We start from the raw sequence: 69,082 nt of genomic DNA, 5'->3' as shown, positions 1-69,082 counted from the left end.
ATAAATTAAACTTTGACATGAGAAGGTTACCGAAGCTTCATCGGCCCGTGACAGCAGTCGGTGCCAGAGACGTGTCGAGCGTGTACAACAGGCGAAACACAGCGATGCAGCCTCAGCATTGCTTGATATGAGTTTAACGTCGGATCATATATATATGTATGTATATATATATATATATATATATATATATATGTGTGGGGTGGGGGTGAAGTTAGGAGTTAGTTGAAAGTGAATTCCTACACACACGCACACAATGACGTGCATGTACAATGTAAACAAACACACGTGTCTGTTTGCGCTGAGTAAACATTGAATATTGCTAAATATTTGACCAGATCTGTATATATTTACCCTCCCAATGACGAGATGAGAATTCCCGACGACCGTTGCTTTGACGTCTCGGACCCATCCACTGACAAACTGATTATAAGCGTCGAGCCCTTTGTAGCACTCCAACTCGTCTTTCGTGTAAGGACTGGGGTGTTCACGATATACGTGTAGATGTTGGCGTAGTTTACCGATGGAAGATAAGTAGGATCGGCACTGAAACGATCTGCACTCATCGTATAGGGATCCAAGTTACCAATAACCTTCAATTTGGCCAGGTAGCGAACCTTTGATGCACTATCCAGTGATTCAAAGTATGGTATTTTCGCCGCACTTCCTTGTTTACGCGCCGCCATGTAGGTTCTGTATGTACTCCAACATGGCCGACCGACCTCGTAACTAAGGAGATCGTGACGTCGGTGAGACCACTCCATACGTTGTATTGAGCGTGTTGAGGCTGAACTGGTATTTGTTTAGGTTGTTGTTACTGCTTTGCTTTGTCATTTCTTAACATGATTTAACGTTACCCGTCTGTGCCATGAATGGTGTTCACTAAAACTTACTCTTTATTTTCAGCATCTGGTCTGTTCACTTTCCTGAAGACTCATTTGTTGTTTGTATTTATTGTCAGCTGTTTTATGTTAATTGCAGCACCTGCTTTGTATAAATTGTGGAAACTGAAATGTGTCTGATGAAATGAATTACATGTTTGCTTGTATGTTGCAATCATGAATTCCATCTCACTTTCATGATTCTTTGAGAAAGTCTGACTGTGAGAAAGCATGTTATTTATAAAATAAGTCTGTTGTTTATGTCAGAGGTAATTTATCTGTAATTCAGCCTTCCTCTCAGGATCATGATCATGAAAACATCAGAGAAAGAAAGAGAGCAGGGTTTTTAGTGAGGGGCTGACATCAAACCACATCACTGTGTACTGGCAGCGCAGAAATACACAGCCGAGTCTGATAGATTCACACTGGGAACAATCAGAGCTCCTGTTTGGATGTCTTGTCTTGTCATCTTGAACCGATCTTCAAACTGCTTCTCATACCTGGGATCACCGAGAATGTAGCTGTATCCAATTAAATGAATCAGACCGCTCTCTGTTTGCTGATACCAGAGCATTATGTTAAGATTGCTGTCATTATGTTTGCATTTAACTTCTACCCTGGCTGAGTCGTTGACTATTCTGGGATGAGATGGCTCAAATGTCACACTCTTCACTTGATCTGTGGGGAAAAAACTTGGCTTTAAAAAGCAGTTGATACAGAAGCCACAGTGAAAAAACATTCATATGTTGTTGTGTTGCAGCTAAATTATTTACATTGAAGTAAGAGGAGAAGAAATGCTATCACAACTGCTGCCATCCTTCAGGTTTATGCTGTAGCAGGAGGAACACAGCTCCCTCCAATGGTGTTTCAAGAGAGACGCCACTTCTCGTGTATGCAGGAACAAGAAGAGGGTTTTTAGTGAGGGAGTGGCATCAAACCACATCACTGTGTACTGGCAGCGCAGAAATACACAGCCGAGTGTGACAGGTTTGCTTTCTGTACGATCAGAGCTCCTTTCACGTTGTCTTCTTTTGTCAGCGTGAATTGTTCCTCAAACTGACCCTCATAGTTTGGGGGGCTGGTCCCGTATCCGTACCCAATGAAGGTCATGGACAGTTTTTCAGGTCTTTGCTGATACCAGAGCATTGATAGAAGGGCGTTATCATCATGGCTGCACTTAATCTGGACCTCAGTGCTCTCCTCCACTATCTGGGGAGGAGATTGTTGAAATGTAACAGCGCTCACCTGACCTGTGGAGAAAAGCAGATTTAGAAAATGTTAATGATGCTAAACTAAAATGAGAAAGTATTTTCAGCTTGATTGTTTAGCGTGTTATATATATATATATATAAATAACAATATAAATAGTGACTACTTTTATGTAAGTCAGGATGAGATCTTACAGTGAGAACAGATGAAGAAAAAGATCAGAATACATGAAGACATCATCACGCACTGATGTGAGAAAAGTATTTCCCTGAGAGCAAAATAAGGCTCAGGGTGAAAGAGGGCGTGTGTGTGTGTGTGTGTGTGTGTGTGTGTTAATTCATCATCACATCCTCATGATAAAAGCTTCATATCATGTGCTGTGCCTCCACCTGTTGGTTGCGTTCTTAATTATACTTATTTGAGCTTCAGCAGACTGTGTGGGTCCAGGTACTTCCTGTTTACACCTCTTTGTTTGTTTGAGTTACGAATTGCTGATCAATTGAGTAGTCGGTCAAAACAAAATACTTTCAATTAATCCTTTTTCAATTGGACCATATTTAGACATTTTATGAGACTAAAGGATTAACTGAGAAAATAATTAGCTGACTCGTCAACAATGAAAGCCATCGTGAGTTGCGGCTCTATAATGTAAACGCAGAACAGAGCAGAACCGAAATGTATGACTTTCTTTCCTTGATCCAGACCAACTGATAAGCAGCCTTATTGTAACTCGCAACAGGAAAACAAGGCGAAGTCAACAAGAACCTAAATGTGTGAGCTTAAATGTCAACAGTAGAATTAGTCTTGACACAAAAGTTGTTCTGCAGTTCAAAAGATCCTTTTTGACTTTATCTGCACGGTGGAGAGTGCTGAGCAGTTAAAGGCAGCCTTTATGTGTGACTGTGACAGTTGATGGCATATATTATATTCTTATTACATTTTGTAAATATATGTATTATCATGATCTTTATTATTATGATCTCTTACTACTTAAATTCTACCTCACTTCAGTACAGTAACATAAAAAGAACAAAAGAATATCTTCTAATCAACCAGTTAATAAAATGAAGACATTTTTCAGCAGTTTGAGACAGTGTCACATGGTTTTACTGGTTTCCTGTTGGTGTGATGATATCTGCTGGATCATTATGAGGTTTTTGTATGAGAGCGTCACTGTCTTCATTACTGTGCCTATACTGGCTGCTCCGAAATATTCTCCGCTGTCTTCAGGGTGACTCAGGTTCAGAAAGTGAAGATGAGCTGTTTTCTCTCCATCTCCACTCGCTTTAAAGCGGCTTTGAAACAGCGGCTCAACTTGAAGAGTTTTAAAATAAATGTAGGCAATCAGCTTCAGGGAAGTGTCTCCTACTGAGCGCTGATACCAGAGAACAGTGTCATAGCTCGGGATTTCATGTCTGAGGCTCAGGATGACCTCATTATTTGGTTTCCAAAACAGTTCAGTTGGCGTCTGAAACACTTGTTTTTCTTTGCTGAGGTAAACTCCTGTAAAGAGATGGAGAGACAATGTTAAGTAGCGCTCTAATGTCTAGACACCAGTGGATAAAACCTTGTTGTGTGATTGGATTAAACTACTGGAAAAACAGCAGTAAGAAATAGTCAATCAATGATTGGTGGATAATAATATTCGGGTTAATTTGATGAAATGTCATGAATGTGCAATACCTTGAATCCAGAACACAGTGAGGATGGAAACGATGAAACACGACGGCATCATGTTGAATGTGAAGAACCAGCTTGAGTCTCTGAGCTTTGTGGATCAGAAGGAGGGACAGGAAGTGATGTAGAGCAATCAGAATAAGTTGACGTTGAGAAACTTTCTTTAATTCAGTCAGTGTGCCTTTTCTTGAAAGGCAGGAAAACTCTGCCTTTCACTTTGTTACATTACAACAATTACACTTGAGGATCATTTCTGAGCGGAAGTACACCATTTCACAAAAGACATACCTTCATTTGGTCTGTGCTTCATTTTGATGATGAAATATATTTAAAAAATACAGATAGATCTCCCAGCAACACTTGGATAATGGTCTCACATGCAGGTAATGTCATGTGATGCTGACAGCTGACATTTTGGTGATGACTGACTGGTTACCTTGTGACCTGATGACCTAATTAAATTTAAAATCGGTCTGTTGTTGTTGAGGGCGAGCAGGGAGAAAAATGCAACACAGACGGCACCAAGTTAAAGATAATTACCACAAACATAGGCTCGATGGCCTCTAAAGTTAACAATTACTATGAAGGGTTTTTGCTTTTCTTGAACTATGGTTTCCTTTCAGCCGAGTAGCAAATACTTCTTGGCCCAGTACCGGTGACTTGGGAACCACTGGCTGAGAATATTTAAGGCTTTAGCTGTGAGGAGTAAAATACTTTTTGTAGGTTTGATCCAGAAAGGTTTGATGGAAGCTCTGTCGATGAGTGTCACTGCAGCTGAGTATGAAGAATTAATGACAAGCTGTTCATTGGTCTAAAGCAGTAAAGGGATCTTAACCGTCACAGATTACAAACGTCAAAAAAAAGAGGGTGAAAAGTTGGCAAAACAAAGTAAAAACTCAAATAATCACACGGGGGACATGATGTACTCTTGAACCCACATCGGGTGGGAAAGAGGTTTTTGTCAAGAGCAGATGGATGTTTGATGCACTGTGCCTGACTGGCTGCACAGAAGTATGTTGCGGTGTGTGCACGTGCGTTTAGATTGATTATGGAAAGCAAACCATTTTTTGTTTTGTCTCCACTCAAATCTCCAGCTAATCTGAAATGCTTTCTAAACGGCTCTTCCACGCTGTCGTTCCTGAACTGCACGTATCCATATCCAATAAGCTTCATCGCGTTGTCTCCAGGGGGCTTCTGGTACCACAGCATCACTCTGTAGTCGGCTTGTTCGTGCGTGCAGACAAGCTGCACGTCATCAGCAGCCTCTCTGATGAGAGCGGAGGGAGACTGATGGACCTGAACCCCCAGAGAAAGACCTGCAAAAACAGACAAAACATCCGTTTATCTGCTTGAATATTTAAAAAAAAACCTACACACTTGTTGATCCAGAGATCCGTTTACATTACCTATAAGATGACAAGAAAGTAGTAAACAAATCATTTTAGCTCTTTGTCCCATGCAGATTGAATTCTCTGTAAAAAGGATGATGATGATGAAGGTTATGGCTGTATCACTAGACTGAATGTGTGAAAAAACCCAGCAGAGACATCAGGAAGTGAGGTAGAAATCACATGACACCAAACTTGACTGCAGGTGGCTGGCGGAGGTCTTTTCGAAACTACTCAAAACCACAGTTGAGGTTCAGTTTTTGTGTAGTTGAACGGAGATCTGCCTCAACGTGCGTACTGAGCTGCACAGTAGTACACTGCACTGTGCTCGCACTCTCTCAGGTTCACGATAAACAGAGAACCGTTCTTTGCTGTATTTTTACTTAAGTCTCCAGTGATGTTGAAATGCTCTTGATATGATTCTTCATAGCTTATTCTACTGTAGTCCACGTATCCGATGAGTTTCAGAGCCTTGTCTTCATGCGGCTGCTGGTACCACAGCATCCTGGTGTAGTCTGGTTGTCCGTGGCTGCAGACGAGCTGCACATCATCACCAGCCTGTCTGATGAGAGCAGAGGGAGTCTGATGGACATGAACCCCCAGAGAAAGACCTGCTGTAAACAGAATTGGACAGATTGTTGATTTTAGAAGTAAACGGTAGAGGACACCTTACTTCAATACGAGTCAGTTTTTATACCTGAGAGGATAAAGCCAAAGAGAAATCTAATCATCATGTAGAGATCTGACATGGAGTGTGAGTTACTCTTAAGTCATGGATGAAATGCAGTATCAGTGAAGTTATGACAGGCTCTCGTTGTTGGTGCTTTCTCTCTAAACTGAGTCACCTTTAAACAGGAAGTAAACGTGATGTAGAAAGGAGGAGTGGCTTCATGTATTTGCATATCAAACTTAATATCTATATATGCTCTTTCTTGAACATGATTGCCCCACAAAAGATCTTTTGCTTTTGACAGATTTCATTAGATGATGACAGTTATACTGTAATAAAACGCCTTGTTAAATTAGATTAAACCAGTAAAAGAGAAACACAGTTGTATTAGCTGTTAATGATGTGATTGCATCAAACCAAAGTGCAACCACAGAAGCAGGTGTCTGGCAGCAGTTTATTCCTTGTCTTATTATAAACCACTGATGAGAGAAGACGGTGCAGAGTTTTTGTAAAGTTCAGATGGGTTTTTTGTCAGCGTGCTTCACTGGCTGCACAGTAGTAAACTGCACTGTGCTCTTGTTTAAGTGTGACGATTAGAGAGCCATTCTTTGCTGTGGTTCCTCCCAAATCTCCAGAGAAATTAAAATCTTTATAACGCTTTTCCATTGTGACCTCTTTAAAGTACAAATATCCAATGAGCGTCATAGCGGTGTCTCCAGGTGACCGCTGGTACCAGAGCATCTGCCTGTAGTCAGTTCTGTCATGGCTGCAGAAGATCTGCACCTTGTCCCCATGTTTAGTGATCAGATCAGAGGGAGACTGACGGACATCTAGACCCAGACAACCACCTGGACAAAGACAACAATGGAGAACAAACTTGGTCATGCAATGATTATGAGGGAAAGTAATATTTCCACCCACATATTTGCCAATTTAATTTGAAAAGGCGTTTACCTGCGAGACAACAGAAGATGAGAAAGCAGATCATTTTGACGACATAAAGATACTCAAAACCCTTTTCACGACATGTCGGACTGCATATATGAGAGAGTTTCAGATGCAAGTCGCTGGGATCTCACACCACTGAGCTGACTATGAGGTGAGAAGAGGGAAAGGAAGTGATGAGGAAACAGCATCACTGTACATTAACTGGCAAAGACGAAAGCTCCAAGGAACATGCAGCTGGGTGGGAGGGGTTAGTAAAAGGTGTAATGTACAACCGTAAATGCTGATGAGCATAGTTTTTATTTGAATTAGAAGGAAACTACAATCATTGTGCTTTGCTGACGACCACCTGAGAAACAAATGATCAAATCAAAGTAAAGATAAAGTGGTATTACTGAAAGGTGAAAGTGATGAGCCAAGATAAAAAGAATCATGTTGGGATGTTGACCTCCTGTCTGGATCAACACGACACTTAGTGGCTCTGCTTACTGTAGACTCTTTATCAACACCCTCCTATTAAATCTACATGATATATATATTTCATAGTGCTGCGTGTCCAACTGAAGAGTATTCCTGCAGCTCCCTCGCCACCTACTGGAACAATAACAATAGTCAAAATTTGGTTTCTAAAACACTCACCGAATGTGTTGGTTTAGGAGCAAAGCAATAAATAGCGATATTAATAGTGACACATAAGAAAGACCTGAAAATAATAAGAAACTACATGTTTGATACATGTTTGACTACATGATCGTATCAGGATGAAATCATATTTTGAGATATCGTGATTAGGGATTTGAGTTTCTGTTAATTTTGCTTTTGGTAGCCCTCCACACATTAACCACAAACTAACCGATTATCATGATAAAAAAACAAAACAATCTGAATTGATAAGAATTCTGTTCATGGTAATGCACCAGCATTGTTACATCAAACTATTGTTTTAATCTGATCACTCTGCATGTTAGTTTGTGTTTAGATGGAAATGTTTATTACATGTTTATTACATTTATCTCTTTTTATTTTATGTTCATTTTGCACTGAAGTTCTGAATAAAATGAGAAAATACTCAGACATTTTCTTTTAAAGTCGAGATGAAATGGAAAATGTCTTTTTTAACCCTTGTAGATCACATCTGCGGTCATAAAGTGCACCTATTAAACATATACATACATATATAACCCTTATTATTACTTCACATACCAGGCTGCTAACTTTACATGATCACATTATTTTTGTAATTCTTTCTCTGCAAAAGTCATTCACAAAGCGGTTTACTTGTCGTTCATCTTGTAATTTGTGTCGTTGTGTAAGCGGCTGCATCAGAGAGGGTTTTTGTCAAAGACACGGGGTTCGTGCAGCACTGTGCTCTACTGGCAGCACAGAAATACACTGCTCCGTCCTCTGAGCGACTCAACTGTAGAATGTCAAGATATGCCAGACTTCCCCCATTACCGCTCACATTGTAAGTGTGTTTGAATTGAGCTTCAACGACTGCAGCAGTGAATCGTACATAGCTGACTAGGACCATGTCATTTTCCCCGGCAGACTGTTTGTACCACTGGATCAAATCAAAATCAGTGTTTGAATGGCTGCACTTCATCTGGACTTCTTCTTCAGGATGTTTGATCAGAGCACCGGGACTCTGATGAACACTGTTCTTTGAGAGTTCTGCAAGACACATTTCAAACATACAGCTTTAGGGAAGAAAATCAACTTCATGAGCTTCAAGAATAAACGTGGAAATATTTAGGTCAATTTCTTTGAGTTAATGTGATATTACCTGTTAAACAGAACGGCAGAGCTGCTAAATGTACGAGAAGTCTAATCATGATCCTCATGCAGATGAAAACAAAACTATGATGACTGGAAACTGAACCGAGCTGCCTGGATGTAGAGGAGGAGGAGGAGTCTTCATCAGTGTATCCTGCTGTATCTCTTCACATATATATCCTGATGATATCTTTCCTGCTACAGGCTGCAGTTAGATGCAGGTGCGTTCTTCTTCAGTGTGAATTTATGTGGCTGATTATCAGAGCAGGTTTTTGTAGAAGCAAGAGCGACTTTGAGTCACTGTGTCTACTAGCTGCACAGTAATACACGCCGCTGTCTTCAGGCTGTCTGAGTTTCAGCACATTGAGTTCAGATTTTGCTGAGCCATCTCCAGACATATTGAAATGCAGTTTGAATTGATCCTCAATGGTTGGGTTGGTATACAGAAGGTATCCAATGAGTTCCAGGCTGGTGTTACCCATCGGCTGCTGGTACCACAATATCACATTGTATGAACTGACTGAATGGCTGCAGCTGATTGTTGCTGGAACATGAGGACTCCATAATATTGATGATGGAGCCTGATGAACTTCGGTGCTCAGGGAACGACCTGCATGTAAAGAGAAATGCTGTGAGAACACAGAAATGGTGACAAAAGATTTTACATTTGGCGAACGGTTTGAGCTGAAACCTACAGGAGAGGCAGAGAAGCAGCAGAGCGATCCTGTTGGTGTTTCTGATCATGATGTCTCTATCGTCCTCTGTCTCTGCAGCGACTGACAGACTGAACAGATGTTATGGGATCAACTCAGAGGGGAGGAGACATGGAGGAGATTGTGATTATTTTATGGCAACTTCCTCCTGAGAATGTATTTATTATATTCATACGTTGATCAAAAGAGTGTTCTTCGAAGCCACACATTCACAGTGAGGACTTTCTGCTGTTTTCAGCTGTCATTTTCTATCTGCGTAACTTCAATACGTTTGGTTTGAATATCTTTGCTTTGCTCTGGAGATTGATGAATGCCGATTTTCACTTATCTTTAACATCAACAAAATGAATAATTGATTTCTTGGAAAAAAAAAGAATGTGAGTCAACAATGAAAATGGTAGTCGGTTGCAAACACAGACAAAAACAAACGAGAATGTAGTAGAATGTATCGTATATTTTCTTATCAAAGGGTTTGAAATGCTCTTAAATACATTTTCTTTTTCAACCTTTTAAATCGAGTCTTGTCTTGTTCTCTATTTCAGTCGTTTCATGTTCTGTTAACAGTAATAACACGATGATATATGTCGAAACAAGGCTCTGACCCTGGAAGCATTTGCCACCAACATCCTGCAGTAGGAGCTGGCTCAAATCGTGGCAGCGGCAGCTAGTACAGGCACTTCCTGTTGCAAGCTCAGCTGGCACGACTTTCCGTGGCAGCTGGGCCTGCAACAGGAAGTGATTGCCACTGTATGTGACAGCTGCCACTAGCATCTTGTGGCAGCTGCCACTAGCATCTTGTGGCAGCTGCCAGCATTTCGGAGCGGATTCCGCGGTAGTTTAGCCTTTATTTGTCGTTATTTGACATTATGTGACAATACATTAAGGTCATTGAAGGCATGACTGTTGGTAGTTGTAATTCGTTTATTAAAAAAAGGCCGAATTATAATGGTATGGCCACTCGTTTTTGTCAACAAGCTAATTGCGGGCTAACTTCAATTGGTACTTGTTGCCCCAAAAAAAGTCATGTTTCTTCCAGCGAGCAACTGGGACAACCAGGTATGTGCAACATGAGTGGCAACTCAACTCTATTTTATTTATATAGCACTTCACACACAACACAGTGAAAGTTCAGTTTTATGTAAGTAACTTATGATTCGAGGGAAAATACATTTTGGAATATTTGCAATTGACGAACCTGATGAAATGATTTTGGAATGTTGGAAGTTGTCCCACCTCTGTTTTTTCATAGGGTTTTCCATGACCACATAAAGAACTACCAATGGGTTCAATGCTCAACTTGCAAAACATTGGCTGCATTTTGAGTGTGCTGGTGTGGAAGGTGACTGGACATCAAAGGATTTCTTTTGTGGATGCAACATTGTCCCAGATGTGTAAGAATCATCTCATTCATTCGTTGATTGATATAAAAGTGACAATTGTTTTAGTTGCGTTTGATATAAATTAGGGAAGAATTTCCCTTAGTGTCTCCAATAATTTTCAGTTTTATGGTCTATATTAAAGTGTCATATATTTAACATAATTCATGGTTCACTGGAGTTAACACATAATAACATTGTAAAATTAACAAATAAATAGACAGACAACGTAAAAAAGACTGTTAATGACAAAGAAATATACGATTACCCAAACAACATTCATAGCCTTTAGCGATTTACAGTATATACTGGCAACAAGCTAGTTATATATACAGTATAACCAATGTAAAAATTGATACATGGTAATTAAAGGTGTATGTTGTAAAACTACAACATGTAAAGATTTTCGTCAAATTCAGGCAATGCTTCTGTCTTAAACAGAGACAACATCTTGGAGTCTGTTAAAGCAGAAGAAATTCTTAAGGATGAAGAAATAAAGGTAATAACATACATCGTACATTTTCTCCAGTGAGCTGTACAAAGGTTTTTCACATAAAAATGGTATTCACTAATTATACATAACACTGAATCTACAACTACATATACATCTTATATTTCAGGACTTGGAAAGAAATCTGCAGAGTGGGCATTTTCTCTCCAACAGAATGTATCTGTGGAAACACAGAGGATTGGATGCAGCCCTGCGAAAATATCACAGTGAACATTTCACTTTATTCAGTGACATGAAGGTAGAGTGTGCTCTTTTTGTCTTATTTGTACACACAGCATTTTAGGCAGAGGATGGGAAAAGGTAGGAATAGATTGATAGAGAAATGTTACCGTGACATTTTCTTGTTCTCCTCTTTCAGGATGGTATACAAAAAGTGTTTTATTTGTTTCTTATTTACTTGTTTTCCCAGACAGAACAGATTATCCAACGTCTGGAAAGACTACTGTCAGTGCCTGGAACTGTAGCTGAGAAGCAGCTATTCATCACAGAGGTCATTTTGCCAGAGGTGAGCTATTGAGGATGTGTACCAAATTAACAATTACCGGTAGTTTAAGAATTACGTTTACAGCAGAAAATTAGTGAGTTATTAATGGCATAGGCCTCTGAGAGATACAAGTGTCAATAGACATTTGAGAACACCATTTGGAGAATATAAACTAAAACTACAACTGGAAGAATAACTTAGTATCAATGTGCTAACTTAATTGGGTAACCTGGTACAGGTAAGTATCAATTTAAATGAAATATAAATGTATGTATGTAATGACTGACAATTAACATTTGGTAAAAACTGTCAAATTGATTTAACATACTTTATAATTATTATTGTCGATACATTTATGTAGGTTGTGATTCAGTGGTTGCAAAGGACCAGCAACATGTGCAGATACCAGGCAGAGTCTGTGCTGCTGGAGAACACATATAAAGAGAAAAGGTAGACCACATGACTTGTGTTTGAATTGTGGGTGAGCATGCATATGTGTAACATCACGAAATCCATTATGCCAATCCTGGCTAAGAGTGGTTTTGCATGTGAAGTTGACATAACTGTAATTACTGAATGTGGCAGTGGTTCATTTACAGATAATATATATTTTTTCAGTGCTCCAGAGTTGTCAACAAGTGACAGAGAAAGCACAGAAGAGGTAAGAAATGTTAAAATCTTTGCAGTCAGAGACACAGATGCTGGTGCGTAGTTTGATTTGCAGTGACTTTATTTCTGCATTAAACAACAAAGCAGAGTATATTTGATTTACCGTAATCCACAAGACAAATTCAATTTTTTGCTGAAATAACTTTTAACGGATTCATGTGCTCAAGGGCGACACCTGATGGCGGAAACCATGCAGTACATTCACAAACATCAGAACTTCATATTATGTATTGCATGCATGTACAGGAATAACAATTAAGCTGAATATAAACCGATTAGATGAATGAAGTAGATTCTTTAATCCAAAAATAAGAAATAATTTTGGGCTGCCGGATAAACAATAAACAATAAAAAAATGGATTAGCATGAAATACTAAAACTGTAAATATAAATGAATGTCATTTAGCCTTTCACATAAGATCCATCATGAAGGTATTGTCTGTTGCATGATCATAAGACAATATATTACATTACAGCAATTTTGGGGTTAAGTGTCTTGCTCAAGGACACATTGACATGCGACTAGCAGAACCGGAGCCAGGGAGTGAACCGCCGACCCTCTGATTGAAAGACGGCCCTGCTATCCACTTAACCACAGCCGCCCGATATAGAATCACTTCACTACTTAAATTAAGCAGCTTTTGTGAACTCACAGGATATCTAATAAGATTGGTACTTAATTATCTGCATGGATTAAGCTCTGGCTAGAATTGGTTTGCAACTATTTATTGTCAGCATTAATTTACATAAATAAATACAGGTAAATCTTATTATATACTGCCATTCAATTTGAAAGGCTCTCGATGGAACCCATCCAGCATTAGTTTGTTCTTTGTTGCTTATTTCTCTAAATAGAGATTTGACTTTTAGATGTTGAATGACACATATGTTGACAAAGACAACATTTGTTGTTACAAAACATATATTTGTTAATTAGGTACTGTAAATGCTGTACAAGTTTGAAGTATTCGTTGGTTACAACACCAATATACAATAAATACTTTGAGTACACTTTATTCTTTACTGCAGGTAAATGTTCTTCTGAGAGACGGCCTGGCTGCAGCTGACTGGTGTCGCAAGACACAATTTGATGGAGGGTTTAAAGTTCCCGCTGTCCTTTCCATGGATGAAAAGGAACAACAGGAAGCCCTCCAGGAGCTGCACAACTGCGAAGATGACCCAAGTGAAGAGTCTCCAGCAGAGCTTTTCACTTTTGTTTTTGATAAACAGGACTGTGACAAATTCTGCACAGAGCTTATTGATAAAAACAATTTTAAAGTGTTTTCGAGGTTTGAGGAGAAATAATTATTCTACATGTGCTTTACAAGTATTGTAACTCACTAACCTTTCACTGTCAATGTATGTTCGTTTAAATGTCTGTATTTTGCTGTGTTATTATTGACAATATGTCAAATTGTTATTGTTTGTTGTTCAATACATTTTTTAAAAAATAAACCATCGACCAAACAGCCGTGTCACCTTTCCCAAAACTTGTGACTACCCACACGTTATATGGGTTGCCATCATTCTAAACAGTACAATGCATATCATCCATATTTACAACCTGCATTCCTTTAGTCTGCAGTATGAAAGTGTTTATCGTTGCCATGGGCAACAAGTACCAATTGAAGTCAGCCCGCAATTAGCTTGTTGACAAAAACGAGTGGCCATACCATTATAATTCTGCCTTTTTTAAATAAACTAATTACAACTACCAACAGTCATGCCTTCAATGACCTTAATGTATTGTCACATAATGTCAAATAACGACAAATAAAGGCTAAACTACGGCGGAATCCGCTCCGAAAGAGTGGCAGCTGCCACAAGATGCTAGTGGCAGCAGTCGCAAACAGTGAAAACGGTCGCGAAAAGTAGTGGCAGGTACCACAAAACGGTGGTAACTGTTGCAACAACTTGTGGCACACTGTATATATATCTATATACTGCGTGTATATATCCAAGTCAATAGGTTATATGGATTGCTATCACTCTAAACAGTACAATGCATATCCATCCATATTTATAATTTGCATTCCTTTCGTCTGCAGCGTGAAAGTGTTTATCGTTGCCATGGGTAACAGGTATCAACTGAAGTTAGCCCGCAATTAGCTTGTTGACAAAAACGAGTGGCCATACCATGATAATTCGGCCTTTTTTTAATAAACTAATTACAACTACCAACAGTCATGCCTTCAATGACCTTAATGTATTGTCATATAATGTCAAATAACGACAAATAAAGGCTAAACTACCGCGGAATCCGCTCCGAAATGCTGGCAGCTGCCACATGATGCTAGTGGCAGCTGCCACATACAGTGGCAATCACTTCCTGTTGCAAGCTCAGCTGCCACGGAAAGTCGTGGCAGCTGAGCTTGCAACAGGAAGTGCCTGTACTAGCTGCCGCTGCCACGATTTGAGCTTGCCCTTTCTCTAGATGGGGGCGCGGAAATGTTAGCGACCTATGCAGAGTCATTTAAAGGGACAGTACACCGATAATCAGGCAGTCAGAGAGGTATAGAGCAATGTATTTTGATGATAGGTAATATACTTACATGTACATACAACTTTAGGATCATAACGCTACGTTTTTACATATTGGGGCTGTTGCTATGTATGTTACCGCTATAGATCCTCTTTGAATTGGATATATACGGTCTATACTATTCTGCTTGTGATGTAGCAGCAAGTTTGTTTGATGCAACTTGTTTACATGATTGTAGAAACAAAAACAAAAAAAAGTATTATTTGTGAATTTGTATTATTGACTGACTTTTGCTTATAATTGGCCAATATAAGCTATGACTAAAACAAAAAGGCATGTTGATTAGAATATTTGCAGAATTGTTTTGGGCCACATTTAAATGTAGAAATACTTTTTTTTTAACCATCACTGGTGTTAAAAAGTGCACCAACAACGGCTACAGGCTTCTCCCACTCCAGCACTAGACCCACCACAAGCTCAGGTATGGGAACTGGTTACCAAGACCTTGTGTTAAAGTTATTTCCTGATGTACAGTATGTAGCGTAAAATACAGCATTATCCATCATACCAAACACCACTTTATTGCAGTTCATCTGTGTGGATCTGTTAAATACACTTTCCATGGACTGTAAGCTGCTGGTCAGCCTGGGTCTTCAAATGGCATAGTGAGGAAAGATCTACAGTAGTTTGTCTTTGGTAAAGTCCAAACCAAACACAGTAAATATGCACCATGCATATATAATATGATATAAGACATGTCAATGTATTTTAAGCTGTCCTTTTCTTTTTAAAACACATACAATTAAACAGCATACACAATTTAAAAAAAACAAACTTTATTCTTTCATAAAAAGGCAGTTCAAATGTCTGGTGTAAAAATAATGTAAATCTGGACACATTCAATAAAAACATTCCACATGATCAACGATCACTTCCTCACAAAAAGTATAAAAAACTACAAATCCCTTGAGGGGTTAATATTGACAAAGAAGCAGCCAGCCTCAGAGACACAGCAAGGCCTCTGCTCTTTCCAGGGACTTTCAACGGACCTGTTAAAGACAGAGAAGATTTTAACCTCAGCAGCAGGATTCAAAGGCCAACACTTGCATGCAGTCTCTTTTCAACTGACCATAAAAGCCCGGTAAACTGGAGATGAATGTGTCAACTGCACCTACACAGTTTTCTGACAACCTAAGAAGAGAAACAGAAATGAGATCTCGGACACACCAGGGACTTCATGTACAGTAAATAACACATGCAAAACTAACTTTATACTACAAAAGCATCATGCAACTCAAGCTGAAAGGTTTTGTCCACCAATGGGAAGTTAACGCTTTGAGTGCAACTACTAATTTTCATAAATCTACAGTCTACAGAAATTATCAAGATGGAAATTGGTAAGTATTGAGTGAAATGAATGGACCATTATTGGTTTTATTTGAGCAAGAGTTGCATCACAACCATTTCTGATTGTTTTGTACGGCTTATTTTGCTCGGAAATAACTACAGATAGCATAATTTTGTACTTCAATGTTTTGGATATGTTTTGGATGACTTTCATTACTTGATGTTTTGCACAGAAAACAAAATAAAACAAGAACTCTAACAAATGAGTGTTGGGGTTAGTTTTACCTTCTTGCGGCGATCTTTAGGCTTTTAGAATCCTCTCCTCTGCGATTTTTTTCTTTTATAAAAACCAGCCAGCATGACTTTGCATCAAAGTCAAGTAAGATCCCTGCAAGCTTGATTTGAAATACTGTTGAAATTCAGTTACTTCAAGTGGCTGAAGATACATTGCTCTCTTGAGAGCTTGAATAGATACACTAACGGAAGGTTAATGACAATCCACGTTCAAGCACTACATCATTCTCAATTCAAACATGTATTTGGCAGCACATTACCTCAAGGAATGATGAGCTTTATTTATTATTTGTTTCCGAAGGCGACATTACAAGTGTCATTTAGATAAGTTTTGAAAACAGACTAAGAGGATAAGCTCATGTCATAACACTGCTTTTGTTTTTTTTGCCAGGCTAACGTGTATACATACAGCTTATTCAGCGTTGTTGAGAAACCACTGAGGACCACTTTCACAAACGGAAGGCATTCCTTTGGTACAACAAAGGCAAAATACCATGTTTAGTTTGATTAAAAAGAAACTAGAAACTTTATTGAAACACGCACTGCAGAAAAACATTTGGGGATATATTTAGTATCCTATTTAGCCAAAGGTACACAGGCATTATGCATTTTGGAGACGGTACGGCTTAAAGCATACACAGTTGTCCTAAGGTTATGTACAAAATATTGAGTTGGCTGCTGCCTTCCTCTCACACAGTAAGGATTGTTAATCCTTCAAGCTTTACAAGAATAAGTCGATCAGCGTTGATTTCGCAAGTAATAGTCCGGACAGATCACAATAAATCAATTGTAAAGTGGGGCAAAAATAGAAGCATTTTTCTTGGCCAAATGGATTTCAATAGTATTTTAGGATATCACCCTATCACTTCACACAGATTTGTATTGTAGTATGAACAAATATGAGAAGACTTTTTGCAAACGGCTCAGGGCTGTATTGAGTTTGTGACTAACTCCGTTATAGTGAAGTTCCATTGAGGCATTGTGAAGTATTTTTGTCCAGTCATGAAGGACTTTTAGAATGCAGCCTACGTGAGAAGAATTTATCGCCAGTCACATTTTGTTCAGATGCAATTAACTTAAATGATAAATCATTAAAATGTTACTCTTGTTTCTTGGTTAGGGTTATGTCACTAGGACCTGTCAACTACGCAACTGAAACAAACATTAAATGGAAACAGGTAAACAACGAAAAAACCCATCTTCATGGTTCTCCTCTGGCACTCTATGATACATCCAACAAAATGTCTACCGAGTTTAAAAAATAAACCATAAAAAAGGGGAACAAACGAGAGGGAAATTACTTTTGAAAAGTTCAGTGAGTTACAATCGGAGACAGTTGCCATAGCAACTCTCTACCAGTAGCCGTTCAGTATCTTCCGTAGGGATGCTCTCTATACGTTCCCTTCGACTGCCTGGGAGCGGCGGTCTTGCCTCCAGACCCGGAGCTGGACCATGAGTTGTCCCACTCATCCTGAGCTACAGAGACAGAAAGGAGAAACACAGGAACAAGTCATTAGTTAGACAGGAGGTCCAATCAGTGCTCCACAAGTGTCCTCAGTGTGTGTGTGTGTTACAAATTATTGTCTTACCATAGGGCTCATATGGGGTTTCCTGGGCCTCGCCGTGTCCATAGTCATAATATTCAGTGTCCCTGTGGGCAGTAAAAAAAAAGTGTAAGTATAGTACTCCTCCAATTTACAGTAAGATTCAGCAGGCAGGTCATTTTGACTTACGCAGGTGCAGGTTGCTGGTTGTAATAATTGTCATATCCCTCATAGGCAGGCTCTGCATACTGCTCTTCATAGGAAGGCTAAAATGACAACAAATTCATTTACACAATGTCAAGCGTGTCACAACTATTGCAACCAAAGGACAGATCACCACAGTCTAGCAAGAGACAAGTCGTGTGAAATGAAGAAACCAGGACGTAAGCCACTTACATAGTCCTCGTAGCCATCAGATTTGGACTGTGCCGCTGAGGGAGGACCCTGGTGGGACATGGCTGCAGAGGGGAGCATCCTTGGAGCCCCTGCTGCAGGTGGTCTAGAGCGGGGAGCCGAGCCTCCTCTATTCGGAGCAGACGGTGGTCCACCCCTACCTGATGGTGCACCCCTATGACCGTTGCCACGACCTAATCCGCCCCCCCGGGGGCCGCCACCCCGCATTGCTCCTCGGGGAGCCCCGCGTGGCATCCCTCGCCCCCTGTGGACAGTTAATCACATTTTACAACCTGGTTAACAGAAAATGTATCCTTAAAACTAGCAGTAATTTCACTGGTTAAAAATAATAATTATTGTTATAGTCATGAAATCAGGCTCCTACCGTGGTCCTCCAGCACCAGGTGGTCCACCCCTGCCCCGGCCGAGGTGACCACCTCGGCCCCTGGGACAATCCTGGGATCCATTCAGGAAGTTAGGATCCATGTACTCGTGCTCTCCTGGCTCCTACAGACGAGACCAAAACAAGTCAGTTTGCTTTTAATTTCCATGGGACCGCCTGGGGACGCCAGTGCAAAAGCAGTTCTACTTTCCTCAAACATGCAGTCATCATTTACTTATATTGTACTTCACTACAGTATTATTGTCTAATGCAGGGATTCCCAAAGTGTGGTGCGCGCACCCCTGCCTCTAGGGGGTGCACGAGGGGGAAAATGTAATGGCGGTCTAATGGTGCAGCCCTGTGTCCTAAAAATGACGGCCCCCAAAACTAAAATGCATTCTCAATTACGTTTAACCATAAACGTATTTTCTCCCTGATTACGTTTGTGTTTGATGTATTACAAATACGTTTCTCATCAACATAGCTCTGTTGCATTTTTTTTACGGTGGGGGATTGGGGGTGCGTGGCCTAAAACGTTTGGGAACTGCTGGTCTAATGCGATATAGGGGACCAAAAGAGGACTTCAAGAGTTTTCTTAACCGAAAACGGATTCAAAATAATATCAATTACATAACAGCGATAGTTTGTAAATGCAACCTTGTGCATATGTACTCAAACAAATGAATCAACTGCAGGCTATGACAACATGTGATGTGCTGCATATTGAATAATGCGGGGTTATTTTTCCATATTTAATGATACGTGGGATTTTTGGGGTAATGTATACCTTTAAAAAACTAAAAGTTTAATTCAAAGAGCTGTCAAGATGAACTGGAATGCCAATGTTCAGCACTAAAAGTTTCTGTAAAACATTCCCCAGGGCACATACCGGGATAAGGAACTTCTTGACCTCCTCCATAGCATGAGCCATGCGCATATAGGCTTCTGGTATGGGTGCCATCACCTCAATGAACACATGCAGCTCCATGGACAGGTGAGCGTATTTGGCCTCACCGCCCTTCCTCAACTCTTCCTCCTGAAAACAAACATATGAAACATAAATTATGATTAACGTACAAACCAATAATACCGGTTATCCTTTGAATAGTGCAGCTAGGAAAATGTTTCAACAAATACCTTATTCTTGTCTCTCATGGAACCTTTCCCCAGAACTGAAATCTTTGCACCAGTCTCTTCCTGGAGTCTCTTGATTGTGCTGCCCTGTGGTCCCAGAAGCTTACCAACAAAGTTCACCTGTCGGGAATGGTCCAATTTAATTGCAGCCTTGAATTATATTATGTTACCAGCAACAAAGAGACAGATTATATACACAGCAGGTAGTACAGCCCAGTCTTAAATAAAATCAGGTCACGGCCAACTCCAGTTGCATCAGTCGTTACTCGAAATCTGCATTATTAGAAGACTGCAAAAATGATCATGCAGAAAAACAAAGATCACACACAGAGCGCATGACTTGATTAATACTGGGACAGCCCAGTTGGAAGAAGAGGGTGCCTTTAATCAGATGCAGGATTCAATTTTTTTTTTTCATCCACAGCAGTGGATGGAGCATTAAATGAGAACGCATGAATTAAACGCTTACCCTGGGATACTGCTTGGTAGGAATGAGTACCCGCTCTTTCAGTTTGAGATTCTTGGTGGCGAACAGGTCCAGGTAAGTTTCCTTCTCTGGCTCTTTCTTGGTCTCACCTTTCCCAATCCTCTCAATCTCTGCACGCGAGATGGGAAAAAATGTTTTTAAGCATGTATAATTCACAGGTTCAATGACCAACTCGCGATAAATGCCAAAAACATGATGCATAGCAATGATATTTAGTGCCAATTAAAGTGCTTTTGTCCATTACATGAGCCGTAATATATTAAGCGCCGTGCAAAAATGAGTCGACGGTATGAACGATCAACATATTATTTCATTCACAAAAACATGTATGACGTTAGCCTTTTTGAGGAAAGATTATTTCCATTAAAATAAAAAAAATATTTTCAACCAAGACAGTTTGACCCACATCGCTAACAACCACGTGTTCATAACGCCATTGTTCAGGCCTGCACCGGCCGCTTGTTTAAGCAAAAAAGATGGTAGGCCTCGCGCCATACTGCAGTTCTAGCGTTTGTCTGTATTCGCCTCTACACGGTGGCGGTCACATTTACCTGCAGAAATAAGCTTCATTGCGTGCGTGAACGACTGGTCCAAGCTGTCTTTTTCGGCCTGGAGCTCCGGGAGGTATTTAGAGTCTTCCATTTTGATTTTCCTTTGTGGGCTAGACTGCACGGCGGAACCAAAATTCAACGCTTGTCTCGTAGCAATACACTACTCCGACCAGATTAAAGAGCGATGCCCTGCTACGTTCGTTCGACACCGGAGACCCGGTAGAAACACGTTGCACAATAAGTGGTCGAGTTGCAGGACGACCACGGTTTCTTTCCTTTGCACGTCGCGCGGCTCTCTTCAATAGACAAAGGCGCAATGGCGCAGCTGCATTTCAGTGCAGTGGGAGGAGGAAGATGCGCGAGAGGAGGTGATGACGTCACCGCCAGAGCGCACCACGGTAATCGGGAGGGAAAGGCAGCAGGGGGCGTGGTCTCATTGAACCGGTTGAATGGTGATTGAAACCTATTGTCCAACGTCCTCTCGCTGATCATGGTTCTTATGAAACATAGAAGGTAAATCTTCCATCGATGCTGGATACTGACAACTGTTTTTTTTAATCAAAGTTCATTGATGTTACTGTGTCCTATATTGCACATTTGGCTCAGAAATGTGTATTTCAGTTTAAACTTATTTGTAGTACCCTATTTATTATTAATATTTTGCATATTCCACCATTGGTCAATCCGCATGGAATTTGGCAAGGATTACTTACTGCAATTAAAATACTACTGCGACAGCTTCTATGTTCTTACAACTGTAAGTAATGCTATAATAGAATCCCAGCTGGTTTCAGCACGTTTACACCTGATTCCACTTGTGCAGTGCATTGTACATATTTGGTCGATGACAATAGAGACTAGTTGAACTGGAAAACAGTATGCAGCTTTCTTTTAGCCACATAAATCACAAATATCATAAATACTGCAGTTTACACTTCCCTTTACTCTATTTATCCAGAAGAGCTTTCAGAAACTGCCTGGGATTATTATGTCAATACTAATGAATAAAAAAGTAATCTTCTATCTATAAAGTGTTGTTTAAAATCTCCCTGCACAGAGTTTACTGTGATCATGCTCGTCAGGTCTTGCTGTTCTCTTCTGGCTGCATATAAGGTAAAAACTCTGAGACACATTGGCCAGAGAGGTGAGTATACAATCAGTACGCTATAATGAATTCATTTCAGTTAAAACATGTTTGTTCCACTTTGTGCTACACAATGTACTACAAAATCTCCTGCTATTTTTCGATGTAGACTCATTGTAAGCATTCTTCCTTTAGCAGTTTCTAATATGCTGCTGTGGTGAAATCAAAGTTGGTGAGTTATGTTTTTTTGTGCTATGTATTTCTGAAGTTGGAGCTGCTGTTTACTGCTTTGTGACTAAACTAAATATTCAAAAGCAAGATTTTATTTTAAAGTACCACTTTCCATTTAATCAATCCCACAGCAGAAAAATAAAAAAATGTTGATTTATTTGCGATTAAGGCATCGACACAATTCATGTCAAATTTATGACAAATAAAAATTTGCAAAAGCATTTCAAGTAAAACTGGGTGAACAAAATGTGTTAAAACATTGCATTGTTCTCAATTTGTTTTTCTTTTCAATAGTGACTTTAAGTAAAGACTCATAATATTTCCATGGTTTTGTGATTTCTGAAATGATACAATTTACAAGATATCAGTGTCGTATCACTAATCTGTAATCTATCAGCAAACAGAAATGTTGGCAAATGCTGCTGTTCGTAAACGGTTCACCGTACAAATAGAAAAACATTTTACAAGTCAAGAATCAGTGCCTTCGATAAAAGGCCACTTAAATTGGCAGAGTAGATATTCCAGTTTCATTGAACCAGGAGTGCGGTCTGCCTCTGGAGGTATCGTCAGATATCAATGATGGCAAATATCTCAGATTTTTCCTTATCGTGGATCTGCATTGCAGAGTATGTGATGGCTTTCACCTCAGTTCCCTGGATTTACAAGAGAGGACATAACACAAACACAGCATATATCTTTTATTATGTATTGTACACAATTCTCCTGTAAGTGCTAATGATAAAAAAACATAGCCCTCTGTACTTGTATTCCATCATTTTATTATATTTATTTATATATTCTACAGTAACATCTTCAAGCAAGCTTCACTGAATTACCTGTGGATGCTTTGCCAGAGAGAATTCTTCACCCCAACTTTAATAAATAAAACAAAGATGACCGTGTGAGAGAGCAGCGTAAAAGAGATAAATGAAATAGAAAAGTAAGACTAGATCGATGAAGAAGAGTGTGTTTAGGAGAGAGAGGTCAGCTGCAGTACTCCGAGGTTCAACATCTGAGGTTCCTTCCAAACCGACATTCAACAGCAGAAAAATACCAGTTTGTCCTGATACTGTCATTTGTCTGACTTTACTGCACTTATGTGCCTGCTTTGCCCCTTTGTAAACCACCCCTCCTGTAGGCCTTTGTGTTGTTGTCTCGAAGCTTCCTGAGTTCAAAGGAGAACCTGGATTTATCATCACTCAAGGAGCAGATTATCCTGGTAGATGTCTTCACAGAAGCTGATAAATAAGGTCATTGTATCAGTGTAGTCATGCAGGTAATCTTCCATGAAGATCTCTCAGGGTCTATTTTGGCTTCAGGGGACCATATTTTAGAGCTTTTGCCAGTGTGAGGGAATGTGGGAGTGATCGGAGTTCCCCAGTTGCATGCAAGTAGATGCCTTATTATATGCTTAAATACTGGTCTGCTAACAGCTGTTATGAGGAGCTGGCATTTCCCAGGGGAGGGATATACACTCCAACCAGTATTATAGCAGTAAGTTCACGAGGGGAGTAGAATGGTTTAGCTTCCAGGTCAGGGAAGCACTTCTTAGCTATAGCGGTCTCATCACTGCACCATCTGTGGTCAATGTGGAAACATAATCCTCCACCTGTGCTTTTCTGACTGAGAGTGAGGGTGTGATCTGCTCTACAGACAGACCCAGTAGAACTGTGATGTACATTTGTAAGAAATATACCAGGAAGTGATCCTCTGTGTCTCCCTCGAGTGTGTAGCCTCCTATTCACTTGTTGCGGTTATTTGATTGATTATCGTTTGCGGGTCTGCCCGCAAGATTTCCTCCCCGAAATGCATGATAGAGGTGAGCTTCTAACAAATATAAGGTTGTTTTGATCAAAAAGTTATCTGCGTGGAGTTGCAGGGAATGAGTTATTAAGTAAAGACAACAATGGAAACTTACCCAATGGAGCGGATCTTGAAGTGCATTCTGTCTATGTGCAAAACTTTGATCTCCTAGTGCAGATTCAACAAATTATTGTGTCAGGAGAATAACAGTAAAATAAATAATAAACAAGATATTAACATAGTACATTCTATGTAAATTATGCACAGCAGTGTGCATACTGTGGCACATGTGGGTCACTTCCTGATAGAACAGACCAGGGCACAGGTTGAACTATGGTAGTTCCTGCTGCGATCTCACTATACCTCCCCTAGATGTTTTAATAAACTACATACAAAACATGCCTAGCACAATATAACTGATCCAACATACTCACCCTGGGAACGAAGAAGAGTTCAGCACTAAACTTGTACAACCAGTCATCTAGGAAGTGGAAAAGAAGAGATTCCATGTCGTCACCTTGTGAGAAGGGAACAGGATATGCATGAGGTTTAGTTCTGGTGATCTAGAAGCAGCATGACTGATCGAGGTATAGAAAAGGTTGATCGAGGCTCGTGTTGAACGGACGGCGACAAAGTGCTCTCACCCTCTGATTCCACGTCAACAGTATCAATCGGTTCCACTGTCTCTGTGTCCGTCATGTAGCCAAACATGCCCATGGCACACTGCTCGAAGGCTTCCTCCAGAGTGTTTCCCCAAGAGTGAATTCTTTGAAGAGAGATCAGCAAATATAACAGCGACCGAAACAGAGAAACATGAGATTTCACCAAGATATCAAAACACACTCACTGCACGTCCGCTGTATGATCCAGGTCTGCAATAGTAAAACACAACGTGACATAATGAGGCAGGGCGTGCTGTTATGACAATAACAGCTTCAAAGATATGACAATATGACAATACTCGTTTCAAAGAATATTTATGCACAATTTAGACAAACAGTTTAGTTTAATTAGAGCATGAACATAACGTTAGCTACAGCTAGCTGACGATGGAGACTGTAAACAAAGTTTTAACAGTGTTCACTAGTACAGTAATAAACAAGCTAAGCTAGCTACATATTTTTAATCATAACATCAGACTTACATTCATATTTCTTGTTGATTTTCGGGTATTTTGACTTAGTCACTTTCTGTGCCTCTGTAAGGTCCAGCTCACGGTCGTCCATTATGACTGTACGTTCATTCAACGCTTTAAAAGATGACCAAAACAAATGTCACCATGTCGGTGTGTCACAACCATTCACAACCGTGAGGCTACATGCGTCGGAGGAGGGATGTTCCGGATGGAAGACGTGTGTTTGCTGTGACGACTTCCTGTCGGTGTTTGCTGAACGCTGATTGGTCGATCCTGTTCCATCGAGTTGGCGCCATTGCAAGCCTTCGTTTTGTCTACTGAGTGCTCTCTCCCAACATATTTCTCTACTCTTCGTCAGTGGTAGTGGTTCAACCACGACACAATGGCTGATAAAGACGGTAAGGGTGTTCACGTTTCACTGAATTAGCTGATTGTACGTGTGTGTTGTCCAGAATGACACGAACTATCAGTCAGGATGAACCCGGTGTTGGCGCGCCAGCCAGCATCACCTTTCATTGTTGTAGACCAGCCAGCTAGCTGGTAGCTAACGTCAGCAGCTAGCAGGCTGGCTAAGCAGAGGTTTTTTATGTACGAGTGTAGCTTAGCACATGGAGGGACTTGTGGCTTAGGGCTGATAATGATTTTGTACTCTTATAGCCAACTATAGAAGCATGACATTATATAATCAGCCAAATAAACCTCAGTGCTGTTCATTTAACAAGGGAAAGACTTTTATGAGTGAGGTATAACTTTTATGTCTCTCCAATATTCAGCCCAGGCAAGTTAGATGCAGCATGACCTAACTTTATGTTATTGGTAAATGTTCCTTTTGCAGCTGCATTTGATGATGCTGTGGAGGAAAGGGTGATCAATGAGGAGTACAAGATCTGGAAGAAGAACACTCCTTTCCTCTATGACCTGGTCATGACTCACGCGTTGGAGTGGCCCAGCCTCACTGCCCAGTGGCTGCCAGATGTCACTAGGTGAGAGGGGATCTGCTGACATACACCAAAGCGTGACATAAGAGGGACCATGTCGGGGTTTTTATTTTTTTTAAATTAATGAACATATGACTAATTATTTTACTTCATCCCTCTTCACAGACCAGAGGGGAAGGACTACAGCGTACACAGGCTGGTTTTAGGAACACACACTTCTGATGAGCAGAATCACCTTGTAATCGCTAGCGTTCAGCTCCCCAATGATGATGCCCAGTTTGATGCGTCCCACTATGACAGCGAGAAAGGAGGTGAGGGATAATGTTGTGTTAAAAAACTAGATCAATCAATGTGTTGTGTCTGGCTGCTTATTGGACAAAATGGCTTGATGGGTAAACTTTGTTTTCAAAAGCTAATGACATGTAAAATCATGTCCACTGCCAAGCCACGTAGATTAAACAAATTACCCACATTGGGTTAGATATTTCAATATCAACATGATCCTCATCAAATTGTCTGAAACAAGTTCTTGTATTTGGATATTGTGGCTCACAGTTCTTCTTGATGAATGAATGCATTTAAATCTCGCTGAAATCTTTAATGCTTCAGAAAATATAGCTACGTATTTTTGTTTTAGATTACATTTTAGTTAATAAAATAAACCAGACTTGCATAGAATTTACCCTTTTTTCTTTCTTTTTTTAAGTGCTCTGTAGAACAGAATTTTATTCGACACCTGCTCATTTGCATCAAACAGCCAATGCAACGTTGTATATTTCAGAGTTTGGGGGCTTTGGATCCGTCAGTGGAAAGATAGAGATTGAGATCAAGATCAACCATGAGGGGGAAGTGAACAGAGCCCGCTACATGCCTCAGAATCCTTGCATCATTGCCACCAAGACCCCCACCAGTGACGTGCTGGTATTTGATTACACAAAGCACCCCTCCAAGCCTGGTAGGATTACAGTCAAAAACTCCATGTGTTCTTTTCTGCACATTTTTCTGCACATTAAAACATAATTTCTTCATATTGAAGACCCTTCTGGAGAATGCACCCCAGACCTGCGGTTGCGGGGCCACCAGAAGGAGGGCTATGGCCTCTCCTGGAACCCGAACCTCAGCGGCTGCCTCCTCAGTGCTTCTGATGACCACGTAAGCAACCTGGAAGTGTTAAGTGTAGTATTCCCGTTTTCACTAGAATCTTGTGTTTTCTTGTGGCTCATGTTAGGTTCATTTGTAATAACTCGTAACTATTTCAACATCCAAAAAACTTGTTTGTTACTGCTTTATATAACTAGTCTTTTGCCGTTGTTGCAAAGCATTTCCTTACTTTGTTTTAATTTTTTTGTAAATTGTTGTTAAAACATTTTCTGAACCATCTCTGCCGTTTTACAGACAATCTGCCTGTGGGACATCAGCACAGTGCCCAAGGAGGGAAAGATAGTAGATGCCAAGACCATCTTCACAGGCCACACAGCTGTGGTGGAGGATGTTTCCTGGCACCTGCTCCACGAGTCGCTCTTTGGGTCTGTGGCGGATGACATGAGACTCATGATGTGAGCAGCTCTTTAGTTGGTAACAAAATTAACTAACTGCGACGACTCGCGGGAAACAAAAGTCGTCGTTCAGTTTCAATCTCCTTGTGAACAGTGGTGCTTTTGTCTGCTTTGGCACAGCTGGGACACGCGGTCCAACAACACCTCCAAGCCCAGCCATGCAGTGGACGCCCACACTGCTGAAGTCAACTGCTTGTCCTTCAACCCCTACAGTGAGTTCATCCTGGCCTCTGGCTCTGCAGATAAGGTGGGTCCACTCTCTCTCTGTTTCGCTGTAACATAGCGTGCTGCTGTCCAGTGAAGTCTGTTCTCATTTGTTATGAGTTGAAGCTGGAGCTACTTTTTCTTTTTTAGACTGTGGCTCTTTGGGACCTGAGGAATTTGAAACTGAAGCTGCACTCGTTTGAGTCTCACAAGGACGAGATCTTCCAGGTAAGAAGTGGCCCTCTGCTCAGGTCAATTCACCTGAAGGAGTTTGTTGCAGATCTGGGGTTATGTCGGGCTTTAGATGTTGGCAAACAGCGCTACAACTAAAAACTGGTAATGGGTGTGTTTCTCTCAGACGTTGCTACGTTGTGTCTTCTGATGGCCACTCAGAGGTGACCTGGCAGATGCTTTTATAGTATTCTGTTGATTGTTTGGTGCATGTGATGCAAGACACATTTTTGTGTGACCGGACAATGAAGCTTTTATCTTATGGACAATGGTAGAAACACAAGACTCTAGTCATCAAATCAGGCTTACGGAGCTTTAAAGGTCGTCATTTTGTGTGATGTGGCACATTTGCCTTTTTAAGCCGACATGCCACCTCTGCACCTAGCTTCTGTTTGTACGATATCAAGCACGTTACAGAGGAATAGTTTTGGTCTTGTTGATTGTGGCTTTCTATTGATAATATGTGTATGGAGCTCTTTGTCACAGAAATGTAACATCTGGCCCATCTCTACTCAACAGGTTCAGTGGTCTCCTCATAACGAAACCATCCTGGCCTCCAGCGGCACCGACAGGAGGCTCAACGTCTGGGACCTCAGTAAGATCGGAGAGGAACAGTCGCCCGAGGATGCTGAGGACGGCCCTCCTGAGCTGCTGGTCGGTTGTGACAAAAACAGCTGCTGTGTGTATGTATTAATCCAGTTTAAAGTGCGGTGGTGATCCCTCCTGCTCTGCTCCTCTCTAGTTCATCCACGGCGGACACACAGCGAAGATCTCCGACTTCTCTTGGAACCCCAACGAGCCTTGGGTCATCTGCTCTGTATCAGAGGACAACATCATGGAAGTCTGGCAAATGGTAAGAGCTTCGTTTGTCCCCATATTGGGAACTTCAGCGGTTTCGTGAAATGATGTGGAACAATGAATATCAGACACATGCATGGGGTAGAATTTCAAAGTGCGTTTATTAACATTGAATAGCAGTTGCAGTGAATCAACTTCTGAATTGTTTCTTCAGGCTGAAAACATCTACAACGACGAGGACCCAGAAGGTGCTGCAGATGCAGAGGTCCAGGCATGAGTTCAGTCTCCACATCTCTTCATTTGACCTGCTGTTGAAAACTGATTTTTTCTTTTCTTTTTTTTTTTTTGAAGAACATTTAAAGAATAAAATGCTGCGTTATCATCTTGTTGTGATGTATTTAAAGTAAGTCTCCATTGACCAGATTTTTAGATCTTTTTTTTCCCCCCAGTACTCAACTCTTTACAGATGTGTTTCACATTCAGGTTTGCTTTTTGATGGCTTTATTTTTTTCATCCTGTTTAGTTCGTTAAATTTCTACAAAGATCCATTTGTATTAAAGTTGTACATACTGTTCTTGTATTTGCTTGATATTCATATTATGACTTCCAGATTCTGTGTGTCACTTTTATATGTGCTGGTTTTGTTTTTCTGTGCTGCATCTGTCTCTTGTGTACTTAAGTAAATTCATAATAAAATGTTTACAGTAAATCGCTTTGCTTTGCTTCTTGGCGCAGCATGCCAGATGTTACGTTTTAGGTAGTTCAAGAGTAAATTCTGTAGAAGTGAAAAGTTTAATTTATGCAGAATTTTATAATTCTTTGTAGAATTTCTTTATGAAATGTAAGTTCTATGCCATGGTATAATGTAGATCAGCATAAGTATCCACTGCAAACAGAATATTAAGGATCCTCCTCTTCAGTGGTTTCACGGGGTTCATCACTGCCTCTATAAAACAAGCCACATGTTAGTCTGTTTTTATCCTGTTGCCCACAATTCAAAGTAAGTCCAACCGTAGAAGGTTCAGATTCAACGTACATCAGAAATGTCAGCTCTTTCAATATGCTGTCATTACGATCCTCCAAATTTTTCTTAGATTTTCTTTGAACCTCAAACTCCACTTCTAGTTCTCTCAGAATCTCTTTTAGTTTCTCCACAGTCTCCTGCAAAGTAGAGAAGCATCTCAGTTGGTCTAGTTTTACCAAGCATCCTCTATATATTTCATGTTCTACCCTGACTTCAGTCACCTTCTGCTGTGTGACGCTCTGCCCCCTCTCCTTCTCCATCAGGGTGACCCTCTGCTCCAGACAGGCTCTCTGCACCTCCAGTCTCTGCATGGCCTCTCTGAGGGGCCCCAGGCTGGCCCTCAGGTCCATGGCCTGCTCCCTGCTTTTCCTCAAGGACTCCTCCCCGACCTGCCTTCTCTTTAGCAGGGCCATGAGCCGAGGCTCGTACCAGCACTCCAGGGCCTTCACGCTGCCGCTGAGCCGCCGCTGCAGTCTGACAGAAGCCTGCCGGCACTGGCTGACGTCACTCGTGGCCCTGGGCCTGCGGGGCTTGGAGGCCTGGTCCCTCAGGGTGTTTAGCTGGTCCTGCTGGGCCTCCTGGAGCTGGGACAACTCCTGGGTCAGACTTTGGATGTGGGCCTTGAGCTCCTATGGATGGATGTGAAATTGATTTGAAAGAAAAGACATAATGCAACTGGTATACTGTAATTGAGCAAAGCTACAGTTGTTATGAACAACATACAACCTATTTGAACGAACATCTTACAAACATGAATCAACTTGTTATTCTCTTCATACATTTTAATATGTATGCAATTTAAAAAATATTTTAGATGGTCAATTTAAGTGTGCTTTATCTTTTCAGTTTCTCCATAAATTCATGACTTAACGTTTTGTAACATAATTCCTTTGTTTCTTAAAATCATGCTGACTTTCTCTCATTGGTATTTACAGCAGTTTTTAATGTATAAGTTTGCAAACTATTAATTACATTGTATTGTTTTATATATGTATATATACAGTATATATACACACACATTTCCCCCATACTTCTACACAGTATGTAATGATTCCTGCTGCCTTACATTAAGCATTGACTCCTTACATTGCTCACTGCCGTTTGTTGCACACATTGACTGTTTCATGCAATTTTTTTGTTTAGTATTTCCTGCAAAACCATTTGACTGACACATTTAGATAAAATGATGTACACGCAGGAGATGATATGATAGAGATGATATCTTAAACTGTAGAACAAACCATCTTCTGTCATAACCTGCCACAGTAAGTCAATCCTCCAGGTATCATCCATCCAGTGGTGCCTACCTGTGTAACAGCAGACTGAGCCACCTCATACTCTTGTTCAGCCAGCGTCACCTGGCTCTGGATGCAGTCTCTGGCTGTAGCAAACAGTTTCCTCTTCACCTCCTTCACATCCTCATAAACGGCGACATAATCCAGTTGAGCCAGCGTGAGCAGCCTCTGAGTCTCCACCAGCTTCCCCCTCAGGTGCCCCACGACTCGCAGAATGGGTTCCTGCAGAGAGAGGAGCTCCTGTATCAGCTCGTTCCTCCGCGTCTCCAAATGCGACACTTGCTGGATGCAGTGGTCGAAAAGCTGCCCCAAGTGGTCCATGACCGCCTGGTCCCTTTGCGGTACGGGATGTGGTGTACACTCATCCAGGGGAGTGATCGTCTCTGTTTCAGAGTCAGTGTGGCGGCTGCCTGTGGAATCCTCAACAAGTTCCCTGTGTGACTCAGTAGATGTCATGGTTTTCCCAATTTCTGTTAATGTTTGATTGTCCATGACCTTCAAAGAGACAAGCTGGAAGAGAGAACAGCCATTAACCAAATGACCCACAGCAATAACTGATGATTGGATAAAAAACCAACAACAACTCTAAGCTGCTCATTCTTTTTAGGCTGTCTTGCATAACAAAGAAATGTAATGTAAATTGAATGATGATGACATTTCTGATTAGGCAAAGATGCCACACAAGGGAACCTTAAAAACCTTCATTGTCAAAATCTTAAACTGATCAGTAACAATTGTTATTAACTTGTGGCTCTACTTACTTTGTTTGCAGAGGACAGTCCAGACAGCTATGAAAACAGCTTGCTGTTGACTTTGAGGACAGCTCTGCGCTGTGTTTTTCTCCAGCAAAACAGAGGCATACTTTCTGCTTATTAATATCACTGAAGGCACAGGGGGGAAACTCTATCTAAGACTCTCTCATACCCCCACAGGGGATCACAAACTGTGTCAGTGCAGAGCGGCCTACATACTCTGGATGCATCAGCTAACACATGTCTGGACCAGCCTGAGTGCCAGAGAGAGCTATATATGTATACAGCTGTTTTTAATGTGCATCTCAGAAAGGTGGTGACATCATGACTTGAAAGTGTTTCCTAACTTTTTCTCTACCTTTTGGCCTCAGACTATACTGCACAGGCAGAGGAGGAAACATTAGCAGGCCTATTCTTTTAATAGCTTCCTGGGCTCAGCTGCCCATAACGTTTGCATTGCTAGACAGTGTTTGTTTGGAGTGTTTTGCATGCTGCTTGTCAAACTCCTCACACACAAATAGAAACAAACAAACCACCACATACAAGGATACCTAAGGAGGGATTTTATCAAGGAGGCAACTTTGAGAGATTATCTTTACTGGATAACTTTATATTTTGTTGAATATAATATCTCATATCCCACATGAAAAACACACTAAAATACAGTTCAAGAGTATCCACACATACACGTTAGTATACGCACTGCCTGTTTATCCAGAATGTCTTCATGATAGCATGACTGCATCATCTGTGTCCATGGCAACATCGAGTCATTGTTGACCTAAATTTCATAGTGTATTCTCTACTCTCTGTCAAATAAACACGTATTCTGATTTGGGATAAAGATCATTGTCACAAAGCTGAAAACAGGCCAGTTTTTATTCATTATGATTTGGAAATACATGGTTTTCATAGGTCAGTAACGTGTTCTATGTTTCTTGTATGGTTTTGCATTGATGTGTTGTTCTGCATGAATAAAAACAAACAAAGGAAAATGATTACATTTTAACTCTTGGCCTAATTTAGATCATTGTCAAACAATATGATCATTTTTTTACGTGAATAAAAATGGTATTTAAATTGAATGTGATTTGTATCCTTTCTATTAACTGTCAGGTATTGCCATTCACCATCACATATGTTGTGTGTGTAAAACAGTTAACATCCAGATGTGCATACCCATTCGAAACATTTCTTCGGGAGAAATGTTCTTTGCATAAAAAAAGCTGCAGATGAAACAAAGTGTGCGGGGAAAAGAGAGCCCACTATCTCCTTCTCTTGCTCCGTGTTACTTGTTGTTCCCGCGTCTCGCCGCTAGATGTCCTCACATCACCGACCGCAGCCTCGCGCTCTCACCTGCGCGCGCCCAGCCTCCTCCAGGTGGGAGCTGCACGTCGACGGCAACTTTTCCCCACTTCCCCCTCTGCGGTCCGCTGGAGCGTCCACGCAGGCAAACAGGCACTGACAGTCGTGGGAGAGGTTAGTCTCGCCGACATTCAAAACAAAACGGACCTGTACCCGCGGGTACAAACAAATCCACAACTCCAGTCGCTTCCTGAAGTGCTTTTTTTTTTTTTTGCTTGTTGCGGAAATGGTTCACCTGAAGTTTTCCTTCGGACGGTGAAAGTCTTGCGTGGGAGAGGAAAGACGCAGCAGGGAGACTCTTCAAATGGAGAGAGCCTGACTCAATCCTTCTGGCTCATAAAAGTTCGTTAAGGTAAGAGCAACAGTTCGTTTTTGTTTTGTCGTTGTGAACAACAGAAAAGTGCACTCTTTTGTGCCCTTTTATGTATTTTAATCCCTCCACAGAAAGCCTGCAAAGGCTGTGTTTTGGCGTCGTAGATGGTGAACAATATAGTTTGGTCTTCTTTCATAAAGTTCAAATGACAGTGGCACCACGATCAACTCAGTCGACTTGTAAGGGTGCCTAAGTACATTTAAGTGACGCTGTTGCCTGTTGTTTGATTAATTTGCTGCAATATGAAGAAAATATGAGATCAGTCTTTAAAATAAAGAAAATAGTCCCAATATGTAAAAAAGCCCCACAGAATTTGACACGATAAAGTGAGGTGCAAATGGATGGCAAGAGATCCAGGCTGAGTACAGGCATGCATGAAAAACTAGGTGTGGGAGATTTGCTTTGCTTGGCCTTGAGGGATCCTAAGCAAAAGGTAATTTAAGACCAGTAAGTGCGTCTCTTAGCTTATGACAATGAAGACTATTGTGTGTTTTTCCCTGTCACTGACACCAGCAGCAAATGACTGCAGCATGGTCCTCTGACTTGGTTTAATTTATGCCAAATCAATGAGTCTCTGCTCTCACATAGACCCGAGCAGAGATAACAGGACCACCTCTCTTCGGGGGTCTCCACCTCTCTGTTTGTCTGCTGCCTGTCCTGCACTTTGGACTGGAGGCTCCGAATCCAAACTTTTCTGAAAACTCCGCAGCACTTCCAGCGATCAAGGGTTGATGGGACCCCCCTCCCCCCAGGCTTCAAGTTCACCTCTTGTACCCTCTGGTAGGCGAGGCTGAGACATTTGTTGAGTAAGGGCGTGTCGCGTACCGGTGCTCCTTCTTCGCCAGCCTGCCAAGCCAGGGCTTGTACCCATGGAGATTACAGGTGTGTTATGAAAGCATTAGAGGTACAGCACAGACCGGTAGATACCTGAGATTCAGAGGAAGATCAAAGGAGAGATGGAGTGATAGCACAGGAGGCAGTGAGGGATGGACATAGGGAAGTCACTGGAAAGACGGAATGAACGTGCATTCTGTAGTCGGGAGATGGTGCAGCCAGGTAGGTTCCGCTTCTCTGTCGTTTACAGTGTTCATCCATCAGTGGTGAAGTGGCCGCTCAGTGGGGGAAAGGGGAAAGCCGTCGGTCAAGACAGGGCGGCGGGATGAACAATTTGTGTCGTAACGAACAAAGATGCATGATTATGTGTGTGTCATGCAGGCCTGAGAGGAAACTCTCCTGATGAGTGGGACACAGAGTGCCGGTAAACACAGGGACTCACTGATGAGTAACTCATCTGTGAGTCCGCATCAATACTTCTGATTGATTGAATCAGAGGGCCCTGGGCCCTGGGGTCCTGGGGTCAAGAGGGCCCTGTTTGTCTTCTGCTCTTACATCTTTATTTTCTGATCCTCTGAGAGTTCACATAAGTTCTGGTCTAAACGGAGGACTTTTTAAAAAATGTATTCCCACACAGTCGGGCGACTGTCGGACTGAGTGAACGACGGATTGAAAGGATTTTAAAGCCGCTACAGAGTTTTTAGTTTTGACCCGGGGTAGAGCAGACACACTGAGATGCCAGGATGCATTTTTAAACTCCTAGTGTCCGGCTGTGTTTGCCTTCGCTGTGAGCTGGTCACCACTGCTGCACACCACTTTCTTTTTCACTCCTCACTGACCTGTCAGTTCAGGGGTCTTAAGCTCCACAGAAGGCTGCAGTCCAGACTTAGACCCCTGGCAACCCCTGGACGCAAAGCAAACAACACACTCTACAGAGCTCCGCCTCTGTCTCTCTGCTGGCTGTCGCCTCTTCAACTGCGACAGAAAAGTAAAATGTGCATTATTGTTCTGTCCTGTTTTTGGAAAGAAACGAAGAAGGAAACAGTGGAAAATGGGATTAGAGGGACTCAAACAGTCACGTACCAGGGAGGTGCACTTCTTATGCATTGTTGACAAAGTATATCAGCAGCTCATTAGCGCTGACGCAATCAGTCAATGACTTGATTAGTTCACAGATAATTACTCAGCAATTGTTTTCATAATCAATGAAGTCATTTAAGTCATTTTCAATCAAAAATGCCAAAGAATCCCAACTGACAGCCCCCGTGGACATTTTTTGACATTGACAAACTGATTAATCAAGAAAATTATGAGCAGATTGTTTGTTAATGAAAATGCTCATTAGTTGCAGCCTTGAATAGAAACATTTTAATGAGGCTTGTAATACACTGAACACATTTAATGCAAAGGTCTTCAGAATATATTGTCAGATATCAAGACCGATAGAAAATAACCAAAAACACTCAACATGAAATTGCAATTCTCACAAAGTATTGTTAAAATATAGTCTTTGTGTGTAAATATGTTTTTATATATTATATTGTATGTGCATTTATTTATTTTTCATACTGCGATGCATATTTTTCCACTTGGTCTCTAAAAGGAAAATCCGTCCTGTTTCAATTGAGTTGACATTATTTGCGACTCCCCTCTAAAAAGCATACACAGTCAACAATTACCTCGGGCAGTGCACACAACCCCCTGTTATAATCTATCTCAAAATGACTCTCGTGCGCCAGCCATTATCCTTATTCATTCATGGCTCGGTCGCCGAGGCCACTGTACTGTATGAGGGATGTGTGGCAGGGAGGGAGGGAAGGAGGGGGTGAAAGAGAGAACAAGAGAGGGGGGGGGGGTAAAAGCAGAATTGGAGTGAAGAGTTTCTCAGTCGGTAATTATCAATCTCTCAGGAATGCAGCCGCTGCTCTTACCAGACAAGCTGCTGCATGGCTACAGCGGCCTTGCATTGCGCCAACTTGAATTACCCCGTCCACAGATCTCTGAGATACGCATACACGCACACACAGTGTCTATAAGCTCAGTGAGTTCAGTTACATAGCATTTTGGTTTATTTGTGTCATTATCGTCTTATGGCGTCGTTGTTTATTTTTAACACTGGCATTACCTACATGGTCTTTTTCTGAAACCGTATCCTTTCTGCAGCAAAACAAAGGGACCGCATAATGTCAGTAAGGCCTTGTGTTTCTGTCCCGGGACCTTCGCCACTGTGTGTCTACGCTGATACGTTGGTATAGAACCAGGAAACTTGTGGCCAACCCCCGAAACCCAACTCTTGGAACAAAGTTTGCATGAGCTACTTGGTCTCATTAGTTATGTTTCTTGTAATCCTCTGTCAACACGAAACTACTTTTCTTAAGATGGGAAGTCTTTCATTGATGACTCCCACAAAGCTCTCCCCTGAAGCCGTGGGGTTGAGCGTTTCCAGTTATTGGCCTCATCCTCCATCTCAGTGCGTTTCTTCTACAGTGAGTGTGGGGAGCTGGAGCCCAGACATGGTTGCTTGAGTTCACTCTTGAGTAGCAGACGTGCTCCTCTTTGTTTGATAATGCCTTGAGATGACAGCCAACGCCCTGAGTGATGCCTGCAGGTGCCGAACGGTAACACTAGTTTTTACAGTGCTGAAGACTCGTCATTTAGTTAAGAGAGTCACTCTTAAGTGTGGTTTGAAAAAACAAAAAACGGTTGTTGCCTAAACTGGCTACTGGTTACTGGAAAGGATATTCCGAATATCTCAGCAGGGAGACTGCAACAGAACAAAAACCTCCTCGCCCCCCCCCCCCCCCCCCCCCTCCCCCACAAACAGGAGAACATTAACCTTGTTAATCTGGTATTTCTGTCTAACCACGTTCAGTCTGACCTTAGCCTTCGCTTGTTGGCGGCTAAATCCTGCCACGTGAATCCCGGCAGCTCTTGCGTAGATGTGAACGGCCTCCTGGTCAAACTGAGCCGGTCCTAATTCAAACAAAGGTGGCTGCCTGTATCGCAGGCCGCTCCCTCTCTGCTTTGCCTTATCCCTGTGAGGCATTGGAGTGCACTCCGTCAGCTTCCCTGTGTGACTCACAGCATTCAAAGTTACATTTCCTCGAGACCCCACCTACCCCGCCCCCCTCCCTCGTCCCCCACCACTGCCGGCAAAATTCACATTGTTCATATTTGCCACTCTCATAGTTGCTGTACCCTCAAGTTGGAGTTGTTTTTAAGGCAGTCTAACTCTGAATTTGGATTAAATAGTATTTTAAGTTCGTTTTTTTCCCTTTACCATTCAATTCTTTAACACATTGGTGTTTTTTTCACACAAAACCATCTTGTGAAGTAAATCCCTAAAAGAAATCCTGCAAAAATAACTGCAAGTCTGGATCTGTTGAGGGTGTTTACAAGCAAGTCACCTAAAGTAGTTTTACGCGAGCGATATGGCCCAAATCTATCACGATACAGGTCATTCCATATCTAGATATAACGATATATATCATGATACAGCATGTTTGCTGGTAATACCATAAATAGTCTTTATGAAATAAACACATGGTTTTATACACTCCTGTGTGAATTAAGTTCTCATTTATTTAGGAACTTTAGAGCAAAATGTTAGTAAGTCAGTATGTGCTTGTTGTCAATTTCGACAACGTAATTGTGTATCGCGATATCTTGATCGTCATCAAAGACAATGACTGGTAGTCCATGTCGATGTGTCCTCGGGCAAGACAACTTGCTCCCGTAGGCTGTGCCTGCGGTGTGTGAATGGGTATGAATGCTTTTTTGTCCTGATGGGCAGGTGGCACCTTGCATGGTGTGTAGACCCTGCCATCAGTGTGTGAATGGGTGAATGATGACATGTGATAAAGCGCTTTTGAGTGGTCGGAAGACTAGAAAAGTGCTATACAAGTCCAAGTCCTTTTACCATTTTCCTCATTCTGTTTACGCACCAGTTTGTCAAATACAGTTACAGTAGAGCCCGTTGTGAGATTGAGATCTTTGGTATATTCATAGGTTTCGGTTTGGATTTGCACAGTAAGCTATGCTACTGTGTTTTGCTTTAGGCAAGGCAGGTGTAAGTGCTTTGCTGGAAGTCTATTGACGGTAAAACTGGAGAAGAGAGCCCCTTTTGCTCTGGAATTTATCTCTTCAAGCTCCTTTCCAGGACACATAGCTGTCAAAATACACAGTGGAAAAGTGTCATTTCCAGATATGCCCACAGAGTCTCGCAGTCCGTTTCCTGACCGTGCGTAAACTATTATCAGGTTTACTTCATCCTGATGTGTATGCACACACACTGCTGTCAATGTCAGATACTCAGTCAGTGCTGCAGCTATTGACACACTGCGTTGAGGTTTGCTGTGTGTGAGCGGTATCTCCTGTTCAATATGAAAGCCTGGCGTCTTTTGTAAAGGATAAGTAAACAGCGTGTTGGAACACATGCCTGCTCCGGCAGTACTGGGGCTGGGCTGGGAAACCACAGCGGTGTGTGTGTGTGTGTGTGTGTGTGTGTGTGTGTGTGTGTGTGTGTGTGTGTGTGTGTGTGTGTGTGTGTGTGTGTGTGTGTGTGTGTGTGTGTGTGTGTGTGTGTGTGTGTGTGTGTGTGTGTGTGTGTGTGTGTGTGTGTGTGTGTGTGTGTGTGTGTGTGAGAACATTCAACTTTTTTTGTAAATCAGCTTAGGCATCATGAGTTGATCATGATCTTTCTGCTAACTTGAGACACCCTGATGTGTGTAGTGTAGGCAATGCTGGTGGAGGTTTCGAAACCTCAGAAACAAATTTGATTTTAAAGCGTGCCTGTAGTTTGTGCATCAGCTTTTATGAATTAAGAAGTGTGGTTAAGGTTTAAGTCACTGCTGGCACTATGAAGCAACTCTATAATTAAGATGTCGGCCGCGGTGCTTTAACTTTGAGGAGAGACTGTGAGCTCATAGAGAGAGGGGGGTGTGTTACCTTTTACCTATAAAGCCAAGAGATGCGACATTTTCTGGAATTGCAAAAAAAATAAATGGACGTCATCAAACAAACAGTGAGAATTTTAAAGGACACTTCACCGTGTGCGTCACCTCATTACATTTGTTTGGAAAACTGAAAATTGTAGGTTGTTATGCGTAACCACAGCAATGGTGGCATGAGTCAACTCCTTGTGACCGGACTACAGAGACAGCGGTCTGCTGGGTGGTCCCACCGCTCTTACCATTACTCTTGTCCCTCTGTGATGGGAATAACACGCGGAGTTGTTGCACTCAGAGCGGCCCGCGGGCTATAACTGAATGAACCAGCCTCCTCTCCTCCCGAGAGAGACGCCTGATTATTGGCAACTGTAGCCAATACAGATGCACAGATCTTAGTCATGCCCAAATGACTGTAATTTGGAGCAGGAGAAACACGGGGCTTAGTGCAGGGAGAGGCCTGGTACTTTTCTCTGGAGAAGACGGATGCCCCGTCTTGTTATTGGCCTTTCAGTAAAACTCACCCCTCGCATCTCTGCCATGCACACTGGGCCACTACAGATGTGAGGCAGTGTATAACAAGTTCTGCTGGGCTACATTAAGATAACAAATTACTTAAAAAAACCGGCCACATATGTATAAAGTTTAGAGAAGCGTTCAAGTACTTCAAGTACTCATCTTAAGTCTCTCATATGGAGCTGCATACGTCTCTTTCTGGACAGGACTGACACCAGATTTAACAGCATTTCGAGTCTGGAGTATCTCAACAACTATTGGATGGATTACCATGACATTTTGTACCAACATGCGTGGTCCCCAGAGGATGAATCCTGATCTCTTCCTCTAGCGCCATCACCTGGTCAGAATTAGATTTTGTCCAATGCTTTGGTTTGATGAGCAAATACAAACTAAAGATGTTCTGGTCAGCTTTTTGTGTATCGCTAGTTGGCAAATGTTAGCATGCTGAATTAAGAAGGCGAACATGCTAAATATTATACCGACCTGTTAGCATTGTTGTTGCGAACATGTTGGCATGTTAGCGCTGTTGACTTGTTTCTACTTTTAGTAGCCTAAGACCAACGCCACTTTATTAGGTACACCCAGCTAAAACTAATGCAGTCTAATACAGGAGTCCTGCAATAAATCCTACTGACATGAAGGTTCAGTTCTGGTTGAAACCATTTTAGAGAGTCCAGATTTGACTGATGTAAAAACTGTTCATGATCGATGAGTCTTTAAGGCATCTGGTTTTAAAAAGTGCACATTCGCTCAAAAATCTTCCATTCGATACATCACGGTGTCCTCTAACTCCTCAACACAGCTCCCGTCTGCACGATACAGAGCTTTGATGATGAGAAGTCCCATTTGTAATCCTCCGACAACAAGACAGGTTTCTGTGGTTTAGCTTCGTGTCTCGTCGGGGGCAGGAAGGCATTCATACAAACCGTGAAAAGATGTTTGTTCCCATTACTCACACATTGCTTGTGCTGAAATCTGCCTGCAGTGTTTTTTTCATGTGCGCCCGTGAAGCAACACGGCAGCCAAAACCTTTTTTTATGAACTCATAGAAACGAATCATCCGGGGATTCATAATTCTCTCACTCTGACTCCACTCCCACCTTCCTCCAGTCTTTGTGTGCTTATAGACGAGCTGCTGCAACTCCTGTCATCTTAAGAGCTTGCTCCTATTTTTTTTTAGCCTGTTATTTGGAGAGAAGTATCTAATAAAGTGTGCAGCTGGAAGGAGCCCAGTGTAAGCTACAGATCCCCAGGAGCAAGGCTGGGAAACCTGCCTCAGACGAGAGGAGTTCAGCAAGGTGACGGGGTGTGGATGCCAATGAAACATCACAAGCAACGCGAAACAGAAACTACACTCATATATTAATGGACACTGTTCATTAGAAGTGCCTCAATGCACGCTTTTGTGTTAAATTCTCTATAATTAATTTTACGTTTTCCACCATGATGTATTGCTTACAATCTCTTTCCATCAAACAACTATAATAACTTGATGTATACGACAGTAAACACAGACTGTTTACTTTTCCATTGTGTAGCTCTTCCTTGTGTGCTGTTGTGCAAAAGTGCAGGAGTCTTACGGGTGTGGCTTTGTGAGTTATGACTCCACGTTATGGAATGAAGGGAGCGGTGCCAGTGCTTTCGTTGCAGAACTGTGAAGTTTGAGCGTGTGGGTCGAACGAGAGACACACACACACCAACTGGGGTTGTCTAACAACACAACTTTGCAACTATGGACACTTCATTTATGCTGTGTTTATGTGCAGTACAACTGGATTTTTACTTCACTGACAAGCATTTTCCAAAGCATACTTTATGTTTCAGATGGATTGAAAACACGTAAGAAAAGCCGATCTTCAAGATACAAATCATCGTACCAAGACTTGAAACCTGTTTGGCTAGGTGTCATCCATCATTGTTAACCTTGGTGCTTCTGTGGTGCATTCAACGCAGCACCAACATTTACATTTAGATCCACTACATTTACGACGGACGAGCATGTGAATAATGAGCCATGTTGATGGGAAATCAAACCTGGCCAGTAATCAGATACAGTAATTTACTTTGGTAGCTTCCTGAGTTAAAAAAACCTGTTTCTCGGCAGCAGCCAACTCTCATATTGTGATTTTCTTGAACACAACATCAAGGTTTAGTTCCCTGCTTCAACTGCACAAAATGTCAAAATTCACTTTAATGCATTGAAACCAGTAGACACCAGGAACGTTAGAAACCGATGTGGTCATTTGATTCATATCTCAACCTGAGTGCCAGCGCATGTAATGTTTTGATGATGATGATGACTATAATCTCCCCTTCTCTTCTTTCAGGGCGTAGCTCCACTGTGAGTTGCTATGTCAAACCGTGACTCGCTGGGGTTCGGGGAACTGCTTCCCCAGGACGTGGTTGATATTTTTGCCCAGGAGAAGCACAGCAAGAGGGGCCGGAAGAAGCGCAGTCGCTCCCTGAACAAAGCTCTGACCTGGCTGAAGGGTAAGAAGAGGAAGAATCTTGACGCTAAGGGGCAACACCTGGGTCTAGGTCCTGCACTTGACTTAGCTTTGGATGGGCATCAGGGTGGACACAAGGGAGGACCGAAGTCAGGAAGACAGACTCATTCACAAGGTAACAGTCATGGTAAGAGTCTACAGGATGCTCAGTGACTATCCCCTTGAATATTTTAAAAGTGTGTTTTATATATATTTTAAAATTAAGAAAACATTTCCTCGGGTCGGGCACTTCACCAGAAACAAAGACAACCCACAATAACATTACAATAGTTAATACACTTTTATGAAACAAAGCATCAACCTGTTTGCTAAGCAGAGCAGAGGAACTACTTGACACAGCAAATACCATAAAAAACAAACTATAATGAATGCAGTTATTGATTTGGCTGTCCTCTACTAATTTCATTCATCACAAGATGAGTAGTTGAGCATCTTACCACCTTGGCGAAAACATTTTCCGGGGGAAACTCTGAGGTATTTCCGAGCTTCCAGAGCTGCCGGTGGTGTCATTTCAACATGAGATGACAGCATTACTTTTAGTGAAGTCATTTTTAGTTAATGGGCTAAAACCCACCAATGTGGCCAGGTAATGTATTGACCCTAACAAAGAGCTCTTTTAAAAGACATTTAAATACATTTCTATAGAGAGCAGTTTTTCTAAGACGAGTAAGAATAAGGTCCTGGGAACCAGTTCGACATGCTGCTCCTTGGCTCCCAGGCATGTGTGTTTGTTCACAGGCGAGGATGTTTGAACTAACTGACTTCCTACCCGCCTTCTGACCTTCGGCTCCCTTTGCTCGCCGTGAAAAGAAATCTCTGTCGTGTTCTGTGATACCATCGCTTAATTTACCTGGTCTTCAGGTTACGTGGAGGGTGAAGGTGCTGCAATGTGGTCACGCGTGGAGGTGGACGATCCTTTTGTGCAGCCACGCACACACACACACACACACACACACACACACACACACACACACGTACACAAACACTCACACAGTCAACAACTGAAGTAAAACTCAACTCACACACACACACACGGTGAACTAAAAAGAAGTTATTGTTCACACGCTCCCAAGGAAATTGCAGCAACACACTTTTCCAAGAGCTTGTTGAAGCTTGCATATGTGCACTCGTATGTCAGCATGCAAAACTGTACCAGTCCTGTTTTCTCCTGTGTGAACTGCAAGTGCTAACTTTAGTTTTGCACACTCATTAATCACACCTCGCTGTTGTAGTACCTGAAACACAAAAACAGCAACCAGCAAAACCTTCCTTCTACTCATGCAAAAACTGAAAAGCGCTCACCGTGTTTGGTTCAGTCTTGGCTAATTGCTTTTCAGACAGAGGCCTGTTTCTTCTGCTGCGTCTTCTCCATGTAGAATCTCCGACCTTGTAGTTCAGCTGGAGGGGTATATTGTGCTACGATTGGTTTGAAACAACAGCAATGTTTGTCAGAAAAAGTAAACTGTGAAGAGAGATAAGATACGTCTCCTCTGGCCAAGGTGACTTAGAGGCTACTTCCCACTTCAGTGAATCCTTCACTGAAAGAGTAGATTTCTGGATTTACAAAAAAAGTTTTAAACAACATTGTGATGGCAGACACAATGAATATTCATTATATATTGTATTATTTATGTTGCCAGTTATTAACATATGCTGCTATTGAACGCCTTAGCAATCGACGTGTTGTTGTGTTAGTGCTGGCAACAACCACAGCGCACTTCTTCGCCAGATGCTTCCTCTGATTGGACAATGAGCTCTCAGCAATTCCCAAAATTCATCCGGAGGAGGTTTATTGCAGGAGCAGGACACGGTACAGTGTAACACACTTGCCCAGAAATTTGAATACCTCCAGCTGAGCCTGTGATGATGATCGGTATTGATGCCAGAGGGGCCTCCTGCCCACTAAATGCCTGGTATGGCAGGCACGGTGCCAGTTAATTAAAAGCCATGCCAGGACTGTTACAGTGAGGGAGAAACAAGGGGTTCTGTTTTCCTGACCCCCTCCACTCCCACTGGCCCTCCTCGCATCGCGACACTGGTAGCATAGAGGATCACATGTGTGCGTAGGAGACTAGTATGATCGCCATAGACACAAAGTGTTGAAAACAAAATACCATGTTTACTTTTTATGGATGAAGTTTACAAGGGAAATATAATCCATACATCTTAAACAAAGCAAATGAAACAAGCAATTTGCTTTGATCATGTCAGGCTTGAGGACATTTTGATGGGACCTTTTATGTGTTGTTTTTTAAAGCAAATTGTAATGGATCACTCTCTGAAAATGTTTTGGAGAATATGTTTCAGGGGAAGAGTTCTCTTTGTGGGAATGTTTCTTTGTAAACAAGGCCGATGGAATTTGACCAGATAGGGAACTGCACAGTAGCAAGTTTTAGAGCGATAGACTCTGGCCTCATGGACCTTTCAGTGTGGTAAACCCATTGTCTTCTCTCATTACCTGAACAATGTTTCATCCTGAGCCAAAAGACAGAGATTATCTGTTGTCACGTGTTAGTTTTCTTCCATTTCTCAAATTCCTTCCACTATTAATACCCATCATTGGGTACCTGTCAGACAGTGATTCATGTCCCTGCCACGCTGTCTGTTTACTCTATCCCGTGTAAAGCTATACTGCGGGCCTCTCTTATGCAACTCTTGTTGCTCTGATCCCGTCTTGACCTCTTAATGGGTTGGAAAAGGAATGGCCTTGGTTTTGGTAAATGGAAATAAGGTGAAGGGATGACTGATTAGGTTGTACAGTCATACCAAGGTACACTCAGAAGGTCACTTGTTCACCCGAAACACTCCCTCAGAGATTCCTCACATTCCTCGGCTTTATAAAGATATTTCTCTGAGGAGGCTAGAAATAGGGAGCCCTTTGTGTGCGTTTGGCATACATGCCAGGTGACAGATCATATGAGCCATTTAGTTTGGCTTTTGTTGAAGATTTAAGAAACCATGTTAAGTGTATTTTTATGTTTCTTTACTGTATTTTTGTGTCAGTCTATCATGTGGTGTTAAACCCTGTTAGTTAGTTTAGATACAGTTGTATAAAAGATTTGCATCACCAGGTGAGTTTTTGTTTGAAACCGGACAGATTGACTTTTGGGCAGATTGCATTGTAGCATAAATCAGGAAAGATTGTGTTTTTATGGAAGGCAGAGCTCAAGTGTTGAGCTTTGGGATGTTAGATAATCGAAGAAGTAAAAGGCTGATGGAAAACTTGCAACACATTTAGGGAAGTGAAAGAAAACAAGGAGGCAATATAGGGCACAAGTTACAGCACCCTTATTTAGATCCATTTGGAATATACTGAATTATACACACCACAGTGTGCAGTGAAACACACACACAAGTGTACTGTAGTGTTGGTAGTTATTGTAGTTGTGTTGTGATTATGACACAATTACAAGGGCAGCAGAACAGGTTTGAGAAAACTGACACGTTGTGGCGTTTCACTTTCTGCCTCTCATGGCGGAAACCAGCCCGTCATAGAGGTGTTTACCTCTGAGAAACACTATTCAGCCTTCATGGGAAAAGCGCTTGTTTATTCTCTCATGCGTTGTACTTTAGGGGTACTTTTGGTCACTTTGTATATAAAATATCTGACAGTTAAGCACACACACACAACACAAGCACTCTGCTCGGGTGTTATGTGAGAATTAAGCCAATGCTGACGTTCCTGTAGACGAGGACTTGACTACCTGTATAGTAAACAGCTGCACACATGCTTGTTGATGATCACAGGGTTTCATGGGTATTTACTCGGATTTCATTTCAATAGGTGAAGAGTCACCACACCTGAAAGGCCGAGGAGATCATATTTAGGTCACGCGAATAGTAAGAGAGGTTTACTAGGTGCCAGTTTGCCCGCTGGTCCCAACTGAATAATGCGCTCCGGTTTCATTTCATCAAGTTCCTTTTATTCTTCGCACTCCTCTAATGTTTGCTGTCAGTGTTGTCAAACTCAAACTAAGCCAAACAGCAACAGTTATTATTTCTGAAATCATACATTGTTTCATTGCCAAGATGTACAGATACGTTACTGTGGCTTTGCACAAGCTATTGTCCCGGAAGGAAAATGTTTGCCAACACACTGTGGCTTGGAACTTTTTTTTTGGAGTCACCAGTCATGACTGTTGTAGTGAAATGGCTTTTGAATGGTTTTGAATGGAAATGAATGGTTTTTAATCAATGGGGCTTACTGTAAAGGGTAGAAGATAACTTTATTGGTTTTACCTCACTGGACTTTAGTAAAGGTGCACACAGTGTCGGGTTATTCATGTTTTCCTCTCCGAGAACACGCTGTTCTTTCGTGATGCATTCGAGGACTGGAGCTGTGATAAGCCTGCTTGTATGTAATACAGGGACTTGCAGCTCAGTTCACAGCAGCACAACCTGGTGTTTTAACAGGCCTACCGAGAGGTGTTGGGGAGGAGATCCAACATTAAATTTATTCTGAAGATGGTGGCGCTAGAGCAAAAGTCAGGGGATGACTAAAGTCATGAGGAGTAATTCAAAGTTAGTGGCTATTCTTCCAATTGTTGTTGAGCTATTCTGATTGACTGACACCACCGCGCAGCTAGCATGACTACAATGTTGTAGCAGTTTGTTTTTTTGAGTTTCTACTCTTAAGTATCTCGTAACAAATTAAACAATGTTTCTTTTTCTTTAGTTGTGATTTAACGAACACTCACCAACCTGCTAAGAATTGTACCTCAAATACACCCGGTCCATTATTTGTGTCTCGACTCACTCTTGTTCTGCTAATAAGACTGCGGAGCTGTTGTATTAATAGTAGGAGCCGGTGGCAACGCCTTGCATACATTAAACAGCCACTAGCAGGCCTGGATGTTTTACATTCTCCTGCAGTTTCTTTAATGGGATTTGATTAGTTGCGTATCGAGAGAGAACTCATCACTATGAATAACTTTGACTTTGAGAACAGGAGTTCGCTCACTCTTGACCTTTTTAAGGTTCAGGATGTAAACTGATGTCATGACATTGATCATGATGCAAAACTGGCCACATGCAAAATGTTTAGTGTGCATATGGGTGCACCTTGAGTATATGTCTGGTGGTTTCTGATACGTGCTGGTTTGCTGGCATACAGATTGTGTTGTCTGAGTGCAACCCATGCGTGCCAGGTCATGCAGGTGTATCTGTTACCTGGATTGTCGGCCTTGTCACACCACGCTTCGTCCTTCCTTTCTTTCAGCTTAGATGTTTATATTTAATTCATGCGAACTCTGACCAGGATGTGTCCAGTCAGTTGTATAAGATACTTTCTTTTAGAGGAACAGTGAGCCTGCAGCCCTTCCCCACTGTCATCGCCATGCCTTCAGTTGGGTTTGTGCTGATTAGAGAGGCTTAAGCACCTGGCAGACTTCACCCTCAGAGCGGGAGAGAATGATGTCTCTGCGTGGCTGTCTGCCTGGCGGTGCGAAACAAGAGAGACCAGAGGGGCAAGTCAGGGCAGGGAAGTTAGGTGTGTGTTGGGTATATGCATCTGTTTGATTCCCATGAAGCGGTTCTAGAGTCACAGCACACCAGCGGTATTTTGTCTGTGTTAATGTGTGCAGCCCTAGAAGTGAACAGTTTACTGACAAAATGAAAATGAAATACATTCAAGCCTTTAGAGACTTGGTCTTGGTAAATCAAACTGCTGGTTGGTCAGAGATAAACTGTTCATGATGCACAGTTATTCAGTTTACATGTTAAATGTGAATTTTTTTATACTCTGATTTTGAAGCGTTGCTAGAAAATTAAATGAAAATAGGCAAAACAAAAGTACGCCGGATTTTAAATGAGTAGTCGCAGCTAAACCGTACAAAGTAATGCCATGGTTTCATATCATAAACACTCTTGACTGCCGTCTGTGTCACTGGTTGTAATTTTTTTACAGCAGTTGATGACGCAACATACCTCCCGAACCCTTCTGTCTCTGTTTTCTGCCAGAGAATCAAACTTGCCAACAGATGTTTACTCATTTATAATGATCTACTTTAAATACTTATTATTCACATGTCATAAAATGTCATTATAAATCCCCGCCTGAAGCTGATTATTGTCCTCACTAGAGAAGTCTGGAACTTGAATAAACGTTGTCACATCCATTAGATTTAGTCTGTTTATCCAAATCTGAGATGTAATACATAATCGCTAGCAGCCCTTTAATACTGCCAGCTTCAGTGGCAGATGGTGCCTTTAATATGTCAGTGATTCATTTGGACACAATTACAATGTGATCATACGAGCCCCTCATTAACATGCAGCCATGCCCCACCCGTCACTACAAGCCTCTCTGGTCAAGTGTGTGCTGTATCATAACAACCAGATAAGTTTTGTCCGAGACTTTCTTTACCCTCCACACGCCGGTCAACTTTCTGTTTACATCTGTGAGTGAAGCCTCCGTGGATTCTGTTCAAATGGTGATTTATTTATTTTTTCTACTTGTTGCCATGTACTCGTAACACATGCGATTCATTTCTTCTTTTTCTTTTTTGTAAACTGCTTTTGTCTTGAGCCACTAGTGGGATCACAACCATGGGAATGTTTTCCATTTGTTCAGATGGCATACATTCCATGTCGTTTCTGCTCAGCGCACCAGTAAGTGAACAACCCCCCTGAGCAGAAGATGAGTTTGAGGTGTCCTAAATAGGAAACAAAAGTGAGGAAATCAAAGAAATTTGACTCAAACAAGTTAAACAAAGGTGTTTCATGCAACTCAAGATCATTAAATTCATCCCTAGATAGCAGCTCTTGATTAACTGAGTAATATAAGATCGTCTGTATTCTCCTTGCACAGTAACAAACCTAATGTAATGCTGCTGGGAACAATAGGGAGCATTATTCACATGTGTGGCCATATGCTGTGGAGCTGCAGGCCTCTTTTTAAACATGTTTTTAATCTGGTCTAAGAAACTTACTCTTTTAATTCACTTCCTCCCCCTTGTGGCAAAACAATAAAGTTATATTCTCATAATGAATTCTAAGGAAGTAAATACATTTGCTGTATTTCTTGAGTTTTACAGTGAAAATGGTGTACAGTCAGACAAAGCAGTGTAGTGTTATTTATTAACAGTGCTATAAGCTGTGGCTCAAGTGAGGGGGAGCCACCCGTGACGCCCTCGTACCTCAAATCCCTGATGACTTTCTCTTCCTTTCAATGTTTACATGTATGATCTCAGTTTGATCTGCGCCCTGACTGACCAATCCGGGGCGAGTGTGCCTGCAGATGGGGAGCAACAGTGGGGATACTGGGTATCTTGTTGAGCAGCGAGTGGGGGAGATACAGTAGAGAGGGATGACAGGAATTAGGCTGCTGAGGATTAGTGTTTGAGCTCTGATTGTCCGTTGGCTGTAGAGACTTTCAACGCTCCGCTTGGACCTGAACTGGCAACAACAACAACAACTTCATCAAAAACAAGCAAGACTGTCATCCTGCCGTGATCTTTTTCAGGATGTTTGTTTGAACTGACTGACTGCACATTCGGCTCTAATACGTGCTCCTCTTTCTTAAACCCGACTTGGGCATAGTTTTGGTGTACTTTTGGATTACTTTACGAGATACCATGGTCGTGCTTCTGACTAAGAACTCCAGTACTAACTTCTACTGCTTTCCAACTCTCAATAGGAAAGGTGAGTGAAAGCGGCACAATTGGTTGAAATTACAAGACAACAGACCTGATTGCTTTGTGACTCAAACCCTGATTGTCTAAACTGCTGTTCAAGTATGACCAGGACAGGCTGGATCAACTGGCTCGCCTAGGAAGGCAGTAAAGTAATCCATGTGTGGACATCACTATTACTGTGGACCATAACAAACTGTCAGTTTATGTTTACTCACCTCATATATAACATGCTGTGATTTAGTCTTACTTTAGCAACTAATACTTGCTCCAATTTGCAGGAAAATAGAATAAGGTATTGTAATTTTGCATACTTTATAGATCATTTGTTATTTGGAGCACCACTAATGCTGTTACAAAAGAGGCAGCGCTAAAAATGAATTGCAATTGGTGAGCACATGGCTAATTCCAGCATGGTCTTACAGCGACAGTGCAGACAGTCGGTGGCTAAATGTGGAGCAGCTGTCACTATTACATAAGTGTCTTAGCAGGTTGTTATCCCAGACTCTGTCCTGGAGGTGTGAGGGCCACTACTTGGATCACAAAGTTCAATCACAGGCCAGTTGGTCAGCAAATGTAAACCTAGTGAAACATTAGTCTTTTTAATATTGCACTTTCTAAATAAAACCATAACATTAAAACCTGTGACTAGACTTGAAAATGTATGTCAAGTCACTGGAAATTACTTTAGATACTAGAAGAAGAAAATGAGTACCGGTAATACCGAGCATATATATTTGACGGTAGTTTTTTGATGTGATAATCCCTTCTTAAAAGTTAGTCAGTCACTGGAGTTTAATCCCGCATGAGTGGAAGGAACTGGTTCAGCCGTTTTTAATTCGCACGCTCTCGTAATTAACCCTCAAACATATTTACTGTACTTGTGCTTAACTGTCCCGGGCAGACACCTGAATGCTCTCATCCTGTCCATATGGCCCCTCATCTACTGTTACAGAAACACAGAGACTTGCGTTGATCCAGATTTATCCTCTCGCCCCTCTTTCTACTTCAAGCTGTCCCAAAGCGAGATGACGATGACAAGACCCCGGCACCCCCGTTGCTCCAGGAGAACGTGTTCATTGAGGCCAGCAGGCCCAAATATCTGGAGAACCTTCACTCCGAGGCCCTGGAGGGATTGAAAATGATGCAGCAGGAAGGTACAAAGGACTCTAGTGATACAGTCGTACACCGCTTGACTAAATTAGAGGTGTGCCATGCAAACATGTTGACAACTGTCTGCATGTTGCTCAAGAGGGTGTGCGCCAGAGGATATAAACACTGCTAAGAATTGAATCACCATTTAAAATGTTTTCATTATTACTCTCCTTGCAGAATCAAACAATGGAATGGAGTTCCAGGACAATGAAAGCGTGATTGTAAGTGACACAATTGCAGTTCTTTTATTAGCACTTACAACAAATGCACAGTTGTTGTACATGTGTTTTTGTTTTGTTTTTAACAAAAATATTTCTCTTCTTTTGCCAGTCGTCAATGACGGTCCACACAGACGGGGAAGGTGGAGGGTTTACGACAGACAGTACCATTGCTGACACATCTTCTGTCGTCTCTGTACAATCATCCGTGTCCACAAGATCTTCCCGATCCGGACTCACCAGACAAGGTAACTTCACCACCAGGGCAAAAATACTATTTACATCTGGGTCATTATGCAACATATGGTGATGCACATAATATGACAGATAAAACATGTCATGGGTGAGATGTACAGATTGTATTCACTTTTAAGTTGAATGTTTTAAGGATCAGTGGATCGTGGTTTTCTCTCATGTCTGTATAGAATCAACATTCAGGCCCTTGAAGTCAGAAAAGACCAAGACAAGGAGAAGACACAGGAAGACGGTTGCGGGAATCCCACAGCATGTTCAGAGAGAACTGGGTAAGCTGCTCATTTCAAACATATTACTTACAAAAGACTTCTGTCAATGAACTACTATTTAAATTGTATGAGCTTCATTCAGAAATATAGTATTTAATAAGGTTATGTTACCGTCTCCTATATAGATGTCTTTACATTTCCATTTCCTCAATTATTGATATGAACTTCTCCTGCCTTCTCTCAGGCCTGGACAGAGTGGGTTGGGCACTGACTCAGAGGTTAGATGAGGACCAGCTCTATAATGGTGAAACTGACAACTCAACCACTGATGGGCCACACAAGGGAGCCAGTGCCAGCCTTCAGAACATGAACACCAACCTTGCCCTCAACAAAGACCAACTCAAGCAGCTTGCTGGTCATAGGGATGACCATGGCCTGCTGCACCGCCTCGGTCCGGACTTCCCAGGTGGGCAGAGGAATCAGTCCCTGGCCGTTCCCTGGATGACCACTGCCAACAGCCTCCAGCAGGAGCCGCCGAGCCCCGTCATTACCATGTCACCCCAGGCCGCCTACATGTCCAAAATCATTCCCAACGCTGTGCTGCCACCCTCCATCGAGGTGCTGGAAATAAGCCGTGGACGGAGTCACAACAGCATCCGCACCGTCAGCAAGAGCAGCCTGCTGCTGTCCAGCCCGCCCCCCTCCCGTGCTTCCTCAAGAGCCTCTTCCTCCAGAACCACTTCCTCAAGATCCTCCAACATCACCTCCGCCTCCCGCTACAACCCTATGAATATGTCCGACAGCTCTTGTTGGAGCAACTCTGAGTCCTCAGATACCTTGGTATCTGACTCCTCTACCATCTCCAGGAGCAGCACCCCAAGACAGAGGAGGTCACAGGACAGAGATGCCTCTGCTAAAGAGGACAAAATCAGTGTTCACTCCTCTATCAGCAAGGTTTCAAAATGCACGTCCAATGGCAAGCTCATTATTAAAGGGGAGGGGGTTAAAAACGACGGGCCGTTTGCACGTAGCCTCTCTGTCATGAAACCCAAGAGAGCTCCTCCTCCTCCAAGCCGCTCCTATTCCCTTCACAACAAGATGAAGGGACGGTCACGTGATCTGGCAGAGATAAGGGTCGACGCAGGAGAATCCTCTCTCCATAACCTCTCAGCCTCTGGTGAGGAAAATGAAAAAAACAAATCGGGATATTCTCCTGTGCCCTCCACAACCAGCCCTGGATACACTGCGGACACCAGTTCTCTGGATGACTCTACAGGTTCTGCATCATTCAGTCCCCTCAGATCCCAGCTCCGGAAACTTAAAGCAGAGGAAACTGCAAAGGGTGAGGAAACGGATTCCAAAGATGCGTCACAAGAGAAGCTCAGCAAAATAATATCCCCGTCCAGTGGCTACTCCAGCCAAGATGGCGCATCGTCACAGGTTTCTAAACAGCCCCACAAGAGAGGCATCTTAGCAACGCTTCAAAGGTTTTTTCCAGGCTCCACTTCTGCTGCTTCAACCGCATCCCGTCTCCCGCAGGATCTCAAACCTGACACGGTCAATACGGTCAACGTCAGCCCTTCTGTAAGGGCCCTGAGAGAACTCTTCAACATCCCTCCGCCACCTAAAGTCCATGCACCTCCAGCCCCTCCTCCAGAGGTATGGGCCCACAGCAAGCGTTCCTTTGAGCTGCTGCTGGGACCGCCGGCACCTGATAACCTTTACGCTATCATAAAGAAGAATCCAAAGGACAGGAGACAACAGAGGCAGTCTCCTTCTGCATCTACAGAGAGCTCTGTGAAGAGCTTAGTGATAGAAAGAAAACACAAGAATCCAGCTGTGACAGTGGAGTCCGTTAATAGATCCCTAAATGTGCTGGGGACAAAGGAAGTTAAGGAAAGTGGGATTTTGAGTGCAGAGATTCACAAAGTGAACAGATTGGCTGAGCAGAATGTTGATTTGAAAGGAAACAGTAAAGTGACAGAAAACGATGAGAAAGGCAGAGTAAGTGACATAATAAATGTGATGTTAGTGAGGGCCATACAGAACCGTGAAGGAATGCTGGAAGCAGTGACAGAAGAAGGAGAAGCCAAACAGACATCCACACAAACTTCAGAGGTAAAGACGTACACGGATACATTACCTGCCATTTCATTAGCACGTATTCTTCAATCTCCCTCTCCTCGTCTGGTGCACCATCCTCCCCAACAGACCACGGTTGCTTCTGTCACATCAGTTGTTGTGTCCCCCGAGTCGTCCTGGCCCCCACCACCTCCACCACCACTGGCACAGGCAGGCTTCAATAGGCCTGATGAGATTGATTTCCCTCTTCCACCTCCCCCAATGTTTCGTGAGGTGGCGTTAGTTGTACCTGTTCAGGTGCCACCAGAGAGGTCGATTCCTGGTGGTGACTCCTCTTGCACTACTACGTCTGTTATATCAGTTGTGAAAACAGAACGTGTTAGGGTGACCATAGAGATTGAACCCAGTCCATCCCAGGAGACCGCACCTCCACCCCTGAGTATCCCACCTCCCCCACCATACACAGCTCCCCCTCCACCAGTTAAAGCAGTCTCCCCTCCTACTACTAAAAAGGTCTCTCCTCCTCCACCACCTAAAGAAGTGACTCCTCCTCCACCACCATCTAATGAGGTGACTCCTCCTCCACCACCTAAAGAGGTGACTCCTCCTCCACCACCTAAAGAAGTGTCTCCTCCTCCACCACCTAAAGAAGTGCCTCCTCCTCCACCACCTAAAGAAGTGTCTCCTGTGAGGCCCAAAGAGTCCTCTCCTCCCCTGGTTCAAGAGGCGCCCCCTCCCCTTGTTAAAGACGTGTCCGTCACACTGGTTGCGGTGGCATCACCTTCACCAGTTAAAGAGATCTCCCCTCAGCATCCTACAGTGGTCTCCACTGAAGAGGCTTCTTTTCCATCTACTCAAGAGAATGCCTGTCAATCCTCTGAAGAAGTTAGCAAGCTCACTCCACCACAAAGTGTGCCACCTCCACCACCCTTGCCGTCACAACCCAAGTCAGAACAGGAGATTGATCTTCCACAAGACGGCATCCCATTCAAATCTGAACCCAGCCCAGTTTCATCTTGCAGTATTCTCACTCCCCCTCAGAGTATCCCCCCTCCGCCTTCAGTACAGCTTCTCCTCCCTCAGGTGCGGCCCCAGAACACTGATAGTCCAGCAACCCAAGAGCCCCCCCCTTCGCCACCATCTGAAGTCTCTATCCCACAAGCCCTCAAAAACTCTCCTTGTCCAGAAAAGGCTCAAGAACCTGCTCCTTCTGCACCTGGAAACATTTATTCACCTGTGCAGGGTCTTGCCAACATTAAGGACCCGTCTAATCCTACAAGCACAGAAAAACAAGCCCCAGAACAGACATCTGACCCTGTTGTACAGGAGGAACCCGCTCCTATTTTCACCCTGTCACCCAATAGCAGCCCTGAGACTCCTGAAGCTCAGAAGCAACCAGAGGCGGAGGTCACAATGAGGAAGCAGCAGCTCAGCAATCCGGTCCCAACCTCATCTGCCACTGGTGAGGCTCCTCAGAAGCCCATCAGGAGGTCTCTGATCATCTCTCCACCAACCACCTCACCACCAACCACCTCACCACCAACCACCTCACCAACAACCACCTCACCAACAACCACCCCACCCACCTCTCCACCTGCCATTGTTACTGCACAACCAGCTCAGCCAAAGTCCCAGTCTGTTTTGGTTCTACCTGCATCAACTACAGTCATCTCCCCTACGAAAATGTCTCCTCCTGCCATGACCACCTCCCCTTCCATGAACCTACAGGAGGCCATCCGCCTGAGGACTGCAGCCAGAACAAAAGCCGGCCCTCCAGCTCGCCTCAGCTTGAACGCTTCAACATCACCAGTAGACTTCCGTAAGTCCCCCTCCTGCACGGCAAGCTTTGTCTTCTCCAAGAGCAACAAGACGGTGGTGATCGAGACCAAGCCAGCACCGAAAACCATGGCAAACGTAGAGAAGACGGTGGAGGTAACAAAGGGAGTCAAGGTGCCACCACCTGTTGCAAAGAAACCCAAAACGAAGGGTAAAGCGATTGAGACTGAAGGGACGGAGCAAACTGCAGGACAGGAAGCACTGCAAGAGAGTATCATGGGTAAGAGATTATTCACTATAAATAACATCAATGTTAGACTGGAAATGATGAACAAGACTAATAGGTCTATACAGCCACGCTAGCGGCTCTGTGAGGCTGTAGATCGGCACAGCAGTCCTTTGAGCTACATACTCACGTCAGCATGCTAAAATGCTTTTAAATGACAGTGCAGCATGCTGGAATTTCGGCTGTCATATCATTTTGACCATAATTGTGAGCAGCCAAGTCAGAAAAATGGTTAACGTCAGCACCCAAGTTATAATTCCAAGACAGATCAGAGTCTAAATAAATTACATCAATACAAATAGAACCAATTCAGGTAATTTAGGAATATAGTTTGCTTGTACCCGGTTTCACTGACCGTTCACCTCGTTAGTGTAGCTCGTTAGCATGCTCACATTTGCTAACCAGCATGAAGTATGTCAAAAAACCAAAGTATTGGAGGAATTAAAAAGAGATTAAAGTGATTGCAATTAATTCTAAAGGTGACATGAATGCAAACTTTTATGGCAAAATCATCCAATAGCTGTTGAGATATTTCAGTGTGAACCAACCAACATGAACACTGCCATCCCCAGAGCGCTAGCATGGCTATAAATGTTTTTAATTAAGAGAGCAACTCTTCTGGGCTCGATTAAACTAACTCTGCCTTAATCTTCCAACATCAGATGCTGCAGACAAAACAAATGGGACAGCAGGTACTGTAGGACCATCGACATGATTGTAAAGACTGAAGGAGACCTGGGGAAGGACTTACCGGTACTAACACTGAATTTGCTGCAAGTTGGCCATTGTGAGAGAGACGAGAAACTGGATTAGGATAGACAAGATGCTTATTTCAAAGATTGCATTTGGAAAATCCTTTGACTTTACGTTAATGGTGTGGGTCTTAATTTTCTCAAGTACTCATTTAGCATTTTACTAAGAGTGATTACAGCACATTTTCTTTTGCCAGAGGGTCCTCTGAGCTGCAAGAGATGGGAATACATCACCCTCTAGTGTCAGATATTGATTGTATCACTTGTGTCCTGCTGAATCAGAGCTTTAGTCAGTACTTGTAACAATGGGACTTTTGGGCGCTAGTCTGTAAATAGAGCACGATTTTGTACATTTAACATATCCAGGAATGATGGATATGTGCTACAGAGTTCTGTATTTTCTTCAAAAGAGTTTCCACACCAATTATTTGTTAAAAAAAATATGAATTATCTTAAGTTATTTTTCCTGTTTTCCTGTTCAGAGGGTCTCTATAGACAGAATGTCTGCTTTGCAGTGTTGTGTTGCACCCAAATATCATTTAAATCAAGTTGTATGGCTCTTAATAGTTTCCAAATTTACGTTATTAAAGAACCCCATCATTTATGATTCAAAGCTCTCTTTGTGCATGATCATCAATGTCACACAAACAATGAGCAGACATGTAAAGCAATACTAGTTATTTTTTTTGCTGCTTTTAGTTAAGGCACTGCCTTTCCTCAGTTATTGCTAAAACAGTGGGATATTTGTGTAAAACTATAATATATAGTTGTAACTGGTTTCAGACACTGTAATGTAATAAATCATTTATAATGGAAAGAATAAAGATTTATGGACCGATCAAATTGTGACATTGACTGAGAAGCCTCCTTTCTTCTTCTAATTTTCCTGTTAGTCTGATATGCACTGTATTATGTCATTTCTAATTGTCAGTAATCTTATATTAACATGTCCCGAGTGATCTAATCAAACCTTTAGAAAATACATTGTGATGGTCTGGTTTTAAGTTATGACAAGAGTCAAACTGCATTTTCATGTTTTTATTGAAATAAGTCAGAATATCCTTCCGTCACGTAGAGTACTGATCGATTCATTCAACTAATGCTACCTCCATGTGAAATACCAGGTCAGCTCACTGTCTACTAAGTCTGCCAGACCGTCATCATTCTTCCGCTCCACCTCAGATGTTATCAACCGGTCGTCCTCTTCTCTAGTTGCATGCTTCCTGTTGTCTTCTTCACCTTCAGATACTAACTCTTTCTGTAGGCCGTCTTCTGATGGCAACATTTGCTCTACAGACACCCAATGTTGCAACACTTTAGCTTCCCTCTGGTTCAAATTGATCTCATCTTCTTCACTCTCCTCTTGTACCACATACTTTGACCCATCCACCTCGAACTGATTTGAATCCTTCACTTCAGACTCTTTCTTCTCCTCCTCCACAAAGACCCTTCCCCTAAAACCGAACTCATCTAAATCAGGTTCTGCAGGTTCTGTCATCGCTCCAAACCCACCATCTTCTTCAAACTCCTCTTCTTCTTCATCTGCGTAGTCTTGCTCTTCGTGCTCTTCGTCATCTTCATACCCTTCTAAATCCGCACTGTCCCAAAGGGTCTCATGACTTTTCAGCTCATCGTGATGATTTATTGTGGCCTCGCCTTCTCTGCCGACTGGTGGAAAGCCATCTTCTGCTGTGTACGGCTGATCAGAGACCAACAATGACCCACTGCTGGCAGAGCCTTGAACAAAGTTAAGAGATGTAACTATTTTTAATCATCAACAGGAACAGTTCATCCCCAAAATCAAAAATACACATTTTTCTTCTTACCTGTAGAGCTATTTATCAATCTAGATTGTTTTGGTGCGAGTTGCCTAGTTTTGGAGATATGGAGAGGGGAAGTATTTTTACGTTTGTACGTGAAACTGCTCACAACAATGTCTGGATTATGTTGAGAAACCAGGTCATGATTTCCCGAAAGAATCATTGCTGTGGAGTTTTTCAAATGTTACATTTTTTGATTGCTTAGACAGAGCGCCATTTAGTCCCATTATATTACACAGAAGGCAGCCATCTCTACATTCGATATCTCCAAAACAATCTAGATTGTTAAATAGCACTACGGGTAAGAGGAAAAACATCTATTTTTGATTTTGGGGTGGTGAGCCAACACAACAATCCAATATATCTGAGTAGGAATGGTGCATGGATATTTCCTTGAAATCTAATCTAATCTAAAAAAAAGAAAAGAAAAAAAAGACATACCTTCCATCAAGGCCCGCCGGGCTTTAGAAGTCACACATTGTGAATCACAGCATTCACAAACGGAGTCATCACCAGTGAGGGCCTTCCATCTATCATGGCAAATGCACAAGTATGCTCAAGCCAATTGTAAACAAAAACAGTCCCCTATAGTCCAGGAATGGAAATTTAACTGAGATAGCGTCAACACTCACCCGTTTCCTCTGTAGGTGCATGATTTGTGTGTAGGACCCGGGTCCTCAGCTTTGACAAACAATTTGCAGTGAATATTGACCTAAAAATGGAAACAGGGTTAAGCAGCAACTAAAACTTTGAATGTGGAGAATTATAAACCATGCTCACCTCAGTTTCAGGGTCAAACGTAAACTGGAAAGCCTTGAGGGAGAATCTGAGGGTTTTGTCGGTCCGAGAGATAAACTGAGAGGCCCCTGGGTTGCTCTTACTGTCCAACATACAGCTGTGGATGACAACACGACACTAAATGCAAATCAGGACACCAAGGGAAAAAACAAAGATTTTGAATGCATTACTCTCCATAATACGCACCCAAAATTGTCAATGATGGCGTATTTGAGGGATGATGCAGAGCCACGGGATGGTGTAGCGTAGCAGGTGTTGATGTAGAGTTTCCCACCAGTTGACAGATGAGGAGCAGAGACCTGTAAATTAATAGTCTTTCCAATCTGGTACACCTGGGACTTGACTGGTCTGCTCCATAAATCTGAGGGTTCATTAAAATATATATTTTTATCAAATGAAGCCACCTAATAGCCATTTATCAACACTTTACCACACAAACACACATTTGCACTGAAAAGACAAGCTGCAAACCACATTTCTTTAAACATACCATCCATTAACGTCAACTGGAAGTCATCTGGATTTTCTTTCAGCTTTTTACGCACAACAGTAGTTTCCCATGTGGGCTGCACAGCCAGTTGGTACACATGATGGTTCCTGGACAGGTTTTGGAGATTGTAAATAGCGAGCTTTCACACGCGCACACACACACACACACACACACACAGGGGCGGGCTGGCTGGCCATGGGGGATACCGGGGGAATCCCCGGTAGGCCGACGGGGTTTTGGCCCGGTCCAATACCGGCCCACGTCAATTACTAACCGGCCCTCGCTCTGAGATCGCCGACCCAGACTATATTCTATGCTTCACAGAACACGTTCAATTGACTAAGAGAGAGAGATAGATAGATAGATATCTCATGTCTCAGCAGGTGAGACATGCTTCAGATACTAATTCTTTCTGTAGGCAGTCTTCTGATGGCAACATTTGCTCTACAGACACCCAATGTTGCAACACTTTAGCTTCCCTCTGGTTCAAATTGATCTCATCTTCTACCACATACTTTGACCCATCCACCTCGAACTGAAATATATAGATATAGAGAGAGCGAGAGAGCGAGAGAGATATATTATACAGCATATTATTATATGATTTATATATTATTATATTATACTGAATTCCCTGTGTGGGTGACACAAATAAGATGTCCTGACGTGTTTGTCAAAGTGTTATTTACTGCTTTTTTCATGTTGGAATAAAAGTTAAATATTTAACTGCAAAGTAGTAATACATGTTTGATACCTTAATTGTTTTGCATGAAATCATTCTGGGATGTTTGCTGAAATTGATTGGATGTGGCACAGCCCTACAGAGAACATGTGCACCAGCTACCACTGCGTATAACCATCTGATACTAGCCCAGAGTTCAGCATATTCATCCAGCAAACTATACCTACCTTGGAGTGTTACAATAGCCAGTATTATTTTATTCAATGTGTCCATCCAGGCAAATTGGTGGATCCAAATGTTTAAAAAAAAAAAAAAAAACATATGATATAATTTCTTTGTAAGCATCCAAAATAATGTTAAGTGTATGGGTATTTTTCCAAGTAGGCCACTGACTGGTCGATACGTGCGATGCATTGAGTGGGCAACGCGCCGTGTATTGAGTGGGCCGGTCTGACAGTAAACTCCCGGGCCACTTTTTCCCCCCAGTCCGCCCCTGCGCGCGCGCACACGCGCGCACACACACACACACACACACACACACACACACACACACACACACACACACACACACACACACACACACACACACACACACACACACACACACACACACACACACACACACACACACACACACACACACACACACACACACACACACACACACACACACACACACACACACACACACACACACACACGCAAACGGATGAGCGACAAGTCTAACCTTTGATAACGGCATTCAATGTCGACATTGATCCGGTGCGCTCTGCTTCCTAAACGTTTTGGCGAAGGGTCATAATGGAGCACGAATTTGTAGATCAGGTAACCGCAGGGCGACTGTCAAAGAGGGGTCAGACATCGTGATTTCATGGTTATGCAGAGAGAGTCGGAGAACAAATGACTCAAATCTTACCTCGCGCACTGCATCGCATGACGTCAGAGGATACGTGAAGAGCAGGTCGCCGTATGGCCAGAGGACCCCGTTGCTTTTACAGTTGCGGCCTAATTGTAGCTCCTCTGCTTCGGCACCCAGACCGTAGAAAGATGGTTTGACGCGCACGACAAAGTCAGACGTGGAACAGGTTACAGAAACGTCTGGGAGGTAAGCAAAGTCCGACTGGATCTTTGCCTCGGGCTCTCCTGGACGCACGGGTCGAGGTGTCGGAGGAGGGTAAGGCCTTCGGGAACTGAGATGAGACAATGGAGAAGTGCCTGCAGGTAGTGACCTCCGAGAGGATCTTCTGTCGGCTGTTCCTGATTGTTTGGATTTTGGCGTACCGAGTTCGAAAACCCCTTTCCTTCTGGTAAATGGAGATTCATAAGTGTCCAATGCACAGGTGGGGAGGCAAAGTGATAAAACACTCCACAAAATATAGAGATGCCACTTTGCTTTCATCGCAACAGACTGCTGTCCTTCTACCTCTCTCCTTCAATCTGCGTGTACAACCACCGTTCAGCCACGGCTGGAGGCAATTAGAGGAGAGGATAAATTGGCAGCCTGTTGCCAAACAGGTGAAGTTTAGCGTCGTTTGGTTGATTTCAGTCTTTAAATAGGACCCAGGGACGGGTTTCTTTGGCTGCACATTTCTTTGTTTCGTCATTTTCTTGATTCAAGTCACAATATTTGGATATAAGCACTGTAACGAGTGAGGTTTTTGGAATCTGACTTAAAGAGAAGTGAAATGATTCAGACCTAACGTTTATTTGCAGTGAGAACACTGCTGTATGTATGGTTTCATTCATTTATTGTATTTACTGTAGACGAGTGAAAATGGTGGGTTTAGATACTAATAAACAGAAATCATCAGCTTGATCAAAGGGGCCAAATATTAGGCCCACAGGCCACTGTGCCTTCCATTGAGTTGCTAACTTACATGAATTTAATTCTACTTCATCTGACAAAAAAAACAAAGCATCAAGGTGTAAGCCTAAACAAGTCTTGGCTATTGCAAAGACATTAACAGGCTTTTTTTTATTTTGGCAAACTTTATTCACAGACTTAAAATTACAAATTTACAGCGCATTAATGTATCTTTTCTGATCAAACTTGGAAAAGACTATTTACATATTATACATATAGCAGCATCAGGAGAGATGTAATGTGCTTTTCTAGGAAGCCATTTAATGTGACAGATGTCCTCCAGTAACCTTATATTAGAAAGAAACTGGGTTTGGGCAGCTGATTTTAAGCGTCACAACACTGCCAGAGGCTGCTTGTTTATCACATTATACCAATTTGTGCTATTTTCTTGTGATGGTCTCAACGTTTTCCACAGGACTTGAAAATCACTCACATATCCATCAACAACCATTCACTGTTCATACATTTCCATACACGTGTGCTTTTACAAGCTAAATTATAATCCCTTAAAATAGTTTGTTTCAATAAATTGTTAAATAAAGCAATTCCTTCCCTTTGGAAAGTGGAAAGATGCTTGATGAAATAACTTCATACTGGAGTTGACTTTGCACTGAACGCACATTCAGAAATGTCATGTAAACATGACAGAGATTGGCTGAAATGCTAAAGCACAAAAAAAGGTGGGATGGCAAAACAATCGGAGTAACAATTGCAACAGAAAGTATTCAAGATGTGTGTAAGGCAGTGATTCAGACATACAGTACGTTATACCACAAGGTGCCTTTTCCCCCTTCAGAAGATGAAAGTAAACTTATTGTTTTTGCCTTTCTGAAATAATCTACAAGAAACGGCAACAACCAATGACAGGTAGGACAGCACCATACAACTCCAATTAGGGGAATAGTGCTGGTATGCCCTTTATAAATAAGGGCTGATACTGTATATTTCCTTCAGAGCACTGCCTGAACACAAGTGACCCAAGACATTGTAAACACCAAAGTATCACACTCCAGTCGAGTGCCGGTCTGATCTTGTAAACCAACAAATACATAAGAACACAAATCACACGCTGTGTCCCAAATACAACCTAGTATTTCACTAGGAGGTGCATTCACACTGGAGTGTAAAAATGACCACAATGCAATGGTGCCGCTGCTCACAACTAGTCGAGGTAATTAACATAGCAGCTACAGGAACATCTCAGTAAACAATAAAGTCACAGCTCTTTGGAAAAACAGGTTTGAGTTCTCTTTGTTGAGTAAAACTACAGCTCCCATGAGCTTATAGGAGCTGTATATGTTGAGTGCCAACAAAACATGTTTGATCTTCCTTTTAAATGACAAGTGCTGTGTTTCACCTAAACTGTTAAGGAAAACCTCGAAAAGGAAAAAGTATATTTGGAAGTGAAAGCAACAAGAAAAGTCATTAACCCCAGACTTTGGTTCTACACTACCTGACAAAATAATACACGAATGATTTATAAATTGTGTATGTTTTTCAGTTTTAGCAGGTGACTTTAATTAATTAATTAATATGAATTAATTAATTGGGACACAGCTGGAGACAAAGGCCACAGAAGATACTTTGTCCCACACATAAGATGCCACTGGCCGGCCACTAGAGGGCGACGTAGACCTGTGTGATCCACTGGTGGGGAGCTGGTGAATGCTGATTATGTTTGGGCAGCAGTGGTCTGTGGTCTCCGTTAGTCCAGATGGTTGGCGGTCGTGTCCCTTGACACACCTGTTAAAGCGGCCGTGGTGGTTGGCTCGTCCTCGTCCTCTGCGGCTACACGCTGCTCCCAAGTGCTGAAGTTTCAGACTCGGAGTCCCTGTCAAAGGACGGGAGAACAGCCAGGAGTCACACACAAAGGACTTGGCTTGTCCAAACAGGGTGAAAAAAACACCTGCCAACACCGGAGCAAAACAGCTTTTAAAAAAAGGTTTCATTAGGATTTAGCTCAGGTATAGAGAGCGGCATTTAATTGAGCATCTCTCTGGTTTGTTCACTGCGGCACACGGCCTGCTGCACAACAACAGGTGTCTAGCCTGGTGTGGTTTTACCGAATTAAGCATAAACATCTGTATTTTTTTGTCAAATGCTGGTGTGCGCATTTCCATTTCACTTACCGCATTTCCTGCAGTAGTTTTCGGTTGCCCTGCCTCCTTTCTTCATCAATAGGGTACGTCCTCAATATCAACAGCCCCACAGCTATAAGAACGACAGGCACGGGAGAGACCAGCACCTTCAGGGTTAAACTGACCGCCTCTGGTTGTGAGCAGCTCCCAGTCACATAGCCGGCAAATCTGCAGATAGAGGGAGAAACGTTGAGCTGATGGGAGTACAGTTTGGTAAGACTGTTGAAGGATTATGTGATTGTTGAGCACATGATCACTGGTCTGGTGAGCTGTAACATTGAGCTAATCTCTGTGAGCGTTAGAGGCATAAGCTTACATGTTATTAAGCATGACAGAGACGATATAAATGTACATGGGAATAATTTATGACAACGTGGCGACAGATGTAAATCAGCCAACTCACTTTAAACTGAGCGTAGAGACACCCAGAGAAACTCCAGAGGCAAACTTGATGAAGAAGACGTAGAAAGAGTAGAAGAGGGCTTCGTAGCCATGGATGTCTGGGTTTTTAACCTTGAAGTCATCCACTACATCGGGAAGCATTGACCTGCAAGCATGAACACAACATTTAGAAGGAAACTCGAGGCACAATCAACAGATATGTTGATTCATGGGTTCTGTGCATGAACTGGGACTCACCAGGGCAGGAGGAAAGCTGCCGCCACGCTCACACCTGCCGCCACTGAGACCAAGTATGAAATGATCAGGTTGCTCTTGATGCAGACGATTAGGATCATGAAAGGTACTGCCCACTGCGGGAAGAGAGAGAAGGATGTGAGCAATTACATAACAACACATCCTGTTTGATTTATTGACTTTGTTGCCCCATAAAACAACTTATTTCTGCTCACCGTGATGCCAAAGTAAACCGCTTTCTTCTTCCCAAACCGGGTCAGAAACCACTGCCACCACGGGATTGTTAGTGTCCCGGAAAGCTGGAAAAAAATGAATTATCAGTATTGTTGTTTCATTAAATCTCATTACACATGCTTAACAAAAGGACAAGTGATGTACACAGTTAATTTAGGATTGAGTATTCATCATTCACGTGAACCAAATTAATAATGAAAACATCAGATGAAATGTAGCCAGATTAGCTTTGTTCATATATTGTATAAAATAGAGGCATTCAATTCTTAAAGCAATATGGATTTAAATTTTTTTTTTTACCAATCTAAATTTAACAGAGAAAAATATGTATCTCCACTCTCGCATTGTTTGCAGATAATATAACATTTTATATGCTGGAGGAAAACTCAAGTGAAGGATTGCCACTTGTATCACTTGCATTGTTATCAGTGAGGTTTGATCAGAGCCTCAGTGAACCTCGAGGACACGGAGGTGATGTCCTCTGTATTTTGGGTGGTGTTGAGGCTTTATTATGTTACGATAAATGTAACTTTTAATTCTGATAAACCTGTCTGCCCAGGTAATGATCTGGGACTAAAATAAACGTTTAGTTTGAAATGTTAGGTCTTGGCTGAAGTATGCAATATGTTGTGTTGTATATGGTCTCATATAATAGATGATGTATTTCAACAACTTTGTTTTAGGAGGATTTCTTTGTTTCCATGCATGCATTTTCCTTTGAAACATTTACATGCAAATATAAGACCTTTATTGACTTCTTTGGACAAAAACAACTCCCATTCTCATCCAAAAAACAAAGCTGCATGATGGACTTGCATCACTATACGATCTCAGCATATCTATAAACAGGGCTGCAGATCGGGCGCAATGGAACCTAAATGTTACCTAAATGATAACTTTGTGAAAATGAACAAAGGAATTGGAAAGAATAAAGGGACCACTGCAGGAGGAGGTCAAGGGACAAGGGCACAATGTGCTTTGTGTAGTCTTGATTTAACCCTGCAGGGGGCAGACAACCTCTGACCTCCAGTTCAAACTTGGTCAACCAGTGACCACACAAGAACTTCCTACTGACAACTTGGAAAGTAACACGACAGATCAACTGCGGGCCGATACAATGGAAAATATTTCATTTTCCCCCCTTAAATCCCATCCTTCCAAATATGATACATGGTGCCCAAGAATGTTTCCCTTCTAATCAGAGAGAAAGGCACCAGAGCAGAAAGCAGCGAGAAGAGGATGGAAAGGAGGGCGCAACCAATGGTGGCAGTGAGGGATCGCCAGGGCAACCAAAGCGCCACCGTGTGACCGTCTCTGCCCCGATCTCCTGCTCAGGCCAAGCGAGTGTGTGACTGGGAGACGGGTTCCCAGGAGCCCAAACAACACCTCTTCTCACCCTGAAAATCTGCCCTTTCAGCCCCGGTACCATGCGCCTCCTCGCGTGAGGAAAGGCCTCAGAGTACGGGCTGGACACCCCACTAACACTGGGCGCTTACGCTGTGCCACGAGGACAGCCAAACAAGCTGCAGATGTCCTCCAAACATCATACTGATTAGAGCTTTTACATGGAGGTCAACAGCCCTTCAGTGGAAAACAGAAGAACTCACCATGATGACCAGGAGAATATTCTGGAAGTCTTTCCTATGGCCGAGAGAATAGGTGATAAAAAGGGCAAAGTTTCCCTCCAGCAACTGTAAAAAATAAAAACAAATGAATAAGATGCATCTTCATGCAAACTACAGATACAGATTAAATAAATAAAAAATAGTTCGACATCTTGGGAATTCCACTTTATATTTAGTTTGTTTAATACACATAAAATCAGAAGTTTAATCACCACAAGTTGTGGTTTTATCTTTGGACAGTTAGCAGCTTCCCCTCGTTTCCAGTCTTTAAGCTAAGCTAAGATAAATACTTCCTATAGCTTCATTTAACAGACACATATGAGAGTGGCATCTATCTTCTCCTCTAACGCTCGACAAAAAGAAGTTATTTCTCAAAATGTTGAATTATTCCTTTAACCATGGCTTCATCAATACCTTCTGTATCCAGCATGAGAGATAGTGAGATAACGAAACACAGTATTACCATGAAGGCCAGAGAGGTGAAGAGGAAGCCGATGACTAGTTTTATGTACGGTCCGTAGCTCATCACCAGCCACAGGCCCTGACGGAAGGTAAGCAGGGTTTTTTTCCGCCCGTTCTCTATAATCCAATGAGGAGAAGAGAACAAAGATAAGACAGCTGATAAATGTTTCCCGAGGACAACTGATGCAGAGGGACAAAGTCATGGGTTGCAAGACACTAGTAAGACTCAAATCTTGGCTATGAAGTCCTCAATCAAGTCCTAAATTTTGCGTTTCGAATCCTAAACAAGTCATTAGGGCTGTCCTCGAACAAAGACATCTAATTACACTCATACGATTTTGTCAAATAATCAATACGTTTATTTATTTGACAGATCTGTAGAACTGAGTTTCTCCACAAGGAATCACAATAAAACAGCACTTTTAATCTTGTGTTTACCAGAGATGTGCTGATAGGTGACAGAAAAAGCAACGTGCATGATGATGAGGTAGCTGTCGTCAGTCTGCTTGTATGTGCACTGTTCACGCAACGCGATCGGCTGCTGTCAGATTGATTCTGACTATATCCGTGGTCAGGAAAAGTAAGAGTTGAAGCCACGACTCATTGGTGTTCAAGGCCTCAGGTCTGACTCCAGTCCACGTTATGTGTCTAAAGCTCTGCTTTTAATTTGAAATATTCCACCTTGGCATTGGACAAGTGATAGCTTCTCACTTGTAGTTCATGGATTCATACCTTTTTGCTCCTTCACGCCCAAAAACAAGACTGCTGCACAGAGGACATAGATGATGCAGATGACCCCCGAAGCAATCAAATACGCTTGTTTCTGAGGACAGAAAACACTGAATTAGCGTCGACTAGCACTCATGTAAACGCTGTATGTAAAGATCATAATTTAACCGGACACAATGCAAAAGATTTAAGAGACTCACCGTCTCATCCAGTGAAACTCTGGACGTGTTGGTTGAGGTTCTGCCGTTCAGGTCGTCGGGCTCAGTGGGACAATTTGTGGCTCCACCTACTATCTGTCCCTGGATTGCTGTGCCCAGAACTGTGCCCAGCACCTCCACCATCATACCTGCGAGCAACACAGAAATGGAGCGTCAGCGCCAGAAAGACGACACGCGTGTGTAAAAGCATTTTGATCACGCAGGCGAGCTGACGTACGATAAGCGGTGGCAGAGTCCCTCTCTTTCTGGTCGTTAGTGATGAACATGGTGAGGGCTGAATATGGCACGTGAAAGCACTGCAAACGTACACAAACACACAGTTAGGTTGGTGCACACACACACACACACACACACACACACACTGGGACCAAAGTGGTGGGGCATGTCAACGTGACATACTAACCGTCTGCATTGACTGGAAGAGGCAGTAAAAGACCAGGTACCAGAGCACCTTCCCTTGCTCAAAAGGAGGCACGTACCAGATCAGGAAGTAAGTCAGCACCGCAAACGGAGTAGAGCA

The 69,082-nt window shown here is 42.4% G+C and overlaps 6 protein-coding genes across 12 annotated transcripts in view; 2 read left to right on the top strand and 4 right to left on the bottom strand.

Annotated features, from left to right (window-relative positions):
- Positions 1 to 15,589: 15,589 nt before the first annotated feature.
- khdrbs1a (KH domain containing, RNA binding, signal transduction associated 1a) lies at positions 15,590 to 21,242 on the bottom strand. Of its 4 annotated transcripts, none has more exons than XR_013772715.1 (11): positions 20,908 to 21,242; positions 20,339 to 20,466; positions 19,873 to 19,989; positions 19,625 to 19,771; positions 18,739 to 18,860; positions 18,357 to 18,618; positions 18,150 to 18,226; positions 18,006 to 18,067; positions 17,718 to 17,892; positions 15,905 to 16,884; positions 15,590 to 15,824 (listed from the first exon to the last, which is right to left on the bottom strand). XR_013772715.1 is itself a non-coding variant. In XM_079287074.1 (9 exons), exons 1-9 carry the CDS (start codon positions 20,996 to 20,998, stop codon positions 17,783 to 17,785), a joined length of 1,116 nt encoding a protein of 371 aa, XP_079143200.1. In that variant the 5' UTR covers positions 20,999 to 21,242; the 3' UTR covers positions 15,590 to 17,782. The 4 variants fall into 4 exon arrangements, 1 of the variants encoding a protein (XP_079143200.1); XR_013772716.1 differs by having other exon boundaries at positions 15,905 to 15,966; XR_013772714.1 differs by having other exon boundaries at positions 15,905 to 17,892.
- A 1,134-nt stretch (positions 21,243 to 22,376) lies between these two features.
- zbtb8os (zinc finger and BTB domain containing 8 opposite strand) lies at positions 22,377 to 25,342 on the bottom strand. 2 transcript variants are annotated; one of them, XM_079286378.1, is made up of 7 exons: positions 25,170 to 25,342; positions 24,873 to 24,897; positions 24,670 to 24,791; positions 24,460 to 24,542; positions 24,141 to 24,193; positions 23,059 to 23,095; positions 22,377 to 22,875 (listed from the first exon to the last, which is right to left on the bottom strand). In XM_079286378.1, exons 1-7 carry the CDS (start codon positions 25,249 to 25,251, stop codon positions 22,789 to 22,791), a joined length of 489 nt encoding a protein of 162 aa, XP_079142504.1. In that variant the 5' UTR covers positions 25,252 to 25,342; the 3' UTR covers positions 22,377 to 22,788. The 2 variants fall into 2 exon arrangements, with proteins under 2 accessions (XP_079142504.1, XP_079142505.1); XM_079286379.1 differs by lacking the exons at positions 23,059 to 23,095; positions 24,141 to 24,193.
- An 80-nt stretch (positions 25,343 to 25,422) lies between these two features.
- Positions 25,423 to 29,596, top strand: LOC306790225 (histone-binding protein RBBP4). Its single transcript, XM_079286377.1, has 11 exons — positions 25,423 to 25,558; positions 25,996 to 26,143; positions 26,264 to 26,409; positions 26,880 to 27,053; positions 27,135 to 27,250; positions 27,494 to 27,654; positions 27,775 to 27,901; positions 28,009 to 28,086; positions 28,609 to 28,743; positions 28,832 to 28,942; positions 29,102 to 29,596. Exons 1-11 carry the CDS (start codon positions 25,543 to 25,545, stop codon positions 29,162 to 29,164), a joined length of 1,275 nt encoding a protein of 424 aa, XP_079142503.1. The 5' UTR covers positions 25,423 to 25,542; the 3' UTR covers positions 29,165 to 29,596.
- Positions 29,597 to 29,718: 122 nt separating this feature from the next.
- On the bottom strand, positions 29,719 to 31,662 carry LOC306790012 (syncoilin-like; the record flags this gene model as incomplete). The annotated part of the gene is made up of 4 exons (XM_079286117.1): positions 29,719 to 29,833; positions 29,924 to 30,048; positions 30,133 to 30,540; positions 31,219 to 31,662. 4 exons carry the CDS (start codon positions 31,660 to 31,662, stop codon positions 29,788 to 29,790), a joined length of 1,023 nt encoding a protein of 340 aa, XP_079142243.1. The 3' UTR covers positions 29,719 to 29,787.
- A 1,757-nt stretch (positions 31,663 to 33,419) lies between these two features.
- On the top strand, positions 33,420 to 57,698 carry LOC306790157 (uncharacterized protein). 3 transcript variants are annotated; one of them, XM_079286284.1, is made up of 8 exons: positions 33,420 to 33,675; positions 42,323 to 42,485; positions 51,147 to 51,290; positions 51,466 to 51,509; positions 51,619 to 51,754; positions 51,932 to 52,030; positions 52,215 to 56,108; positions 56,777 to 57,698. In XM_079286284.1, the coding sequence occupies exons 2-8, from the start codon at positions 42,347 to 42,349 to the stop codon at positions 56,827 to 56,829; spliced, it is 4,509 nt and encodes a 1,502-aa protein (XP_079142410.1). In that variant the 5' UTR covers positions 33,420 to 33,675; positions 42,323 to 42,346; the 3' UTR covers positions 56,830 to 57,698. The 3 variants fall into 3 exon arrangements, with proteins under 3 accessions (XP_079142410.1, XP_079142409.1, XP_079142408.1); XM_079286283.1 differs by having other exon boundaries at positions 42,323 to 42,617; XM_079286282.1 differs by having other exon boundaries at positions 42,323 to 42,629.
- Positions 57,699 to 62,650: 4,952 nt separating this feature from the next.
- LOC306789915 (sodium-dependent lysophosphatidylcholine symporter 1-B-like) overlaps positions 62,651 to 69,082 on the bottom strand; it is a gene marked incomplete at its 5' end in the record, with an annotated part of 11,024 nt that continues 4,592 nt past the window's right edge. The window contains 11 exons of the mRNA XM_079286000.1: positions 62,651 to 64,351; positions 64,650 to 64,826; positions 65,062 to 65,205; positions 65,298 to 65,410; positions 65,510 to 65,593; positions 67,136 to 67,219; positions 67,617 to 67,732; positions 68,348 to 68,438; positions 68,545 to 68,690; positions 68,780 to 68,858; positions 68,966 to 69,082. The exon at positions 68,966 to 69,082 is cut by the window's right edge and continues 7 nt beyond it. Of these exons, the coding sequence (XP_079142126.1) occupies positions 64,309 to 64,351; positions 64,650 to 64,826; positions 65,062 to 65,205; positions 65,298 to 65,410; positions 65,510 to 65,593; positions 67,136 to 67,219; positions 67,617 to 67,732; positions 68,348 to 68,438; positions 68,545 to 68,690; positions 68,780 to 68,858; positions 68,966 to 69,082 (1,194 nt within the window). The 3' untranslated portion in view covers positions 62,651 to 64,308. The remainder of the gene's footprint in view (positions 64,352 to 64,649; positions 64,827 to 65,061; positions 65,206 to 65,297; positions 65,411 to 65,509; positions 65,594 to 67,135; positions 67,220 to 67,616; positions 67,733 to 68,347; positions 68,439 to 68,544; positions 68,691 to 68,779; positions 68,859 to 68,965) is intronic.

The sequence above is a fragment of the Melanostigma gelatinosum genome (assembly GCF_949748355.1).
Source record: "Melanostigma gelatinosum genome assembly, chromosome: 16".
Lineage (NCBI taxonomy): Eukaryota > Metazoa > Chordata > Actinopteri > Perciformes > Zoarcidae > Melanostigma > Melanostigma gelatinosum.
The sequence above is the reverse complement of the archived record's forward strand: the minus strand, read 5'-3'. Positions and strand labels throughout refer to the sequence as shown.

What these genes read in the sequence shown, in the direction of transcription:
- khdrbs1a (XM_079287074.1), bottom strand. Translation starts at nt 20,998, where the DNA reads ATGGAAGACTCTAAATACCTCCCGGAGCTCCAGGCCGAAAAAGACAGC. An exon ending in CCATGAGAGACAAGAATAAG is followed by an intron (nt 19,772 to 19,872) that starts GTATTTGTTGAA and finishes GTTTGTTTTCAG; the next exon opens with GAGGAAGAGTTGAGGAAGGG. An exon ending in CTGATGGCTACGAGGACTAT is followed by an intron (nt 18,227 to 18,356) that starts GTAAGTGGCTTA and finishes TTGTCATTTTAG; the next exon opens with CCTTCCTATGAAGAGCAGTA.
- zbtb8os (XM_079286378.1), bottom strand. Translation starts at nt 25,251, where the DNA reads ATGGACGACCGTGAGCTGGACCTTACAGAGGCACAGAAAGTGACTAAG. An exon ending in AACTCTTCTTCGTTCCCAGG is followed by an intron (nt 24,194 to 24,459) that starts GTGAGTATGTTG and finishes AATCTGCACTAG; the next exon opens with GAGATCAAAGTTTTGCACAT. An exon ending in CTCTGGCAAAGCATCCACAG is followed by an intron (nt 22,876 to 23,058) that starts GTAATTCAGTGA and finishes TTGTAAATCCAG; the next exon opens with GGAACTGAGGTGAAAGCCAT.
- LOC306790225 (XM_079286377.1), top strand. An exon ending in TCAGTGCTTCTGATGACCAC is followed by an intron (nt 27,251 to 27,493) that starts GTAAGCAACCTG and finishes GCCGTTTTACAG; the next exon opens with ACAATCTGCCTGTGGGACAT. An exon ending in TCATGGAAGTCTGGCAAATG is followed by an intron (nt 28,943 to 29,101) that starts GTAAGAGCTTCG and finishes TTGTTTCTTCAG; the next exon opens with GCTGAAAACATCTACAACGA.
- LOC306790157 (XM_079286282.1), top strand. Translation starts at nt 42,347, where the DNA reads ATGTCAAACCGTGACTCGCTGGGGTTCGGGGAACTGCTTCCCCAGGAC. An exon ending in GAAAATGATGCAGCAGGAAG is followed by an intron (nt 51,291 to 51,465) that starts GTACAAAGGACT and finishes CTCTCCTTGCAG; the next exon opens with AATCAAACAATGGAATGGAG. An exon ending in ACTGCAAGAGAGTATCATGG is followed by an intron (nt 56,109 to 56,776) that starts GTAAGAGATTAT and finishes TTCCAACATCAG; the next exon opens with ATGCTGCAGACAAAACAAAT.